The sequence below is a fragment of the Camelina sativa genome, chromosome 17 (genome assembly GCF_030686135.1).
Source record: "Camelina sativa cultivar CO46 ecotype springtype chromosome 17, ASM3068613v1".
Lineage (NCBI taxonomy): Eukaryota > Viridiplantae > Streptophyta > Magnoliopsida > Brassicales > Brassicaceae > Camelina > Camelina sativa.
This window is the reverse complement of record NC_141896.1, coordinates 46,883-107,830: the sequence shown is the minus strand read 5'-3', so window position 1 is coordinate 107,830 and position 60,948 is coordinate 46,883. Positions and strand designations below refer to the sequence as shown.

The 60,948-nt window shown below is 35.9% G+C and overlaps 12 protein-coding genes and 1 long non-coding RNA gene across 20 annotated transcripts in view; 5 read left to right on the top strand and 8 right to left on the bottom strand.

The window, feature by feature from the left end:
- Nucleotides 1-1,717: 1,717 nt before the first annotated feature.
- LOC104759046 (uncharacterized) lies at nt 1,718-4,435 on the top strand. Of its 4 annotated transcripts, none has more exons than XR_015586689.1 (9): nt 1,738-2,011; nt 2,519-2,678; nt 2,763-2,874; nt 3,038-3,072; nt 3,281-3,443; nt 3,604-3,657; nt 3,884-3,976; nt 4,111-4,190; nt 4,320-4,435. It is a non-coding gene; the product is annotated as an uncharacterized LOC104759046 (long non-coding RNA). The 4 variants fall into 4 exon arrangements; XR_015586690.1 differs by having other exon boundaries at nt 4,078-4,190; XR_015586688.1 differs by having other exon boundaries at nt 1,718-2,011; nt 4,111-4,373.
- A 4,879-nt stretch (nt 4,436-9,314) lies between these two features.
- Nucleotides 9,315-10,848, bottom strand: LOC104754355 (uncharacterized). Its single transcript, XM_010476527.3, has 2 exons — nt 9,870-10,848; nt 9,315-9,541 (listed from the first exon to the last, which is right to left on the bottom strand). The coding sequence occupies exon 1, from the start codon at nt 10,702-10,704 to the stop codon at nt 9,898-9,900; it is 807 nt and encodes a 268-aa protein (XP_010474829.2). The 5' UTR covers nt 10,705-10,848; the 3' UTR covers nt 9,315-9,541; nt 9,870-9,897.
- A 136-nt stretch (nt 10,849-10,984) lies between these two features.
- On the top strand, nt 10,985-15,782 carry LOC109124783 (protein transport Sec1a). 2 transcript variants are annotated; one of them, XM_010476528.3, is made up of 21 exons: nt 10,985-11,344; nt 11,461-11,516; nt 11,651-11,732; nt 11,869-11,947; nt 12,056-12,106; nt 12,246-12,342; nt 12,474-12,506; nt 12,631-12,759; nt 12,833-13,003; nt 13,100-13,183; nt 13,259-13,357; nt 13,445-13,515; nt 13,678-13,774; nt 13,853-13,978; nt 14,082-14,177; nt 14,259-14,375; nt 14,475-14,552; nt 14,659-14,879; nt 14,964-15,054; nt 15,170-15,259; nt 15,353-15,782. In XM_010476528.3, the coding sequence occupies exons 1-21, from the start codon at nt 11,266-11,268 to the stop codon at nt 15,422-15,424; spliced, it is 2,019 nt and encodes a 672-aa protein (XP_010474830.2). In that variant the 5' UTR covers nt 10,985-11,265; the 3' UTR covers nt 15,425-15,782. The 2 variants fall into 2 exon arrangements, with proteins under 2 accessions (XP_010474830.2, XP_010474831.2); XM_010476529.3 differs by lacking the exon at nt 11,651-11,732 and having other exon boundaries at nt 11,010-11,344.
- A 992-nt stretch (nt 15,783-16,774) lies between these two features.
- LOC147923201 (putative F-box protein At4g21240) lies at nt 16,775-17,668 on the bottom strand. The gene has a single exon (XM_087494965.1). It carries the CDS (start codon nt 17,666-17,668, stop codon nt 16,775-16,777), a length of 894 nt encoding a protein of 297 aa, XP_087351091.1.
- A 410-nt stretch (nt 17,669-18,078) lies between these two features.
- On the bottom strand, nt 18,079-18,998 carry LOC104754357 (uncharacterized). The gene is made up of 2 exons (XM_010476531.3): nt 18,645-18,998; nt 18,079-18,572 (listed from the first exon to the last, which is right to left on the bottom strand). Exons 1-2 carry the CDS (start codon nt 18,996-18,998, stop codon nt 18,252-18,254), a joined length of 675 nt encoding a protein of 224 aa, XP_010474833.2. The 3' UTR covers nt 18,079-18,251.
- An 18-nt stretch (nt 18,999-19,016) lies between these two features.
- LOC147923200 (uncharacterized) lies at nt 19,017-20,201 on the bottom strand. The gene has a single exon (XM_087495032.1). It carries the CDS (start codon nt 20,199-20,201, stop codon nt 19,017-19,019), a length of 1,185 nt encoding a protein of 394 aa, XP_087351158.1.
- Nucleotides 20,202-20,643: 442 nt separating this feature from the next.
- On the bottom strand, nt 20,644-21,656 carry LOC104754358 (zinc finger protein ZAT7-like). The gene has a single exon (XM_087495033.1). It carries the CDS (start codon nt 21,624-21,626, stop codon nt 20,823-20,825), a length of 804 nt encoding a protein of 267 aa, XP_087351159.1. The 5' UTR covers nt 21,627-21,656; the 3' UTR covers nt 20,644-20,822.
- A 161-nt stretch (nt 21,657-21,817) lies between these two features.
- Nucleotides 21,818-23,191, bottom strand: LOC104754359 (type III polyketide synthase A). The gene is made up of 2 exons (XM_010476532.3): nt 23,014-23,191; nt 21,818-22,917 (listed from the first exon to the last, which is right to left on the bottom strand). The coding sequence occupies exons 1-2, from the start codon at nt 23,189-23,191 to the stop codon at nt 21,932-21,934; spliced, it is 1,164 nt and encodes a 387-aa protein (XP_010474834.2). The 3' UTR covers nt 21,818-21,931.
- Nucleotides 23,192-23,713: 522 nt separating this feature from the next.
- On the bottom strand, nt 23,714-25,990 carry LOC104774281 (pentatricopeptide repeat-containing protein At1g02060, chloroplastic). Its single transcript, XM_010498922.2, has one exon. It carries the CDS (start codon nt 25,934-25,936, stop codon nt 23,714-23,716), a length of 2,223 nt encoding a protein of 740 aa, XP_010497224.2. The 5' UTR covers nt 25,937-25,990.
- A 2,427-nt stretch (nt 25,991-28,417) lies between these two features.
- LOC104759048 (squamosa promoter-binding-like protein 8) lies at nt 28,418-30,781 on the top strand. The gene is made up of 3 exons (XM_010482020.2): nt 28,418-29,570; nt 30,118-30,251; nt 30,397-30,781. Exons 1-3 carry the CDS (start codon nt 28,861-28,863, stop codon nt 30,558-30,560), a joined length of 1,008 nt encoding a protein of 335 aa, XP_010480322.2. The 5' UTR covers nt 28,418-28,860; the 3' UTR covers nt 30,561-30,781.
- Nucleotides 30,782-33,538: 2,757 nt separating this feature from the next.
- Nucleotides 33,539-34,733, bottom strand: LOC104754360 (uncharacterized). Its single transcript, XM_010476535.2, has 2 exons — nt 34,253-34,733; nt 33,539-34,120 (listed from the first exon to the last, which is right to left on the bottom strand). The coding sequence occupies exons 1-2, from the start codon at nt 34,339-34,341 to the stop codon at nt 33,802-33,804; spliced, it is 408 nt and encodes a 135-aa protein (XP_010474837.1). The 5' UTR covers nt 34,342-34,733; the 3' UTR covers nt 33,539-33,801.
- Nucleotides 34,734-37,997: 3,264 nt separating this feature from the next.
- Nucleotides 37,998-51,157, top strand: LOC104754361 (uncharacterized). Of its 4 annotated transcripts, none has more exons than XM_087495029.1 (49): nt 37,998-38,332; nt 38,479-38,779; nt 38,892-39,117; nt 39,199-39,538; nt 39,691-39,804; nt 39,889-40,017; nt 40,092-40,283; nt 40,370-40,564; nt 40,696-40,833; nt 40,922-41,044; nt 41,125-41,378; nt 41,486-41,589; nt 41,711-41,805; nt 41,894-42,118; nt 42,426-42,605; nt 42,691-42,763; nt 42,866-42,933; nt 43,048-43,193; nt 43,289-43,397; nt 43,487-43,633; nt 43,720-43,767; nt 43,842-43,970; nt 44,101-44,331; nt 44,422-44,559; nt 44,648-44,733; nt 44,830-44,935; nt 45,182-45,277; nt 45,399-45,551; nt 45,709-45,891; nt 45,967-46,193; nt 46,293-46,395; nt 46,479-46,607; nt 46,693-46,737; nt 46,912-47,106; nt 47,408-47,534; nt 47,622-47,722; nt 48,044-48,178; nt 48,257-48,340; nt 48,488-48,634; nt 48,725-48,856; nt 48,972-49,019; nt 49,106-49,252; nt 49,322-49,383; nt 49,515-49,668; nt 49,774-49,965; nt 50,052-50,156; nt 50,242-50,376; nt 50,480-50,680; nt 50,760-51,157. In XM_087495029.1, exons 1-49 carry the CDS (start codon nt 38,234-38,236, stop codon nt 51,009-51,011), a joined length of 7,149 nt encoding a protein of 2,382 aa, XP_087351155.1. In that variant the 5' UTR covers nt 37,998-38,233; the 3' UTR covers nt 51,012-51,157. The 4 variants fall into 4 exon arrangements, with proteins under 4 accessions (XP_087351155.1, XP_087351157.1, XP_087351156.1 ...); XM_087495031.1 differs by having other exon boundaries at nt 37,999-38,332; nt 48,987-49,019; XM_087495030.1 differs by having other exon boundaries at nt 37,999-38,332; nt 44,645-44,733; nt 48,987-49,019.
- A 9,373-nt stretch (nt 51,158-60,530) lies between these two features.
- LOC104754362 (phosphatidylglycerophosphate phosphatase PTPMT2-like) overlaps nt 60,531-60,948 on the top strand; it is a 2,312-nt gene continuing 1,894 nt past the window's right edge. Inside the window, exon 1 of the mRNA XM_010476537.3 lies at nt 60,531-60,948. This exon is cut by the window's right edge and continues 570 nt beyond it. The gene's annotated coding sequence lies outside the window, so the exon portion shown is untranslated.

Below are 60,948 nucleotides of genomic sequence, written 5' to 3'. Positions count from 1 at the left end.
TATCAGCAGTCAGCACTCAGCAGGTCCACCATCTTTATAAATTTAACTTTTATTTTCCAACATATCCCAAAAACAGTTGCTCTCATAAAACTACAAATAGAAACCCCCCAGTCCAAATTCCCTAACAAGGAGAGAAATAAAATCAGCCTATAGAGGATTTTATTGTTATTTTTTTTAAAAAACAATTAAAATGGAAAATATGAACTCATGAGTATATCTGCGTATATATAATCACTACAATAAAGTGTATGATTAAAAGGGGATTCTATATACTAAAGTAATGAAAATATTGGAAAGTGATTATGCCGATCGAGAGACCCGCTCATCAAGCTATAAATAAATGTAACGATCGACGATGATGTACATTACGGAGATAAGATCGACCAAGGACGCAGAAGGGGCGGTTATAGATGTAGTCATGGCCACCGCTTGAGATGGAAGTTGAGAGATTTGGTGCAGAGGACGGTGTCGTTGATTGAATCACGCCGATTGTAACTAAATCCTGACATCTCCGTCATTTGGTCGGACAATTACGTTTCTCACGGTCTACATGGTTACACTAATTAAATTCATTGTTTCATTTTTCCCGTTGCTTGTGTTTTTGGCTTTCTCATCTTATATCATGTATCTTTCTGATGGTCATCATGTTATATGTACGTACTAGTCATAATATTGACAACGAATCTGTTTAAGACCTTGAATTAACATTTTTTCTATGCGAGTTAACTGAAACTATAGATAATAAGATGTTCATTTGAGTTTGTTAAGATTCGTTCGTATAATTTAGTAATTTACGTCACATGATAGAAGTCTCACGAGGTGTGTGTAAAGGTAAATTTATCGCTATATTTTTTTCATTTTCTTTTTCGGGGTCTCAAAAAAGAAGATTTATACTCGCTACATTCATTAAAGAGTGTTATTTACTTATGTAAGAAAAAACAATTGTGTGAAGCACATTAGAAATCATAATTTACCAAAAAGATACGTATACATTCAAAACTATAATAAGTTTCTACTTTACCTTTGAATTTCTCGCTATTGTAAACATGTTTTTTTTTTTTCTTTGGTTCTTTTTGGGTTTGCAAAAAAAAACTGAGCTTGCTTATTAAATATTGTTAATTAAAACAATTTAAAAACTGAAATTCTATCAAACCCTTAATTAGTAATTTTGCCCAAAATCTATTCGATGTTATAAGAAAAAATCAGAAATGAGAGTAATTTGTACCAAAGCATAATCTTGGTGAACACGGCATATTTTTATATTTTTATTTGGCTTTCTCCATTAGCACTTTGGGATTTTTAATAGTCGTCATATCATTTTTTTGCCCCTCAAATAAATACAAATTCCATTTACTTTCTACCATGTTCCATGTCTCAACACACACACACACGTCATCCTTCTTCTGTAGTGCTTTTGTTTCTTCTGAATTCTATATGAATTATATGTGGGTTTGATTTCTTTACCGATTTTATTTTTAAAGAAAAAGTACTAGTTTTATTTTTTAATCTATCAGAATTGTGATGGTTATTGAGCGTGCTGATTAAAGTTACAAAATTTGTATCAGGATTAAATGTGTTGCTGGTGAAATACTAGAAAAAGAAAAGAAAATAAAAATCGTACGGGACAAAGAGTTCGACCCATTGCTAAATACAAAATAATATATAATATTATAATAAAGGTCCCAATAAAAAAAAAAAAAAAAATCCATAAACACACAAATACATCAAACTTTACTCACCTTTTCTCATCTCTCTCCCACGAGAGGTTTTTTTTTCCCTGTCTCTCTCATGTCTCTCTAATGTTCCTTGTACCTTCCCCATTTTTTCTCTTTCTCTATCTATCTTTTCTTTTTCCTCTCTAAATCTTTTTTTTTGTCTTCTTCTTTTACTTCTCTCCTTGCTCTTCACCTTCATCTTCAGCTTCTTCCTCCTTTTGGTTTCTGCTGGAGACATAGTTCACCACGACGATTCCCTCCCGCAGAGACCTGGTTGCAACAATAATTTCGTACTGGTAAAAAAAAAAGATCATTCATTCACTTCACTTTGATCTGTCTTTATTTTTTAGCTCGTCCCCTTTGAAGCTATATCTGCCTTCTATCTCCTGGTGACTTTCTCGAATTTGGAATTACTTTAGGTTTTTTTTTGTATTGTTAATGAATTTTTTTAAGTCTCTGTGTTGTCGATTGCTTTCATTCTTTATGTATTCTCGGTGTCCTATATCCGTTACTGCCAGCTGCATACAGTTAATTTTTTGGGGGAGTTTTAAAGACTCTATAGAGCCAACCTTTTGGATTTGAGATTTGATGTCATTCAGAACAGAACAGCGAGAGTAGCTATATCCATGAGAGCTTTCCTTAATCATTTTTTTTTAAGTCTTTAAAATGTTGCAAGCTTCTTGTTAATTAAGGAGCTATTTTGGTGTGTCAAGAAATTTGGATATAGATCTAGAACTCTTTACCTTTTTGCATTTTAGCCTATGGAGCCTTCCTACTTAACTCCAACGCAATTTGATGGACAGGTGAAAGTCCCAACTCGAGTGAATGGGACGGAATACATGGAGTATGTTGGTGTAGGTGCTAGGTTTGGCCCAACCTTTGGAATCTAAGGAGAAACATGCTACCCTCATCAAACTTGCTATTGCTGACCCTCCTGACTGTTGCAGCACTCCCAAAAATAAGGTTTCAACTTTTTTTACTTTGCTTTTTCTCTTGTCAATTTTGTACCTGTGTGTGTGTAATTCCAGTTTCATTTTCTTTTCGTAGCTTACAGGAGAGGTCATTCTTGTTCACCGTGGTAAATGCAGTTTTACCACCAAAACTAAGATAGCTGAAGCAGCTGGTGCCTCGGCCATCCTTATTATAAATAACAGTACAGGTAACTTCACTCAAGCCTTTTCTCTGTAAAAATTATTCCTACTCTTGTAGTTTTACACATGTGCTAGTTTTTATTTCCCAAACAAACAAAATTCTAGTTATGTTTGGCAAGGTTGATTGAATCATCCTGTTACTGATACTGAAAGTTTCGTTGGTACTATCAGGTGCTGCAAACCTGTTTGGTCGCTTTACTTTCATGGTATGTTTATTTCTTCTTCTCATTTACATTTCGCCATTAATTGTTTTTGTTTGGTTGACTATGATATGATAGGACTATTCACTTGAATATGTGTTCTTTAACTCTCTGCATTGTTTGTAGAAAAAGTTTCATATGTGCATGCTTCTTCACTCTTTAGAAGTTAAAGAAGAATAAAAGATATCTGATACTGACGTTGGCTTTATTATAGTTTCAGATGTTTCCGCCGCTTTGGAGAATCATATGTCAAAGTTCCTTTTCTGGGTGCTGTCTCATACTTGACGCTGGCTGTTTGTCCCTTTTGCATAACATTTGCTGTAATTTGGGCAGTTAAACGACAATACTCTTTTGCTTGGATAGGGCAAGATATACTTGTAAGCACGACTTTCCATCTCTCTTAACTGACTTCAGTTTGAATCCATGTTTGTCTATGCCACATACTGTTAAATTTCCATACAAGACTACCATGCTCATACCTAGTTTAACATATAACAGAAGGTAACAGCTTACTTTTGCTTTTTTTCTGGCTGACAGGGAATCTCACTGATAATCACGGTTCTTCAAATTGTCCGCGTACCAAACCTTAAGGTAATAGCCATTTCCTTGTGATGGCGCCAAATGTTACATGTTGACAACACCCTGTAGCCATCTAGTACCAGTGTGTATGTTCTGACTATGTGCTTACGAAGTTGGCACCTAATAAATAAGCTTTAAGATCATGAAAATACAACAATCTGAACCACTGAATTGAAGACTGAAAATTTGCTTGCTGCCACTGACACAATCCTTTCAACCAAAACTTTAATGTTAACAGGTTGGGTTTGTTCTTCTCAGCTGTGCCTTCATGTATGACATCTTCTGGGTTTTTGTTTCAAAATGGTGGTTCCGTGAAAGCGTGATGATTGTGGTAAGTTCCTCCTGCATTTTCTATTTTTGCTTTAGAAAACCATTTTCATTCATACAAGACTAAGCAAGATGTTCTGTCTGCTCAACACTGATATTTTCGAGAACGTTCTTTCCCATTTTCCCACCTATTGGTAGCCCGTGGTGGCAGAAGCGGAGAGGATGGAATCCCAATGCTACTAAAGATCCCTGGGGCGGCTACAGCATCATTGGATTTGGTGATATTATATTACCAGGACTGATTTCTTTACCGATTTTTTTTTAAAGAAAAAGTACAAGTTTATTTAATCTATCAGAATTGTGATGGTTATTGATCGTGCTGATTAAAGTTACAAAATTTGTATCAGGATTAAATGTGTTGCTGGTGAAATGGATTGGGGATATTGATTGATTAGAACAAAGTTGGCAATGTTTGTGGTGGTAACCATCAATTAATTAAAATGCGATGAATTTTTTCTAGCAATTGGATCTCACCTTCGTATGTTTTGTCTCCAAGTCTTTGATAGTGTAGTTGGTTTTAGTGTATAATAACTAAGCTATGGAGTTTGTTTGACCATCTCTCTTTGCTAGCTAGCAACTTTACGAAAATGGTTGAGCTGCTAAATCTGTATTTTGATTCGTTCTCTTCATGCAATGTGTCATGATGATTGCAGAGTTTTGCAAACACAAAAAAAATAATCATATCAACCAAATACAAATCCATAAATAATGAAAGAGTAAGAGCAGTAACAGACATCAACTCCAAGGAAACCTACAGTGAAATCGTGTATGGAAAATTGAGTAATTTGTCCACAACTTTACACATCATCATCATCATCATCATGTTATGAATTATGGAAAACCAAGAAATCTCTCGTATTGCTGTCACATGGAAACATAACAAGTGTTTACCCTCCTAACCATAGATAGATAGATAGATAGAAGTTAATTAGAACCAAAACATAACTCAAAAAGTGCACCTATTTGCAGTGCCGTGCTTACAGTGCTTACAGGCAAGAGGAAAGACTAATTACCCTAAGCCACCAAAAATTAAAAATTTAGTAGGCCACATTTTTTTCCTATCTAGGCTTATGTATTTAAATTGATAAGATAAATGTGCATGTAAAGTGGATTTTTTGGTTTGAGCAGCCCATGACAATATTAATAAATCTAATATATAAGGAAATTTCCACACATGTTTTATACTCTAAATCTAATAACAATAATACTAATTGAAGATAATCTTATTATATAAAGCTCAGTTTTTTAAGTTAGTAATTCATATAATCGCGACATATGTCAAATATTCTGACACATGTGAATATTTTAAATTTATAGTTAAAATTAAAAAAATCCTAAAAATAAAAAGATTATAATTAATATTTTGTAAAATATGTAAAACTAAAAGTAACCTGATTAAATCTAATAGGAATTTTCTATTAAATTATTAATTTTAATAGAAAATATGTAATTAATAAGAAAAATATGTGCAATTAATAAGAAAAATATGTGCAATTAATAAGAAAAATATGTGCAATTAATAAGAAAATATGTGCAATTAATAAGAAAAATATATGTAGTTTAATTGTAATTATTATTTGTTATAAACATAATAACATATAGTAAAAAGAAATTTATACAGAAAAGTGATTAAAATATACAAATTTGATGTGTTAAAATTAGTAATTAACATAATACAAGAAAATTATGAGAATCAAAATAAAAAAATTAATGTAATTTTCTTAAATTTTTCAATCGATGAATAATTTGATAACATATTTAATATAATTACATGGATGATTTAACTTAATTTTCAAATATAAATATTGAGAATTTGTCGTATGTGTGGGATTTAATCTTGTTAAAAATAAAGGAAATTACTTGTTGAGGTAATGGTGATGAGTTTCCTTGAAGCCTATAAAAAGCATGTCGTGTATCCATTTCTGGGACTAGGAATTGCATACGGCCTCTTGTACAATGCATCAGCGGCTGCTTTTTCGATGGTATGGGTTCTTGTAGCTGATATTCTAAGCATCATTGTTGGGTTTTTTGCCTCCTTCTATTTGATGTATTACATAGGGGAGACTTTAGCTCTAGTTGGGGGAATTAGTTGCGGGTTATTTCTTATCGTGCTTATTTGCCTCCAATATCCTCGAGAGCGTGTTCGTGCACCAAGAGAAGAACCTTGAAGATACGTACAAGTTGCTTCTTTTCGAGACCTCTTTAATTTCTGCTAGTATGTATTGAATGAGACCTCTTTTATTGAAGATTTTTCCTTATACATCTGTAGATGTCTCAAATTACATTTAAATGAATCCCCAAAAAAATAAAAACATAGAGATGCCAGATCCTAATTAAAAAATTTATAGTTAAAATTAAAAAATCCTAAAAATAAAAAGATTATAATTAATATTTTGTAAAATATGTAAAACCAAAAGTAACCTGATTAAATCTAATAGGAATTTTCTATTAAATTATTAATTTTAATAGAAAATATGCAATTAATAAGAAAAATATGTGCAATTAATAAGAAAAATATGTGCAATTAATAAGAAAAATATATGTAGTTTAATTGCAATTATTATTTGTTATAAACATAATAACATATAGTAAAAAGAAATTTATACAGAAAAGTGATTAAAATATACAAATTTGATGTGTTAAAATTAGTAATTAACATAATATAAGAAAATTATGAGAATCAAAATAAAAAAATTAATGTAATTTTCTTAAATTTTTCAATCGATGAATAATTTGATAACATATTTAATATAATTTTATATAATTACATGGATGATTTAACTTAATTTTCAAATATAAATATTGAGAATTTGTCGTATGTGTGGGATTTAATCTTGTTAAAAATAAAGGAAATTACTTGTTGAGGTAATGGTGATGAGTTTCCTTGAAGCCTATAAAAAGCATGTCGTGTATCCATTTCTGGGACTAGGAATTGCATACGGCCTCTTGTACACTGCATCAGCGGCTGCTTTTTCGATGGTATGGGTTCTTGTAGCTGATATTCTAAGCATCATTGTTGGGTTTTTTGCCTCCTTCTATTTGATGTATTACATAGGGGAGACTTTAGCTCTAGTTGGGGGAATTAGTTGCGGGTTATTTCTTATCGTGCTTATTTGCCTGCAATATCCTCGAGAGCGTGTTCGTGCACCAAGAGAAGAACCTTGAAGATACGTACAAGTTGCTTCTTTTCGAGACCTCTTTAATTTCTGCTAGTATGTATTGAATGAGACCTCTTTTATTGAAAATTTTTCCTTATACATCTGTAGATGTCTCAAATTACATTTAAATGAATCCCCAAAAAAATAAAAACATAGAGATGCCAGACCCTAATTAAACCAGTGGTCGGGTTAAGGAGTCATCATCTTCCATATGTAATATATCAAGTAAAAGGAGGCACCAAACCCAACCGCAATGCTTAGTATATCAGCCATAGCAAAGACGCTAGGGACTAAGTGCGTTGTGACAGAGCTGTTACAATCGACGTCGATGAAGAAAGCAGAGCATACTGACACACATATACCAAATGTGATCAACATTTGGATCAAGAAAAATTATTATTTTCACATTTGGTATATAAAGGATTTAGACATTTTGTTATCACGAATCAACTACCGTTAATTTTTTAAATAGAGATTATATAAAGTGAAATGAGCAAAGCAAAAAACAAAAGAAAACAGAGGTATATATATAAATATTATATTAAGCGAAATAAGGTATGAAAGGAGTATATATATATATATGTAATATGCATATAATATACTTATGTAAACCATATGATATATATTTCGTTGTGAACAAAAAAAAAACATTAGAATTGTTAATTGTTCTTTCAATTTGATCACAATTACACACACATTGTACTCAACGGTCGACCTACCAAGGGAGGACACACATTGTAACCTGGATAAACTAATTATATAGCTGTTTGTACATTTATTTGCATAAAATTTGAGTAGCACGACTAGAATCTTTCCGTTGCTATAACAATTTAAATTCAGTGGTGTATTCATCCCTTTTATTCTCTGTATCATGCATTCAGTATATTTGTTGTTTTTGATTGTATAACTTTAATTCAGATAATGATATATAATTATAATCTAACTGTTATTTTACGTGTGGACAATTTTTTTACCGTACAAGAGTAATATACTCGTATCATCATGTCATGAATTATATTACAATACTTTTACTGCATGTATTTAAATCTTCATACTATAAAGGAAACCCTCTAATTAAATACTTAACTGGAAATATAATTTTATGGAAGACGCGTCTCTTTTCTTGATTGACAAAAATAATCCCTGCAATTATAATATCATTCTTTTATTAGTTATCTCCTAACACTACTACTTTTTTTTTTTTGAACGAAGAACAAAGCTTTTTAAATAATGTTTAACGTAAACTCGCATGTGTATGATCGAGTAGTCAATGTCACATGTTATATTAGAGTAGAAAAAGTAAGAAACGTTATTCAAAAATTTGACCTCGCTCAAAATATAAAAGTCACATGCTTAATTACTACTACATATTGGATTATGATTTTATATAAATTAATAAACTTCCTATTGTTGAGGTACTTTTTAATTTATTTTGGGCAATATGATTCGGTGGCCCCTTTTTTTGTTTAATTTGGTCCAACGTAACATTATTCTTGGTAAAAAAAAACTCTCTTTTGGCCATTTCCTTTGCAAACCAAGACAGTACTATCAGCACTCAGCAGGTCCACCATCTTTATAAATAAAACTTTTTTTTTTCCAACATATCCCAAAAACAGTTGCTCTCATAAAACTACAAATAGAAACCCCCCAGTCCAAATTCCCTAACAAGGAGAGGATTTTATTGTTATTGTTATTATTATTATTTTTAAACCAATTAAAATGGAAAATATGAACCCATGAGTATATATCTGTATATAATCATTACAATAAAGTGTGTATGATTAGAAATGGATTTTATATACTAAAGTAATGAAAATACAGTATTGGAAAGTGATTATGCCGAGAGACCCGCTCGTCAAACTATAAAGAAATGTAACGATCGACGATGATGTACATTATGGAGATAAGACATGTCGATCGATGAAGGACGCAGAAGGGGGGCGGGGGGGGGGGGGGGGGGGGGCGGGGGGGGGGCGGTTATAGATGTAGTCATGGCCACCGCTTGAGACGGAAGTTGAAAGATTTGGTGCAGAGGACGGGGTGGCGTGGACGTACGTCGTAGATTGAATCAACCAAGAAAAACATCTAGTGACCAAGAAAAAGCTTACTAGCTGGATCCCACAAAAGCAGGACTTTATATAAGCATTGGGATTGCCACTGTATACATAGAAAGCCAACATCACATTTTCTATAGTCGATGCATTTAGAAATAACGATTCACTACAAGATTACACTATCTCATTCAGTAAGTACAAGTTTTGTTTTTTCGTGATACCAGAGGTATGCAATACTATTCCCTATAACTGCATTCTCTGTTTTGTCAGAGCTCATCATATGAAAGTTGTAAGCTAAAACCTCCTCCCAAAAGAAAAGACAAGTGGCTGCAAGAAGCAATTTACCCTGTCCAATAGCTGCAAAAAAAAAAATCATATAAACCAAATACAAAATAATAAATAAGGGAAGAGTAAGAGCAATTGTGCACTTAGATATGAAACAAACATTCGTGTATGGAAAATTGAGTAATTTGTCCACCACTTAACACATATCATCATCATCATCATGTTAAGAATTATGGAAAACCAAGAAATCTCTCTCGTATTGCTGTCACATGGAAAACATAACAAGTGTTTTTACCATCCTAATCTCGACCATAGATAGAAGTTAATTAGAACCAAAACATAACTCAATTCCACATGAAAGTAAAAGTAAAAGTATATATATAGGAAACAAAAAGTGCACCTATCTGTTCCTAAACAACAAGACTAAGTTAAGTCTGTCCTCCAGGTCCTTGGTCATCCTCCTCATGAAACTCTTTGAGGAGATTGAGAATCTGAGCCTCCATCCTCCTAACACGGGCAAGCAAGCGGTTGCAGGAACGAAGGTAACCCTTGACGTTGTCCTTTTGGCATTTGTCGATGTAAAGGTCCATGTCCCTGAGAATCTCCATCAGCTCATCAACCACCTGGGAGTACTCCATGACCCGAGCAGGGTCCCTCTCAGCAACCTCATCGAGCTCTCTCCTGGCAGTCTCCAACCACTCGGCGGACAAACGAATGCGGGCTTTCAAGGAGTCGTAGCTATCGGAGTCGTAAACGTCAAGGAGTTTGAGGACCGTACCTGGCTTGACTTTGTAAAAGTGAAGAGCTTTGAGGAGATAATGATGATTGCGGTGGAGGAGAGGGAGCTCTCTGATAGAACCTGGTTCCTCCAGTTGGAGTTGGAAATCATCAAGGGGAGAGGAGGTGACGATAGGAGGGTTAAGGTGCAGACGGAGGAAGAAGCAGGCGGAAGCAGCCACAGCGATCGAGGGAATGATGAAGTGGCCGCCTCCAACGAATTGGTGTTTAATAGGACGAGGAGATGCAGATGAAGACGAAGGAGAAGGAGAAGGAGAAGGGGGATCAGAAGAAGAAGAAGATGAAATGGAAGGAGAAGTGAAGGCGAAGAGGGAAACAGGGTTCTGAAGGTTGGAAGTAGTAGTAGTTCTTCCTCTGCTGTAATAATGGTGGTGAAGCTGAAAACTGCTGCTGCTCTTGTGCTGACAATAATAATACGCCTTTACAATACTCCCCATTTTCTTTTCTTCGATTTGATTTGTTTGTTATCTCGACAAATTCAAATTCAGGTTGATGATGAACCCTAAACCCCCCAATTTCTGTTCGATTTTCTGATTTCGTTCATCCGATGATGATGAATTGATGATGCAATTCAGATGATTAATTTCAAAAAAAAAAAAAAGAACACAAAAGGGAAATCTGATTAATGGGCTCATTAAGCCCACTAATAAATGATAAACACCCAAAATATAGGCCCTTTTAAAGCCCATTAAAGAAGGAAAGCTGCTAATCCAATACGAATGAATTGGATGCAGCTGCTGCTAATTTAAGAATGGAGAAATTAGGGAAAGCGACTAATAATAGAGTGAGTGCTTTGGTTTCGGTTGGTTGTCCCAAATTGTAAGCTGAGCCATACAAAAAAACCATTTGCTCTCCGCTCCTCTCTCTATGTCTATGATGATGATGGAAGAAAATGAAATCACGCACTGCGTGTCTCTGTCTCATTCATCTTCTACTGCTGGCTGAGAGAAATTCCTATTCCTACTACTACTACGTTACTCTGTTTTGATTGATTCATTATGTCCTTCTCCGATTCAGAGACATCATCCTCTCATGGCGCAGATTCTTACAAGTTCTTTCGTCAGATCAGCCGCGATCGTACGTTCACTTTCTTCTCCGACTCCTTCTTCCTTTTATTTTCTTCAAAATTGTTTGGTGGGACGATATTAAAAAAGGGCTAAAATCATTATTATAAATGGGGTGTGTGGTTTCAGGATTGCTACACGAGATGCTTGGATCTACCAAAACTGGGGACTCTAAAGCTTGGAAGGTCTCTTCTTTCTTATAAGCTTTAGTATTTGATGATACACATACATAGATACATAATATGAAACGATGATTTGAAAATACTAATTAAGGAGAGAGGGGGGGGGGGGGGGGGGTTTGGTTGTGTCGGTGGTGCAGATACTAATAATGGATAGAGTTACGGTCAAAGTAATGTCTCAGTCTTGCAAGATGGCAGATATCACTGATCAAGGCATTTCCTGTAATATACCAAATCCCTCCTCTTTTTTTTTTTTTTTTTTTTTTTTTTTTTTTTTTTTTTTTTTTTTTTGTCTTCTCTCTCTCTTATCTTGCTCTCCTTTATTGATTACTAACAACTACTTGTCATCCTCCATCAGTGGTTGAAGAACTTTTTAAGAGAAGGGAACCAATGCCTGGCATGGACGCTATCTACTTTATGCAACCTTCCAAAGAGAAGTAACATATATACCAATCCATTTATTTTCTTTTATTTTATTTTATTTTCCCCTCTCATTCTGATTTATACATCTCTCTGACTGATCATCTTCCCCCGCTCTCTTGCAGCATTGTTATGTTTCTTTCCGACATGTCTGGCAGGGAACCCTTGTACAGGAAGTAACAACTACAACAACAAACCTCTTTCCATCATCTTTTCTTCAACCAATTAATATATGTATATCAATGTGATTGTGATTTCTTTCCCCTCTCTCTCTCTCTCTCTCTCTCTCTCTCTCTCTCTCTCTGTTTTCTTCAGGGCATTTATATTTTTCAGCTCCTCTATCCCCAAGGAATTGGTCAATCACATCAAAAGTGATTCAAGCGTGTTACCTCGCATTGGTGCATTAAGAGAGGTCATTAACAGATCCTATCCTATATAATATCATCCCTTCCTTCTTCCTTTTATTTACTCCATGTACATACGTACCCCTAACATTTTCTTCTGTGCTCGCTCATCTTAATATTTTACTACTTCAATTTGCAGATGAACATGGAGTATTTCCCCATAGATAATCAGGTACCTACGTACTATTCTTTACGCATAACCAAATTATGTTCCATTTCCTGAAGCTGCAAAGTAGCTTCAGTTAGCTAGTTATTTCGATGATGCTGATGATGATGATCTTACTTGTTACGACCAGGGATTTCTAACTGATCATGAGCAAGCATTGGAAACGCTCTATGCTGAAGATGCTGAGAATTCACGCCACTTTGATATCTGTTTGAATGTGATGGCTACTAGAATTGCTACCGTATTTGCTTCATTAAAGGTATTTACATACATACATACGCGTCTTGTAGGATACTTTCTAGCTTATATATATATACTTGGTGTTTTTTTAGGAACTACCCTTTGTTCGGTATCGAGCTGCTAAGTCCACGGCTTCGCGGGACTTGGTTCCTTCAAAGCTTGCTGCTGCTATTTGGGACTGTATCTCAAAATTTAAAGCCATTCCCAACTTTCCCCAGACCGAAACATGTGAGCTGCTCATTGTCGATAGATCAGTGGATCAGGTTTTTAAGGCTCATCTCTCCTACAAATACCCCTTATTTAGAGTCCATGTTGATAATTTATCTCTATAACGAGAGTGACGTGTTACTGTACTGTAGATCGCTCCAATCATACACGAATGGACCTATGATGCTATGTGCCATGATTTGCTTGACATGGATGGGAATAAACATGTCATTGAGGTAATTATTCTATCTATATTCACTTTCCTCTCTATTTCCCTCCTTCTAACTTTTCTACCATATGCTACTTACTAGGTTCCCAGTAAAACTGGTGGGCCTCCAGAGAAAAAGGAGATAGTGCTTGAAGATCATGATCCAGTGTGGGTCGAGCTTCGGCACACACATATAGCAGATGTATAACACAACTGTAAACTTTGAATATATTTCACTGAATAGCTCACCCATGTTGGTTAATATACCCATCATGTCTTTTGGTTTTAGGCTAGCGAGCGTTTGCATGAGAAAATGACCAACTTTACTTCAAAGAACAAAGCCGCACAAATGAGATCAAAGTCAGTGTTACGAATTTATCTTTCCGTATTACTATACTTTTATACCATGGAAAGTTAAGTTTGATATATCTTGAAATTTGTTAGTTCCTTGTAAGTTATTCCACACAGACTTGCTTGATATGTATAGTTTAATAATGAACATCTTGGCCTAATGTGACTCAGGGACGGTAGCGAGTTGTCTACACGAGATCTGCAGAAAATAGTTCAGGCTTTGCCGCAATATGGAGAACAAGTTGACAAACTCTCCACTCATGTAGAGGTTTGTCTCACCATCTCAAATTTGAATATTGTGTGGTTCCGATCCTGACAGTTATATTTTATAATAATAAAACTTCAGCTAGCTGGAAAGATTAATAGAATAATCAGAGACACAGGACTTCGGGATCTAGGGCAGCTGGAACAAGATCTTGTTTTCGGAGACGCAGCTGCCAAGGACGTTATCAACTTTCTGAGGACAAATCAGGTGAATAAGCTTGAAGCATATATGCATAGACAAGAAACTACATATATAGCCGCATGCATTGATTTAGCCTATGGACTGACTTACACATATATTTACAATACAGGACACAAACCCGGAAAACAAATTACGGCTATTGATGATTTATGCAACAGTGTACCCCGAGAAGTTTGAAGGTGACAAGGGTGTAAAGCTAATGCAGGTATAGCTTTTAATTCGTGTGATAGCTAGAGATTTTGTGACGCATGGAACAGATTGCTAATAAATATAATGATATTATCAGCTTGCTAGATTGTCACCTGTAGATATGAAGGTTATAAGCAACATGCAATTGATAGCTGGATCTCCGGAAAACAAGGCTAAATCCGGTAGTTTCTCCCTCAAGTTTGACGCTGGAAAGGTATAAGATTCGGTTTAGTTATATGAAAAAATCCACACTAACTAGTTAACGAGAAGAAGAAGACGGTTTTATGAATACTCTTTTACATACTTGGTATAGACAAAACAAGCAAACAGGAAAGATCGATCCGGTGAAGAAGAAACATGGCAACTGTTCCGGTTTTATCCCATGATCGAGGTAGATAGATGAATACAGAACACCCCCCGGCTTATCAACTATATGTAATCATGAAGTGGCTGATCAGCTAAGCCTTTGCTAATTATGTTGATTGTTGCTGTTGCAGGAGCTGCTTGAGAAACTCGTGAAAGGCGATCTATCTAAAAGCGAATATCTATGTATGAACCAATCAAGTCATAGGGAGGAGAGTGAACCAAAAACAGGATCAGTAAGGAAGAGTTCTGCTCCTACAGCGGTTCCAGAGCGAAAAGCCACCCCTCATTCTATGAGATCAAGAAGAACTGCAACATGGGCGCGTAATCAGACTTCTGACGATGGATACTCCAGGCACGCTCTCTTTTTACATTTTTTTGTAATTTTGTCCACTTTTGGTTGTTCTAAGAGTAGGGGGGTATGTTTCTTCTCACTCAGTGATTCAGTGTTGAAAAGTGCTTCTACGGACTTCAAGAAGCTGGGGCAACGCATCTTTGTATTCATTATTGGTGGGGCAACTCGATCCGAGGTATACATTCAAACAAATCAGACTTGTGTAGTGAATGCTATATATGCTTCTTTTATCAAATCTTGTGTCAACAACATTGCAAAAAACAAGTGATGAGACTAAACTTTTTTGACAGCTCCGAGTTTGCCACAAGTTGACAAGCAGTTTGAGGAGAGAAGTGGTACTAGGCTCTACTAGTTTCGACGATCCCCCACAGTACATCACGGTAACATATATATACCTTTTAACAGTTGATGATTGGCTAAAGGCAAAAATCATATCTAAGAGATTCTTCCAACTGTTTAAAATGTGGTCGCAGAAGCTGAAATTGCTGTCGGAAAAAGACATAGCAGGGGCTCCTGCTCAGCCCTTCAAACCACAATACTGGTGAATTTGACACGGCTTGCGTCTCAAAATGTTTTTAGTTGAAGTTAAAAAAGAAGAAGAAGAAACTAATATTGTTGCAATTGAAAGAAGAGTGGATAAGCAAACCAGCATATATACACTTGTCCAGAGACAAGACTTGGGATCAGGTGAGTAGATACGTTAAGGAGAAGACTTTTTTTTTTTTGTTATTGCATCTCTTTGAACCCCAAAGCCTCACCTTTTGCTTATTTTCTTTATTTTTTATTCTTCATTTGGATCCCCTGTTATGTCGACTTAATGGAAAAGATTGAAGAAGCTAGCTTCTAGTAATTTGTTTAAAACCTTTTTTGGCTATTTATTGATTCAGTTCTGCTGTTAGTTTATTTTTCAGTATCGATTTATATAGCTATCCTTGAGTTGCTATATAGCTTCTAGTAATCTCTGCTATATATGCTCCCTTCATTAGGGGCTTAGGGCCACTTTTCATATAATAGTAAAAAATAATCTTTTTATTTTATTTTTCTTTCATCCTTCATAAAGAAAACCTAACAATTAAATTGAAGATTGCAATCTAAACAAATATTTTATCCATGGAGTATTCTTATAAAACAAACAGAATTAATAATTATTTCCAAAACAAAACTATATGAACAAACTAAAAAATATCCATAAGCCTATCTTTTATTTGTTTAGCAAAAGAATTAAATATCACTGAAATCTTTGAAAGCCCTAAGTAATCTAATGCCTATTTAAAAACTGTTAAGGTCATCAGTTTAAGCTTTCATTCATCCACAAATGTTTAAGCCTCAGTATCCAAGCTTTCTAACTGTTAATTTTCATACCATTTTTTATAAGTGTTTCATACTTTAAAAATTATAGATATATATTTGTTGTGTTTGACAAAAAAGGAAAGAAAGATATATATGTGTTCAGAGGCGGCCTTTAGGCCAAGCAAATCAAACATTGGCTGTGCTTGCGGCCATTTGTGGGATAAGTAATATTTCGGCCCTGAATTTTTCAAAAATTTCCTTTTTAGTTTGGTTAAAGGTGTAGGTGTTGTTGCTGAGATACTGAGTTCGTGTTTCACTATGACCTATTATTGCATTTTTTTGTTTTTCCATTAATTTGTTGGCCTAAATTTTATTTTTGGCTTGCAACTCATTTATTCTCAGCGCCGGCTCCGTATGTGTTGTATGTATATATACAGTTTACCTCTCTATACATTTTATCTCTCTTTTATTCTAATTGAGAAAAAGATAATAAGCATATCTCTAAAGCTTACCTTCCTCTTCAAGCATGAATGGTGTTCTTCTAATTGATATACAATCTGCAAACCAAGTTGATTTTTTTTTTCTGTTTCAAGTTGATAAATTATTTATCTAATCCAAGCTAACTTCCCTTGGTAGTTTATCAGAGCATATGTCGCACATATGTCAAGAATACCACATGCACCATCGGTTTTTCTGATTGTATCAAATGTTTCTGATCTGACACTAAAACTCATAATAAAATTACTAAGGGTCTCATGAAAATAAACAACTCCGTTGATGCATAGTCCACCTTGGACATGACTCTCATTATATATAATACCCGACTTGATGGAGTGTTTCAAGGGTATGTCGTCTTGGTCTTGGGAAAGGCCAGAGGGAACTTTGATAACTCTCCACGATTCTTGAGCTCCCAACGTAAGAACTCTAATGTTTCCGCCCCGAGAATATTTATTACAAGACATAGCCAACACTTTATACTTTTGGTCGATGGGATCGTGTCCGAGATAGCATAGTAGTGGGGAGTCGAAATGGAATTTAGGGTCCGGTAATACGACATGTTGTCTCAAGGACGGGTTCCAAACGGTGATGGTATATCTATTATCAGTAGAGAGCATCAAGCCGTTGATGGAGTTTAAAATTCTATAGGTGATGGGCAAGGGGAAGGGACGATCTCCACCGGAAGCACCTACAAGTTCGGAGGAGGTCAGCATATGATATTTTTCCACCGGAGTGTAACGGTTTTGGGGGTCCTGGTGATAGGAGAGTGAGAAGAAGATCCGCTCCATCCCATCTTCTATGACACGCAGAAGAGACGGCCGAGCAGACGAGTGGACATTGAAAGAATTGATGAAATGAGGAGTGGTGGTGATGGATGACCACAGTTTCGACACGCTACGAAACCTCACCACAGATTTTGCAGGCAATCTTGACAGTATTTCTATCTCTAAATCAACGGGAAGATTCGGTGAAGCTTTTCTCTTTTCCGTTTGCATTTCCATGGCAAAACCTCACCCCAAAATTAAGCTTTCCTTTTTTTTTTTTCTTTTTTTTTTAAATCTGTCTTTTTCTTTTTCTCCATTTCTATGACCATATGTATTATATATATATTGGATTTCTTGACAAAAACTTATCTACAAAAAAATATAATCTTTAATTTTCTAGATTTCTTTAATTTTATATTTTCTAGATTTTTACGTTAACTCAAGCTCATCTAAGCATTGTTAGATTTTTTTTCTTATCAAGAATAAAATAAAGGAAAAACACTAGTATTTCTATTGTTACGAATACTTTTATGAAAACAAAATCCAAAAAATCTTCTAGGCTTTAATTACAGCATGAATTTCATCTGAGGAAAACTATCCAACTACGGTATCATCCTATTAAACTTGGATTGGTAATAGTATCTAAATGACCAAAAATCATTTAGATAGATAGACTTTAAGTTATATATATATATAGTCTCTATTTGATAGACCAAATTATTACAGATTAACTCGTTATTATGGATCTAAAACGTGGCACGAGATTACAAAAATGAAGGCTGATTCACCGCACCCGGAGTAGAGAGTATATGATGATGATCTAGGCATCGGTAGTGGTAGGACCAGGATAAGCAGGAAGAGTCATGATCCGCTTGTCTACAACGGGACCTCCGACAGTGAAATGGTACAGACTCTGAAAGCTAGAGTCATTAATCCCGAGGATCTCATGAACCGGATCATCGAAATAGCACCCAATCCCGGTAGCTGAGATCCCCATTGCATGTGCTTCCAGGTACAAAACTTGGCCAACAACACCCGTCTCCCAGAAGAGTCGAGGATACATCCATGAGCCCTTCTCCCGCAGCGCCGGTTCAAACCGAGCTATCATGCCTAAGCTGAAGCATCCATCCCCTGCAATGTCCTGCATCCACCAACCATGATACGACTTATCATAACGCAAGTAAGGAAAGGATTACTGAAATCATCCGCGTACCTGATGACATGATAGTCCTTTGGCCAGCTTCTGGCAATCACCCTCGGTGAGCTTGTAGAGAGGAAGATCATCGGGGCATCCATCAGGTTTCTCCCACTCAAAATCAGGCCTCGTAGCAGTCTTGAGATGGCTGAGATGATCCTCGTTTCTGACTAGGAAATACAAACCCTTTGGCAAACCGGAAACTCTGTGGACAAACAAGGCAAGATGAACCTCAGCAGAATCCCAAGGAAGAGCACGAAACGGCAGTACAAGTTGATCCCCTTGCCTTTGGGGATGGCCGGAGCCGGAAGGGAGGCAGTGCATCAGTATCTGGTAAAACGCAGACTTGTCTATAAAAGTAACAGCGTCCATATCAACAGCACTTCTTCTCTACCTAACAACTTGCCTGGCCGTTACCTCGTGATATGAACCCTGGCTGAAGAGAGCGCTGCTGCTTGTGAAGGAAGAAGCATCAATACAAGAGGTGGAGATGATGGATGGAGGCTTTTCTACAGCCTTGGCAGTCTTATAGATGATGTCCCAGTAAAAATGCTCTTTACTCAGCTCATTGGGCTTCCCAATCCAATCTAGACTAGTTGGGAAATCTCTAATGGCAGAGCTAATCCCGAGGTAGTCTAAGTCGATGATGACATCTCTGCTAGTTCCGTTTGGGAAAACGAGGAGCAAGCAGTCAGGATGTTCGGATTCAACCTCAGGGAGCTTACCTTTGCCTTTGCCTTTGCCTTCAAAAGAGGGAAAGTGAGGGATTCCCATAAGCCTCTTGAGATCATCGGATCCGAAGCCGTCGAGAAGCTTCACGTGCCAGCCGAGCTCAGCTGCAGCGATGGAGAGAGAGGCGATGGCGTGGCCGACGTCGTGGTTGCAGTACCTAAAGGCTCGTTCGCCGTACTTCCAAGCTTCGCGCCAGAAGATGGAAGAAAGGCCTATGAGAAAGGAATTGGCTGGGAAGAAAGAAGGGAAAAACGAAGAGGGAATGCTCTGAGCTCTAACCTCCAAAGAGTGCTCTTTTGGAGCATAGTGGGCTACGAAAGCGGATTGGGAGAGCGAATCGATGGGCGGAGCGATGAGGTAAGCCTCGGTTGGGTGGAGGTTGCCGCTGCTGGGGTTGACGCGGAGAGGCCAGGTGGAGAAGCCGATGGTCTTCCAGGCGGAGAGAGCGAGGGAATGGTAGAAAAGGTCAGAGATGGTTGAGAGAGAGACTGGCTTGGGAGGAGGAAGCGACTCGAACAGAGAACAATAGGAGGAGCAGAGGATAGAGTCGTCGTCGTCGTTAGGGTGTAGGAGAGGAAGAAGAGGAGCAGAGAGGTAACGGCGAAAGGGATTGGGCTGATTGGCCCAGTCCAGACCTCGAGGACCTCTCGCGTAACCGTTCAATGAATGCTTCGTCTGCTTGTGGTACTCGATAACCAATTGAAGCGAAGAAGAAGACGAAGAAGAAGAGCAAGAGAAGGACATGGCTCTTGTTGTTATGTGAGGCCGCGGGATTGAGATAAGAGAGGTCGAAGAGGCCAAGCTCCTCCTCCACCTACTCATCATCATCATCATCATCATCATCCGATTCTTCTCTCGGACCTTTTTTCTGGGACGATGCAAAAGCAAGAGAAGAGGGAACCATCAAAACCAGAGGAGGATCATTGTACCGGCCCGGTTAAGTTATGAACCGGCTTGACGGCTCTCTCTTAGGGGCTAGTAGTAGTGTGTTGTTAAAAAGTTCATCAATTCGGTTGACTATTGTTTATGCGTTTTCGGTGTTGTAATAAGAGCATTTTGATCTAAAAATATACTACTATATAAGTTAGTATCACAAGAGTTATTTCATCCGTGCATGATATTCATTTATTTATCTTAATTCAGTGTGATTTATTACTTCCAAATTTTATTTGTTCTTGATAGCTAAACAAGTACATATTATACATCACTCTTTCAAACTATATATTGGGTTTAGAGCACAACTTATGGCTCGTAAAAACAGTACGTAGTAGTATAGCACTGCAAAAGGCGTAAAGAGTGTAATTCATATAAAATCCATACAAGTCTATATATAAAATTCATGCACTGACTTAATTAATTGTATGTAAAGATCATCATTATAAACGAATTTTGAAAGTTAAATAATATATATATATATATATATGTAATTAGCAACTTAATTAATTAATTAATTTTAGTCAGTCGTCAAGACCAGTCACCACTTGCGAGTTTTAACCATGAAGATGAAGTAGCGTTGTGATTATTGCCACCACCACCACCACCATCTCTCTGGATCATCCCTACGCTCATGGCCGTTGGATCGACGGAGTACTCTTGGCAAGCTAAGTTGAGATCGAGAGATGGTTGATCTAAGGCCTGAGTTCTGCCTACCGAATCGTGGAGTGACGACGTCGTCATACGAAGATAATTGGAAGGTGTCAGCCAATGGCATCTCTTGTGCCCTCCTAAGGCCTGTCCCGATGAGAAGACGCGATGGCATATGGTGCATTCGTGACTGTTGCTGGATCTCTTTCTTGGGATATGAGCCGTCGATTTGTCTTCATCCTCCATCTCATCTTCCTCCTCTTCCTCCTCGTCATCGTCTTCTTTGTATTCCTCTTCCTCTTCCTCTTCTTTATCTTGAGAGGCAAAGCAGCCCTTCACTTTCTTGTGGCTTGCCCTGTGTCCACCCAATGCCTGATGCGACGTAAACACCTTCTTGCAAGCTTTGCATTGGAACACCTGAGCGGTTTTTTGCTTTTTGACGGTTTTCCCCTTACCATGTCCATGTTTATGATGATGATGATGATGATCTCCTCCGTGCGCTTCCCCTGAGTTGGACAACAACACAAGACAGTTGGCAAGCTCTTCATCTTCGTTTGGTGACAAGTTAAGATGCTTATGATGCTGATGACTATCCGGCCTCTTCCATGGACGACGTGTCGACATGTTGTCCTCATCGTGTTGTCCTCGACTGAACATGACGAAATCAATGCACGATGAGTTCATGGTTCGTCGATGTCCCTCTCTGCCAAAGTGTCTGTGCGTGAATTAAAAAGGAGAATGAGCCCTTGTTTTTAGTGAAAGTAACGGGTTTGGTGTCTTCTTGTTTCTGTGGTTCCAAGTAGCTTAGTCCTTTCTTTTATGACACGTGTTTGCAACTTTTCTGACTTTTTCCAACATTCCTAGTCACATGCATCTTGTAATAGATGTGGTTTAATTTAACAATACTCATTTCATGCTTACAATAAGTTTATATATGTAACCAAATGTAAAATTCCATATCTATATGTATTTTGTTTCGCCACAATTACTCAGGGAGAGGTGAGGCTGCGGATGAGAAGGCCTTCGAAGGTGATTCCAGGTCCGAATGCTAAGCCAAGTCCCCACTCTTGTGCGGCCTCGCCTTTCTTCTTCAGCTCATCTCTCATATACTCCATCACATACAGTATCGTGTTGCTGCTCACGTTCCCGTAGTTCACCAACGCCCTTCTGCTGCTCTCCAGCTTCTCTCTCTCCAGCTTTAGTTTTGTCTCCAGACGGTTCAGAATCGCAGGTCCCCCTGGATGAACAGCCCAGAACATGTCATTGAACTCCATCGACTCATCACCAGCCTTTCCCATCAGCTTCTTGCAGAACTCCTCTATGTTCTCCTCTATCTTCTGCGGGAGGTCTCGTCCTAGCTTGAAATTTATGCCTTCCTCTGACAACCTCCCGTCGATCACGTTCTGTGTCCCTGGCAAGAACTGCTGAACAGCATAGTGCAGCTCCATGAAAGGAGCTTCACACTCTTTCGGGTTAGCTCCGATGATCACAGCAGCTGCACCATCTCCAAACAGAGCAGCTCCAACTAGATCGTACGGACGAGCTTTGTTTGGTGGGCGAAACCCGAGAATGGTGGTTTCAGAGGTTGTGAGAAGAACACGGCTTCCCGGGTTGTTCTCAGCAATGTCTTTGGCCACGCGGAGGCCAGTCACACCTCCGTAGCATCCCAGAAAATAGAGCATCACTCTGTTCACGTCATTCCTCAGGCCTAGCTTCGCTGAGAGGTATAGGTCCCCACCAGGTAATCGGATCTCGCTCGAGGAGACGTAGACAATGTGAGTGATGTCTTCCACTGGCCTTCCCCATTCCTTGATGCAACCTAAACTGGCTTCCAATGCCATTTCCACAACCGCCTCGTTTGCAATTTCAAGTCTTTGCTTGATTGTTGGTGAACCCTCTGTTGTTAGCTCAGGGTATTTATCCAGTATTTCTCGGGACAATACAGTGTAGCGCGTCTTCACGGTAGTGGTTTTGCCTAAACAACAGCACAAAACATTAGCAACCTTTCGGCATTTCAAAAGAGAGTATAGCTGAGTGAAAAAAAATATATATAAAGAGACTGAGGGCTTACACAAGTGTTCCAGCTTCTCTTTGATATAGGCGTCATCACATTTGGTGTCTCGTAGAAATCCTTCTACTAGATTCTCCTGAGGAACGACTTGGCTTGGGAAGGCTTTGCCCAGAGCAAGTACTGTTGCCTTCCCTGGATTAGCGACACGCCTTGTGGATAGCTTCTCAACACCATTCATCCTAGAATTTGACATCTCTATGTAAGCGGAGAAAGAAAAGAAAAAAAAACTCAAGTAGTTATCGAGAAGAAAGATGGTGAATGCAGAATATCAGCAAAAGCAAGGGATTATAAAGGAAGAGTAGATGGTTTTCTTGGGGAGAGTTTGGTGCTGAAGAGTGAGGATCATGGAAAGAGAGACCTGGTTATTTTATTAGGGTTTGGTTTGGTGATTCTTTGACCTTTTGTTGGTTAGAAATGCAAAAAACACCATGACACCTATTTTCGAGGGATAAACAATAAAAACCTAATCTGCGTAGGTAATAGGTACCATGAAGGTGAAAGTTAGGAACAGAGAGTTGCAACGTTCGTAGAGACCTGTAACAGAGAAGATGAATACAAACGTGTTAATTTGCTGAAGGGCAAGAATTTTACATATGCCAATGGATAATTTTAGACACAAAAATTGAAAACGGATATAAAGAGAAAGGGAACCTCTTTAACAGAAACCAGATGCACGGTCTTACCTCCAGCTCAAGAAGATTTAAGTGGATATGCTTTGTTCTAATCCAGGGCAATCATCTGATATACTCATTGTAACCATCCTCTTTGACACAAACTGTAGTTCTTCCCACTTTCCAGCAGCCTCTAAGGAATTTTTCAGAATCAGATGGCAGCTAAGCTGTTGGTGGTTTCCCAGTTCTACTAAGTCATTGTATAAACTAAACGCTTCAGAGTGCCTCTTATGCTTACAGAGCCCTTCTATGACTGTGTTGCAGGTTTCAATATCTACCATTTGACTCTTTTCCAGACAAAACAGAACAAGTGTGTGCGCATCAACAAGTTTTCTGTTCTCGCATAGGAAATCAAGTAATTCGTCCAACTTAACCAAATACCCGTCATCATAAAGCAACCTAACAATCAGAAACGCCTTCTCCTTCTGTGCACTGCTAAAAAGCAATCTGACAGCATGCGTTGAAAGATCAATGTTCTGTCGTATTTGTTTTTCCAACATTAGCGTTACCAAGCCGAAGGACTCGTTAGCAAATTTCCTTTTCACAAGTTCTGCAAGTACAGAATGGAAAGTGGTTGCAAGCGGAAGATAAGAGCTCCTTAGCATCCTTTGCAGGGTATCGTGAGCAAGAAGAGCTTCACCTATCTTCAATAACCCATCAATCAATAACTCGTAGGTTTCAAGATCAGGTACAAATTCCCGCCTCAGCATGAGAACCAACAGCTCGTAAGCAGCCTTGAATTTACTTTCTCTGCAGTGACCCATGATCAAAGTCCTGTAAGAGGGTGGATCTTGCGCTCCTCGTTTCATCAGCTGTCTGAAAACTTTCTCAGCTTGTTTCGTTTTTCCATTGGCACATAAGTATTCGAACATCGGGTTATAAGCAGCAGCAAGAGGCAGGCATCCATCCTTGCCTAACAGTACTTCCTTCTCAAATAACTCAGTGAACAACCTCTCGGCTCTGTCAAATTCATTTCTCAGGCACAAAGTACGAATCAAAACACTATATGAAGCTGAATCAGGATGCAACTTGATATCCACCATTTCGTGGAACACCTTCATAGCTGCATCCAGATGTCCAGCATCGCAGTGAACTTTGATCAGAATATTAAAAGTGCAGGCATCTGGAGTGAAAGTGGTAAATGGATCATCCCCTCCATTCAAGATATCTTTGATTTCATCATACCTCTGAGCCTCCGAGAGCCCCTTGATCAGAGTATTGTAAGTAACAGCATTGGGTTTCAGCCCTCTACACAGCATTTGACGAAACACAAGCAATGCTTCATCAATATCCTGCTTCATACAATACCCTCGCAGCAGGGTAGTGTAACTAACAATGTTGGGATGCACGTCCGTAGCTTTCTTCATCATTCCATTCAAAACATTATGCGCAATCTTGACCTTGCCGGCTCTGCATAACCCATCGATGATGGTGTTATATGTAACAACATCAGGATCGCAATGATACGGCTCCATTTCCTTAAAAACCCGAAAGGCTTCGTCCACCATGGAATTCTTACAGAAGCCATTAATCAATATGTTGAAAGTAAAAGAGTCTGGGGTGACCCCGTAGGTACGACGCATTTCGTCGAACAAGTCATGGGCCATAGCAGTTCTGCCACGCTTAAGCAAAATAGAGAGAAGACTGTTGAAGGTGACCACGGAAGGCGAGATGCCCATCTTCTTCATGGTCTCGAACAGCTTCACTGACTCCTGGAAGAGCCCAGCGTTTCCGTAGCTCCTAATCAAGCTGTTAAAGTAGCGATCCTGGAGCTTAACGCAGCCATTAGACCTTTTCTCGATGGAGAACAAGAAATTGCGAGCGATATTGAGATTGCGAGCTCGACCTAAGAACTCTAACATGAGGAAAAAAGATTGGTCTTTGTGAGAGAAGCCCTTGTTGGAAACCCAGTCAAAGAACCGAAGACCATGGGAAGGGACCTTGATGAGACGCAGGGTTTGGAGAACGGCGGTTCTGGAGAGGGGTTCAGAAGGATGAAGAGATGATAGCGAAGACTCGAGTTCGTCGGACCACGCGTTAGAAGAGTTTACAGCACGCGCCAAGGACCTGGCGAGTTTTGATTTGGTAGACCCTGCATTCGTGGATTTGGCTGGTTGAGAGTTGGAGACAAACAAAGCTTGTAGTTTTTTAGGCACGGAAGAAACCATTGTTAGCCGCCAAATAACATCCACCGCTTCTAAAACCTGGTTCCCGGCCGGCAGGTTGACAAGGAAGAAGAAGGCATTCTTCATTCAAGCCCAATCTAAATATGACCCAATGGGCTTATTTTTGCCCTTAAGGCCCAAACAGAGAGATACAGTTTCCTAGTAGTGTAAACTGTAGAGTAGTGTGTCTTACTCTTAAGTACTCTTAACTATCATCATCCATCACAACAAGGCGCATATATGTACGTAATTTATAGTAGTATAGTTTCATAAATAGATTGTTTGGCTATTTATTTATCAAACAATCAAAATTTAGATTCATAAATAAATAAATAATCAAGATTTAGTTTCATAAATAGAGTGCTAAACCCCAAAGGAGCTGCACCAACACGTGTATATCTATCTACAGTCGTTAGTTAGCTTTCCCTTTCATTGGTACATTTGAATATAATTTTAAAGATGTAAAAAGAATTTTTAATCCTTAAATTTTGAAATAAATGTGTATCTCGCATACATACAAAATGTTAAGCAGTAGTAGTGTAATGTGTAATACTATGTGGGAAAGGAGGAGGTTGAGCGGGGAGAAAGGATGAGTGAGAAAGTGCAATAAGTAGTGTTTTTTCTTTTCTTTTTTTTAAAAAAACGTTTTGGGTTCACTTAAGAGAGATGTTGACAAGGCAACAAGTTTGGTGTAGCATGATCCTCCCTCTTTTTCTTTGCCTTTTTCTCTATTCTTATGCACCCCCCAACCCCTTTTGTTCTTTTATTTTATTTTTATTTTAAATCAAGACTTACTTACTTAACTTACCTTTTTTTTTACTGATAAGTCATAACAAAACTAGTCTAGTATGAAACATAGAGTAGATTGAGAGAGTTGTTGGAGAGATTTGAGAGCTTCATTTAATTAGGAGTTAGTTAGTTAAGTAGTGTCCTTTTTGTTTTTGTGGGTGTGGGTGAATGCAATTTGTCTTATATATGATCAATGGTCTCCTTCACACTGGAATTTAAAAAAGCCTCCTAACTGTGTACTATATATTTCTATAGAAAAGAGAGAGAGAGAGAGAGATACACACACATGTAATAATAAATACATATATATCCCGAATCAAGAAAATATGAAAATAGAAAGTGTTTTTGTTCTATACAGTAGTAGTAGTATTTGTTTATGTTTTGGGGGTATAACCAAAAAAAAAAAAAAAAAAAAAGAGAGAAAGGGAGGGAGGGAGGGGATAAGAGAGAGTCTGAGTCCGTACGATTAGGGGGTCAACGTCGATGGCAGCCTTTGAGCAACCTAAAGGTAGGGAGGGGGGGGAGAGGGCCTACTTCACTCATCTCTCTCATTTTTTTTTGTTTTCCTAATTTTGTTGGTTTGGACTGACTCAATTCATCATTTTTACCACACAACATTCACTCAGTCTCTCGGCTACGCTCACACTCACGCTACTCTCTCCCCTGTGCTCCCTGACACATGTACCGTCGAATCGTGGACCGTCGATTGATTTATCAGCTACAGCAAGGCGTATAGTAGTAGCGCGTGAGATATTATTAGAGAGGCGAATGAATCAATATTAACAATCTCTTTAAATAATTGGGGTGTGTGAGAGAAAGAGAGAGAGAGAGAGCCAAAGCCAAATACCATACGATCGGTCACTCTGTCTTCCTATAAACGATCAACCTTCTACTTGCCATCTATTTACCACTTGTGCCATCCTGTCTTTATAAACCCCAACACACACACACATCTTTCTTTTCTTTCTTTTTTGGCGTTTTCCCCCTTTCCTTTTTTTTCTTTTCCCTTCTTCTCATTTCTTCTACTCTATTCTATTAGTAGTTTTATTTATTTGTGCAACAACAACAGATATTTTTCTTTCGTTTTTTTATTAAAAAAACTCTTACGTGTAGACATACAATTGATGAAAACGGATATTTATTTTGTATCCAACATATACTTAAAAAAAAGTATTTTATCAACAAAAGAAAAGAAAAATAAAAAAAGAGTTGTATAATGAAAACAGAGAGGCCCAAGAACAGAATATGGGCCCACCGATATAATTAGAGCCGAACGAACAAACAAACAAACAAACGCGTTTTACTTGCACCTCTCTCTCTCTTCCCATCCTTAACAACCCACATGAAATTACACACTACTCCTTTTTCTTTTTTTTCCATTACAAAATTCACTTCTGTTTCTTTTTTTATTACAGCACATAAAACCATTATTGTTGTGTTTTTCCCCCATTATCAACGTTGCTAAAATAGATACGCTTCTCTTTTCTTTTTCTTTTTTGTTAAAGAAAAAGGAAATGGATTCAACTTTAACTGAAAAACAAAAAATACAAAAAGAAAGCTTTTAGTGGTAAAAATATGATGATTGGTAAAAAATTGAGATCAGTCAAAAAAATGGCACAGACACTCACACACACTCTGCTTCCTCGACCCATGTGATGTGTGAGTTTCTTTCTTCCCTTACTCTTTCTCTCCTCCATCTTCACTTTTTTCTTCTTTTTTTTTTTACAAGTATAGGACAAGACAGCTATATATTAATTATATCCCCTTTTTCTTTTCTTTAAAGATGAATTCAATATCCACCCCTCTGTTATTTAATATTTATTTCCTAAGAAATACAAATATTTTTAAAATTTAATAGAAAAACCTTTTATATATATAGAGAGAGAGAGATAAAGAAGGATCGAGCTCCCCCTCCTCCTACAAATAGAAAGTTAGGGTTTATTGGAAAGAAAGAAAGAAAGAAAGAAAGAAAGAAAGAAAGACTGTAATTCTAATAGAGGTGTAGTACGTCGCTTTGCTTTCAGACCATTAAAACCACTCCATAACCTATTCCGCACCGACATGTCTCCTCTCCCCTTCCTTTATTAGCTTCTCTCTCTCTCTTTCTCTTTCTTTCACTACTACTACTACTACATTACTCTGATTTGATTATTATTTTTTTCATTTTTTTTTTTTAAAAAAAAAAGAGAAAGAGAAGAAGAGATCTTCCTCGGGATTGCAACATGTTGGACTACGAATGGGAGAATCCTTCCTCCATTGTTCTCCCCGGGGATGAAAGGAACCACCCGGACTCTGACCCGACCCGTGCCCTCTCCATTTTCGACCCCTCTAATTACAACGACCACCGTCACATCACCATTTCTCCTCCGCTCCTCTCTTCGGCCTTCAGCTCTTCTAACCAACATCATCATCATCTTACAACAACCGCCGTCGTCTACGGCCAGAACCAGCAGAGCAACCAGTTTCATCACCAGTACTCCTTTTACGACCCACGCACCACCACTTCTCCTTACGTGGCCTCCGATCCCATCTACCATCCCCACTCTTCCTCTCCGGCCTTGTACTCGTACGACCATACAGGATCCGGAGGCGGCGGCGGGGGCGGGTCCGGTTCTTCCTACAACTTCCTCATCCCCAAGACCGAAGTCGATTTCACTTCAAACAGGATCGGGCTGAACCTGGGAGGGCGTACTTACTTCTCGGCGGCGGACGACGACTTCGTGAGCAGGCTGTACAGGCGGTCAAGACCGGGTGAGTCCGGGATGGGGAACTCGCCGCTGAGCACGCCACGGTGCCAAGCTGAGGGATGCAACGCGGATCTGAGCCACGCCAAGCACTACCACAGGAGGCACAAAGTGTGCGAATTCCACTCAAAAGCATCGACGGTAGTGGCCGCCGGACTAAGCCAGCGCTTTTGCCAGCAATGCAGCAGGTTTTGTGTTTGTGCTCCCTAAAGTTGCAACCTTTTTTTTTGCTTTGACGATATTATCCATCATTGAGTTTTCATTTCACCCGTACACTACAACCTCTCACCTTTTAGTATTATAGTAGTATCATCCCATCTCCATGGCCATGGGAAGTGGGGGCATCTTCGTCCGTCCGTACAACCATGCATCCATCCTATAATGTATTGTTGTTCCCATCTACTACTACTACTTAGATTATATATATTTTTTTAATTAATTAATTAATTAATCAGCTTCTTTCTTTTTTATATATAGAGAAAGATTTATAAAAGGGATCGATCATCACAATTAGTTAGTTAATTAATCATTGAGAGAGTTCGTACGTGTGTGTGTGTCGGATCCCGATATATATATATATATATATATATATAATGTTATGTATGAATGGCTTGATCGATCTTTTTTTTTTTTTTTTTGTTTCTGTTAGCCCTAGCTAGCTTGCTTATTTTATATACTCATCTTTATCATCTCAAATAATCTTTGATATATAAATAGATCTTATTATCATTACAGGTTCCATTTGCTGTCGGAATTCGACAACGGGAAACGTAGCTGCCGTAAGCGACTCGCTGACCATAACCGGCGCCGCCGTAAATGTCACCAGTCAGCCTCCGCCGCCCACGACTCTGCTGGCAAGCCAACTCCAAGTACTTTCTCTCTCTCTCTCTCTCTCTCTCTTACAGATTATATTTAAAAAATCATCTCTCCCTCTCTCATTCTCTCTCTCTCTCTCTCTAGCTAATTAATTAATTAATTTTAACTAAACTAATGCGAATGATGGTCTGCGTGCAGAGTCACCCAACGATTCGGGTATGAAATCGTCTCCGTCACCATCCAAAACGCCGACGACGATTTCATTGGAGTGTTTCAGACAAAGGCAGTTCCAAGCGACAGCTAATTCGTCCTCCACGTCAGCTTCTTCATCGTCCAATTCAATGTTTTTCTCAAGCGGATAGCTTTCAGTTTCCAGCGAGATATTCTATCTGCTTAATTTAATTATGACAAGTTTAAAGAGTAGTCCCACTGCTATCGTTTAAACTAGTCGATAATGTAATGCTTTTTTTCTTCTAATCTTCTTGTTTCTCTCCTTGTCGTACGTTTTAAATTTGTTTTTTTTTTTTTCTTTTGACTTAATTAGTAGAGAGGTTTAAATAATTAACCAACAACTTGATCGATTCTTAGACTTCTAGATAGTCCCATTCCCATACTAGTATATATACTTATTAGGTACTCTTATCAATTAGTATTTAATTAAAAAAAAAAATTGCAAGTGTGAAATGAATAGGAGAATAATATTATTGCTGGTAAAAGAAAAGACCGGGGAGCGTACTGGTGCATGGTGGTTCGTTCATCGTTTATTCATTTCGGGGAACTGAATTATTTGACTCTGTCGTCATCTATATATGTCTGAATCTGAATCTGATGATGATGTTGATGGTGCTGCCTCGAATTTTCCTTGAAAACTACAGGAAACCAATTTTTTAGAAAGTGACTGATCGATGACGGCCACGTGGTTTCCCCCTTTTTTTTTTTTTTTCCTTTCTTTCTTTTTACGATTATAACATCAGAAAAAAATTGGTTGAGAGAGAGGTCTCGTTGTCCCCCATTTTGAAGCTAAAAAATCATACTACTTATATTTACATAACTTTGTTGTTAGAGCCACGTGATTTTGCATCCCCCACCCCAGCTTTAATTTTCACTTTCATTGGTTGATAAATAAGTTAATGCTAGCTAGGCTATATATATTATCCCCACAACAAACATAAGAGAAAAAAAAGGCCATCTTAATTCCAAGCAAAAAAATGTGGATCATCTAGTCTAGTACACTAGCGTATATTATTTAATTATAATATGCTGATCAGCTAGCGTACTTGATTAACTAGTTAGTTTACTTGTAGTAGTACTACGTACAACACAACGCTTTAAATTAATTTTTAACCTTGTGTAAAAATTCATGAAAAATGGGATACAGTTGTTTGGAAGAATGATTAAAAGCTTCGAGTGTTGCATTTGGCGTATACATTATGAGTCCTTCTCCTCCTCCTCATCCTCCTCCCTAATTAAATTTTAAGCTAAGAGCTGCCAGGGTGTGGGACCTCGTTTACAAACGTGTCATATTTGGGTTGGGTTGGACAAATTAAGTGGTTGCGCTACGGGGTCTGCGAGCTAATTTTCAGCAGAGCGCCACACGTGATCATTTTCTGGCACTAACCGTCCGGTGTGGTGGCGGTGGTACTGGTGGGGATGAACCAAATAAAGCCCAACCATTAACACACTAGCTAGCTATTAATTATTAGTATTATTATCCCTTCCTTAATTTCAACTTTTAGGACACGGAGGCAAACTAAATGCTGCTGATTTTTCGACGACTAGCTAGCTAGACTATTAGGGGTTCTGTTTATGGACGGACCCCGTCTGTTGTCTTGCTTGCAGTATATTTTAGAATTTCTGTATATACAGAGTATGTACACAACCTAAATAAGTAAATTTTGTAACTCTTTTACGTGAGTGACTTGGATCGGACTTTACTTTCCTGAATCATGCAATTTTATCTGACGACCCAACTTATGTATTTATTTTAAGATAATAACAATAAACAGACAAGAAAGAAAAATAATGATTACAACGATATACTATATATTGTGTTGCTGTAAAGTCAAATGATTACGAACATTTTCAAAATAATGAGGAGGAGGAGGCTGAATCATTTTTTCATCCAAGGACTTTGGGAAGATCAGAGCATCCCAACGTCTTGACTTATTTATTTTTTTAAGGTTAAGGTTTTGATGAAACACAGCTGCCTCGGTTATATACGCACGTCACCACGTGTACAGTATACAGTATACTAGGAGAATCACTTTTTCATGTTGAATAAACCTTAAACCTAATCCTATTCCAGAGGATGATTAGACTTGAGTGGAAGATATCTTTCCGTGTTTGATTAATGAAACACCTAAAATTACTGTTACTCTCTTAGACATTGGGGTGCGTGCGTTAATAACTTGATTAAATCATTCCAAAGTCAGAGGTATACATAATTTTTTGGGACTTTTAGTACTACTTTACAAAATAATTTAAAACCGATGCAGGAAATCGAAATTGATTTATGGACCAGTTTCAGAGTCGACGAGCCCAACAGATTCCTTTGGAGCCCACTATCATTTCAACCTCATCGCGTTTCCTAAAGAGATATGTCTTCTTTATGGTTTCCACTTAAAAGAAATATGATCATTAAAAAAAAAAAAAAAAAAAAGATTATGTTTTCTTTATTGAACGAGGAGCCGCCACTCGTCGTGTACTCTTAAAAAATGCACGATCGGTATCACTATTCAGCGATAGTGATTGTTTCCATACTAGTATATACTTGGAATGTTTTCATATGAAATGCCACGACTAAAATGGTTGAAAAATAACCTTTTTATAATAGTTTTTTCGTAGTCGGTATACAAGAATATATATACTAGTAAAGAAATGAACAGATTAAGAAGGACATATCATATATGTATGTATAGATTGGACCGACCTTGTTACATGTGCTAACTAGTACTTGGAGTAGTCACTTGTTTCCATTCTATAATGAATGTTTCTTCCCCACCATTCGTATTTATATATATTCCGTTTGTCCACACACAATAATCAATTCTCGTACGTACCAAATTCAAGTTGTCATTCACGTACCGGTCGATTATAGTGTCTATGCATACATACACCCAACAATTAGGGTTCGCAGATTTGTCTTGAGAGGGATATATGGTGTTTCATGACGAAACTTATAAATTAAGAAAAACCTCACCTCTATCTAATGACTAATACTATCAGTACTACTTATGAACGTACGTCTATGGTAAGTTTTTTTGGGTCAAAGTCAATGGTCGACGGTAAGTTTTACGAAAGGTTTGAAAGGCAAGAAGAAGAAGAAAAAAAGAGAGAGATAAAGTATAATGGAATTTACTAGTTATTAATAACTTTGCTGATTAAGAAAACACAAACTCACGCCAAACACACATTCATTTTACATACTAGTAAATAATAAATACAGAAGAGTAAAGGATGAGAGAAAAGGTAGTGGGCTAAATAATTTAAAAGTCACACAGTCTCCAAAGATTATTATAATTGATTTAAATATTGTAATTATACCACCTTTTTTATCGGATGTCCCCGAAGGGACTAATTTATACCTTTTTGTTTAGTTTGAAACTAACACATGACATCTTTGAGAAGCTTGTACCTTCGTGTCGCCGTCCTAGGCGACGGCGCTCCGCCTCCAGATCCGGCGACGCTCTTGGCCACTTGATCATGACGGTTATTGTTATGCTTGATCCGGCCGCGGGACGAATAGTCCGATCGGTTTGTGAACTCATCATGTTCAAATTTATTAAAGGATGAAGAAGAAGACTTGTTTGAAGAAGAACCGCCATCATGTCTAGCAACGTTGCTCAGCTTCCGATCGTCGCTCTGGCACCAGTCGCAAATCTCGGTAGGCTCAGCAAACTCACTGTAGTAGTTGCTGCAGTAACTATATATATATTCGAGAAACCCATTAATTAATCAGTTATATATATTATATTAGCCGTGAATGGGCGCGGTCACTCGCGTTAACGCACAAAGATGGAGGAGATAGGAGAGAGGAGGAGCTAGGAGTACTTACGAGTGTTGGAAGCGACTGCGGCAGTGACCGCAGCTGAAGAGCTTGTCGGGAAAACCTACGTCGCCGCACATGCAACAAACTCTCTCCATGATCTTCACAAAATCTTTTCTTATATATTTTCTTTCTAAATTAATTAAATCGAGAGAGAAAGAGAGATAAAAGATCGAAGGTTTTAATATATAATGAATTAGATGAAGGCGGTGATGTTAGACTATTTATATACTATATATTTAAACCCCACAAGCTATAGCAAAGCCTCTCTATATATGTATTGCACATAATATAGTATATGATACTTTATATATGCGTGTTATTGAATGTACAGGTAGAGCGGAGAGGTTTGCGAGAGAGAGAGAGAGAGGCATCCTTAAAACAGGGGAGGTTTTGTAAATGACAGCTTTGTCCTTCCATTGTGATTCTTTTTCATCCAAACTGGACTCATCTCCTCGCCTACTATAGAAAGCGCGTGTTAGAACAACATAGATGCAGCAATTAATATAATGCGTTTAGGTATCTTTGTTATTCGTATCATCAAATCCAAATTTTGAGGCTTTTCACTTTCAACTCTACATATATCATCGATTTCACTTCACGTCTAGCTGGTGTGGGAGTGAGCGTAAGTGTGAACAAAATAGTGAGGCGACAATTAACAACAACACCAACAAAAAAAAAAAAAGACCGCAAATTAAGTTGATCCAACACCACCAATACCAACACCAACTTAATTAGTGTTTTAGTACTGCTGATTTTTCCCATAAAGCGGATAAGGACGCTCGTGACATTATTACTTCTACGTTTTGTTGGGGTGGAGAGGTAGCCTAGCTAGCAGTAAATCATTCGATCCAATTCTTCTTTTTAAGTAACCTTTCTAGCCTATGGCTCCATTACTTCATTTCTGGTTTCCTTTTTTTTTTTTTCTTTTTTTCATTCTTCTTCTTTTTATCGTCTATCAGGTGGATATTATTGGCTAAGCAAATTATAGTATTATGTTTATGGATAGAGATGGATTTAATGAGTAGGGTTAGGTTAAATACAATTTGGTATACATTTATTGTTATCTTTTACCATATTTATTGCGGTTTGTGTCTCTCTCAGTCTTTTTCTTTTTAAAAAGAAAAAATTAGAAAACAGTTATAATGTTACTATTACAGTATCCTAATGAGGGACGGGAAATAAACAATAAGGCAACTTTGATGAGACTCGACGACGTGCAGTGCAAGACTTTGAGTTGATTACACGCAGGCTATCACATGAGAATCGGAGGGAAGAAAAGATAAAAGGGCGATCTGATGATCTATCTTACCGGTGGTTTCCTAAGCTTAAACGGTCGGAGAGTGGCCCACGTGGCAGATTCCAAGCGACAGTTTTGGAGTTTGGTTGGCCATGTTAAACTGAAACACATGCATGCATGTATGCCCTCTCTCTCTCGTCCTCCCTGAATATATCTATTTATATCTGGGGCTGTTTAAATAAAACCCATGTAGGCAATTCGGTGCCAATCCTTAGTTCGAATGTCAGGTTGTCACCTAGTTTTTCTAATTAATCCTGTCCTTACAAACTACTGCAATATCAGTGTGTACTTTGTTCATGTAATAATAAATTAAACCTATAAAAACATACATGTGAATAGAAGAAAGTGGACCTAATTGAAGTGATCCTTGCCTTGTACTTGTTGTAGTGCGCCACACATGATTTACTTTAGAGTTTAGTCCCATTTCCGAGAATTAGGAATTTATTTTTGTTCACCATTTTCTATTTCTTTTTCATTAGTTACTCTCTTTCCAACCTTCAAATTTTATTTATAACTTATATTTGAGCTAAAAAGTGACAAACTGTGATTCGGGATGAAGTTTTAAATATATACAGTGATTAGAAAAAAAACGGAAATCATTCGAGGTATATATATACATATATATATATATAGGTATATACATAAATATATATCCCCTATATAATAAAACGGAAATACACAACTTTTTTTTTGTATACTATATAATTTTTGTAAGTTGGTTACAAAATAGGTTATAGATCAAATATAGTTTGGTTAAAAAAAGGTTATAGATTAATTGATCAATCTGTGGGCTATATGAATACACTTAAGAATATTCAGATAATTTATACAATTTCCAAAATAAAATCTTTAGTATTCATGTATTGTTACAAAATATATACTGTTAGACATAAATATATACGGTAAGACATAAAAATGAATAAAATCTTGGTAATTTATCAGACTTAATCTTGATTTCCGAGATCTTATTACAGTTGAAAATAAAATATAACCTAAGCACGAGTCATATTAAAAACTTTCACCAAATATGTTCAAAAATAAAAATAAAAACAAACAACAAACATAATCAATACTCATACATAAAATTACAAAATTAACAATATAAAACTTACAAAATAGGTGTTTTTTTCAATCCATTATATTTAACATATGATTTTATTGCATAATGTTTTATAAAAAAAAACTTTAAAAAAAAATTATATAAATTATATTTTGTTCTAAAATTATAATATAAATAATAAGAATTTCAACAGAGCATGGGAAACAATCTAGTTTGTATTAGTAAAATATTAGCAGTCATCAAAATATGTAACTTGAAATTAAAGAAGAGACGTATATAAACTGTAATATAACAGCAGATCGATGATATAGTACGTAGAATTGTTTTTGGATGGTCTGATATATAATCATTCGAGACAAGTGAAGTGGAGAACCCTACCTCTCGATTACTTTTAGGTTTATATGTACTCTGGTTAAAAGTTTCGGAATCAAAATGATGATGATCGTATCGTATATTTGAAAAGAAGCCAATAATGAAGATGCTTTTGTTTGTTGGGTGAAAATTAATTAATGATGTTCGACTATCATCATGAGTTCCCAACACGATCGAATAAAATAAACAAATACTAACAAGGGTGCTTCCTTTACCTTAATATTGTGGATGGATTCAAAGACAATATGGAAATCCACACGAGTTACGTTAGTGGGCAATCAAGAAACTAATTAGACAGACACTTTAGGCAGTGATTGGTAACACAAACAAAGTATTACAAGTTGTACAACTTTGAATTTTTATCAATCACAAAAACTTTACCAAAATTCTTATTAAAAGCTTTACTCTCAGCTTTTTTTGCATAGCTTTCATGTACAACTCTTTCTTACAACTTTGCACTATTCCGTAAAAGCTTACAGCTTCAGTTTACAGCTTTTCTGTACAGCTCTTTCTTACAGCTTTGCACTATTCCGTAAAAGCTTACAGCTTCAGTTTACAGCTTTTCTGTACAGCTTTGACTACGTTACCAATAACACCCTTAAATTTGTTGTTGTTGTTGTTTCAATTAAGTCCACGAAAGTTAGTCTTCACTAATGTGTTTAGTCAGCTTCCCATCAGAATGAATCGGAACCGGATTGTTGGAAGTGGAAGCTTCGATAATATTTATTGAATACGATTTTTATTTATTTATTGACTTTGAGAGTACGAAGCTGCCACTTCGATTTGGAAAATGATGGTTTGACCAGTAAATAAGTAGTGTGAATGAGATGATTGCTAATGCCTTGGTCAGGTTAGTTATAGTATGAAGTGTAAATAAAATATACGTAATTTATTAGACCGTATATTGGGCCGTAAATACTATAGAGGAGTCGGGTAATAGGAGGCCCATTAAGGATATAAATGGGCTCATTCAGCAGCGGCGGTGTTTCGACGTATATAGCTGGTTGGGAAAGGCCAAAAAAAAACACAAACCCAAACACAAAAGGCAAAAAAAAAAAAAAAAGCTTGACGATTACGATCAATCAAATCTCTCTCTCTCTCTTTCAGCGGACGGATCTCCGAGAGCGTTCTCGTTAATCCCTAGCAGCTACTCTTTGGATCCCCCACCCTCTTGAAACCCTAGAAGAGCCCTCTCCCCCTTCCACCCGCTTGTTCCTGGCAATAAATTACCATAGCATTTCGGATCTCAGATTTTACCATGCTGATGATTCCTTCCAAGGTCGCCGGTCATACCCGGTTCTTGCTCCAGAGCCTTCATGATTCCGATGTCGACTCCATCGCCCAAGAGCTTTCTCAGGTACTTACTTATATATATATATATATATATATATTCATTCTCTCTGATGTTTCGTAGCCGCTGTCTCTGAGTTTGATTTTGTTTTGTTTGCTTATTTGTTCACTTTGTGATTTTGAACTCTTTTTATTTTATGTTGCAAATGCTAGTTGTTTGATTTTGGAGTGGAGACTAGTATTCCAGTTCTCAAGACCTGCTTAGATTGCTTCACCGTCCGGAAAAGCCAGCCAGATACGCTGTTACAGCTTGAGAAAGTAGTCTCCTTAGTGTTTAAACGCGTGATGAAATTGCCGAATCTTGGAACCCTGCTCTCTCACGCCCTGAAAGATGTTGAGCTTACTCAATCATTTCTGGATGATTTGACTGATACTTTGGAATTTTCAGTCTCTGACAAAATTGCCTTTGCTCTGGCCCTCACCGATTTCGATAGATTGGATGCAAAGACAACTGGTAAGCCTTTGACTCTCTTCTCTTCTCTTCTCTTCTCATATCTTTTCTTCGCTTATGTCTTTCTTATTCATTGCATTTTCTTCTTTCCCTTTTTTTTTTTTTTTTTTTGTAGGACGCAACATTTTATTGGCCGAGATTGAGCAACTCTGTGCCAACACCGGCCAGATTGATTCATCTGAGCAAATTCAGAATGTTCTTTTGTTTCTCCAGAGTTCTGAGGATCTTTCCAGGCATTTGGATTCCTTCTTACAGATTTTGTCTTCTGCTCAACCTAGTGATGGTTTCTCTTTTGCTCTCACACCTATCCTCTCCGACGTTCATGAAGCTGATGTTTTCAGGTGAGTTGCTTCCATCTGTTTATCCCTTTTCTTTCTGATGTTCTGGATGTGTCTCTCAACGATTTTCCTCTTCTGCTGTAGGAGCATGGATTTTCACTGTGATTCTGCTGAAAACGAGTTTGATGCTATCTTAGCTGAAATCCATAAGGAAACAGGTGTTGGAGATCTCATGGGAGAATTAGGTTGTGGATTCACTGCTGATGCCCAACAATGCAAAGAGATCTTGTCTAGTTTTGCACCGTTAGGAGAGGCTACTATCTCAAGAATTCTTGTCAATGTTGCTCGGACATGTGCTGATCTTGAAGATAATCACACCACCTTTTCAACATTCAGTTTAGCCCTTGGTTCCTGCATTCCATCTGAACTTCCCACGCCAAAGTCGTGGAATGTTGATATTCTTGTTGATACAATCAATCTGCTTGTGAGTTTCAGAAACTCAGTTTAGCCTTTGCATTTATCTCTTTTTGTTCGAGACTATCGTGCATTCTTTTATCGATGGATTTGTGAAGACGCATCTAGCTTATCTGTTAAGTGCCATCTGGTTCATGCTCTTATGATTTTATGGCAAATCAGGCTCCTGGCACAAGCTGGAGGAAAGTAATCGAGAATCTTGATCATGATGGATTTGACATCCCTAATATGGAGTCTTTCGCGTTTTTCATGCGGCTCTACAAAACCGCTTGCAAGGTGTGTTCTCATAATGGCTAATTTGTCTGTTTAAAAATATGTTTGCTTCATTTTTTTGTTTAAGGTTTAATCTGATTCTTGCAGGAGCCATTTCCTCTTGATGCTGTATGTGCGTCTGTCTGGAAGAATATGGAAGGTCAATTATCCTTTCTTAAGCATGCAATATCTGCCCCACCTGAAGTTTTCACCTTTATGCATTCTCCAAGGAAGCTGGTGAGACACCACACATACTTGTTTAGAGATGCTCTTCCTTGATACTGTCACTATGCTGACCAGCTGTTTTCCAGGTATATAATGATAGCATGCACAGCCATGAGCAACAGTTAGGACTATCCAATCATGCATGGCTGTCGCTGGATCTCTTGGATCTTCTATGCCAATTGGCCGAGAGAGGTCATGCTGTTTTGGTTAGTTCGTTGCTCCAGTATCCACTCACACATTGTCCTAGAACCTTGCTTCTTGGAATGACACACATCAAAGTAATTTTCCGTGACTGTTTTTTGGTGGTATATGCCCGTAATATCGCCTTTTTTGTTTGCTAAGTATGTCAATCCTGTTGATGCAGACTGCTTATAATCTCATCCAGCGAGAAGTGGTTTCTGCTATTTTTCCAGTCATAATAACGAATTCCCAGGAGAGTGGTTTTATCCTTAATATCTGGCATCAGAATACAGAACTCTTTCTGTGGGGGATTTTAGGTGCCCAAAATCTTAAAGCAGACAGCATGCTCCGAATAATTGAAATCTGCCATGAGCTAAAGGTGATATGTTGTATTCAAAATGCGTGACAGTGGCTCAATTGATCTCATTATAATGTCTTTTTTGGTCTTTTCTTACAACAGCTTCACTGTGTCTCTATACTAATTAGGGATAATTTATTTATTTATTTCAGATTCTCCCTGTTGTCTTAGAATCAGTTCCAGTCTCGTTCAGTATCAGATTGGCAGTCCTTGCGTCATTGAGAGGTCTTTTGGACATTGAGAGCTGGTTGCCAAACTGCCTACATGTGTATAAGGACCTCTTTGCTGAGGTAACACATTTTTTCACAATCTAATTTTTAGTACTGAGATGAGAAAAGATGGCATCTACATTTAAAATTTATGTTTGTCATATTTCAGGAGTGTCTCAAATTTGTCAAGAATGTGCATTTCAGCGACTCAGAGGATTTTACCGCCAAACATTTTCACCCTTCTGATCCGTTATCAGATCTTCATCTGGATGCAACTACTTCTCTTTTGAAAGTTAGTTAGTTTCCCTTTTGGTTTGGTTTCCGGCTCTTCTGTTATTTCATATCTACTGAGATTAAATTGTTCGATTGCAGGTTTTGAAAGCTCATGATAATGTGATTACTTCATCTCAACTGGTCGAGGAGATAGAAAAGGTCAATGCCGCAATTTTGGATTGTAATTCGAAACTGCAGAATGGGGAGGCTAAAGATTCATCAGCTTCCAATGCATATGGAGATGATGTTGAGGCAGAAGCAAACGCTTATTTCCATCAAATGTTTTCTAGTCAGTTGAGTGTTGATGCGATGGTTCAAATGCTTTCTCGATACAAGGACTCTTTAGTTCAAAGGTTTGACAATGAAAAACTTTTAACATTTGGGAGAAATTCAATTTCTTTCTTCATGCTTTCAGGCACATCATGCATAATGAATATTAACGAGGTTGTTTTTTTGGCAGGGAAAAATTAATTTTTGAATGCATGATCGCTAATCTGTTTGAAGAATATCGTTTTTTCCCCAAGTATCCTGAGAGACAGCTGAAAATAGCCTCCATCCTCTTTGGTGAGTGGGTCTTTTAAGGAGATGTTTTTATCAAATTTGAGCATCTCTTCTTCAGATATGTAGTGTTGTCATTACATTCTCTTAAATCTGAGAATGTGCTGTGGCTTGTACAAAATTTCAGGTTCTGTTATAAAGCACCAGCTTATAAGTTCCCTCACTCTGGGGATGGCCCTGCGTCTAGTCTTGGATTCTTTGCGTAAACCTGCAGATTCAAAAGTATGGATTCTTTTGTTATGTATGTATTTCTGTCGCCCAGGTTTTTCTGTGAGAGATCTATCATTGTCTTTCTTTCCCAATTATGCAGATGTTTCTCTTTGGAAGCAAGGCTCTAGAACAGTTCGTGAACCGTCTGGTTGAATTGCCTCAATACTGCAACCATATTCTGCAAATATCGCATCTGCGTAGCACTCACCCTGAGTTAGTCACTGTTATTGAACAAGCACTTTCAAGGATATCATCTGGTAATTTAGAGTCCGATGCCTCTGTTTCACACCCTGCTCCCTCGCAGTCTTTCCCTGGAAATGGCGAGGTAGAAGTTTGATTAAAATTTTTCTTTTGATTAAATGTGCTAATTGTCTTGCTATTGTTTTATTTGTTTGCTTTCTATTTTAAAATCTCTTTATATGTACTTGTCCTGTCATTCTTACAAGTTGATTCTGCAAATATCTTAATTTCGATCAATTTCAAACATGATATCAGATTCACAGGGTATTTATTGATCCTTTTTTCTTTCCAGTATCATACCTTTCAATTCTAGCCTCTTTAGCTTAATGTCAAACACTGTAAGTTTCTCGTTGTCTAAGTTGACTCATAAGTTTTTTAATTTTTTTTGGCAGTTGAGTGGTTCTAGCTCTGGCCAATCTGCATTACAGCATTCTTCTCCCATACAGCTTCAACAGCAAAATGAAGTGCATATTGATGACCGCAGCAATGTGCCTAGTGTGCCATCTAATGACGCAAGGCCACTTCTGCCATCGTTATCAACCACTTCGGCTGATGTTTCTGTCATTCCAAGGGTGATGATTTTTCTTGTATTTTTCTTTTATGCCTATTGATGGGTGGAAGTGTCTCCATTTTTCACTTCACTAGTTGTTAATGCAGAATCCTGGCATTTCAACGTCTTCTTCAACCTCATCTGGTCTTGGTCGTCAAACTCGTGGAGCTACTTCGACAAGTAAACTCCAGTTCACTTAGTGTATAAATGTTTTTTGAAATATGATAGGTACTTTTCCTAATTAAGAGAAGAATTTTTGTTTCTAAAATTCGATTATCACAGGGTTTGGCTCTGCTTTGAACATAGAAACCTTGGTTGCAGCAGCTGAAAGAAGAGAAAACGCAATCGAGGTACTTCATTCAGATTTTTTTTTTGTTCTGGTTACATTGCATAATGAATTGTCGATATGCCAACTGTATACTTTTTAGTATGAATGACAAGAATAAGACTTCTTTTTTTCCCAGACTCCACTGCAGAATGTTCAGGATAAAGTTTCTTTCATAATCAATAATCTCTCTATAGCAAACATTGAATCGAAAGGGAAAGAGTTTGCTGAGATTTTACCTCAACAGTATTATCCTTGGTTTGCACAGTACATGGTTATGAAAAGGTACTGATAGTTGTTTTTTATGTTTGCAATTTATGTGTTGTTTCTGCGTCTACTCTTCTTATTGTTTTTTCCTTCATGTGCTCAATACCTGATAGAGCGAGCATCGAGCAAAATTTTCATGATCTGTACCTGAAGTTCTTGGATAAAGTTGATTCGAAGCTGTTATTTAAGGAGATACTTCAAAATACTTATGAAAATTGCAAGGTTAAATTTTCTTCCACAAATGATTTTGCGTTGATGGGTGAACATGTTGTTTAAGCAAACTTTAAATCCTTAATTTCTTTTGTTTGCAGGTTCTTTTGGGTTCAGAGCTCATAAAGTCAAGTTCTGAAGAGCGATCTCTTCTTAAAAATTTAGGCAGTTGGCTTGGAAAGTTGACCATTGGGAGAAATTATGTTTTAAGGGCGCGAGAAATAGATCCAAAATCCTTGATTGTGGAGGTATTTGCTGCTTTTTCCTTCATTTATCTCAATCTTTTGTATTAACACTGTGAAGATGTGAACTTTATATTCTTTTCCTTTTGCAGGCATATGAAAAAGGGTTGATGATTGCGGTCATTCCATTTACTTCAAAGGTTGGTGATCGTTAATCAGCGTTCTTACCTGTTCTAGGGTTGATGATTTGACTTCTAATTTACTATCACTGCAGGTTCTGGAGCCATGCCAAAACAGTATTGCCTATCAGCCTCCCAATCCTTGGACGATGGCTATACTTGGCTTGCTCGCTGAGATTTATTCAATGCCAAACCTAAAAATGAATCTGAAGTTTGACATAGAGGTATCTGGTTTTAAGAAGTTTTTGGAAAGATGATTGTTCCTTTTCAGGATCACGAGTTGTTCGGCATGAATATACATATGTATATCTATATATACATTTGTATTCAATGTTTTTTTTTTCATCTCGTCAGGTTTTATTCAAGAACCTTGGCGTTGATATAAAAGAAGTAGCGCCAACTTCCCTTCTAAAGGACCGGAAGAGAGAAATAGATGGGAATCCTGATTTTAGTAACAAAGATCTTATCTCTCAGCCGCAGATGATATCAGAGCCTAAAACAGTTTCTCCTCTTAAGCAAATAGACCTACCTCTTGATGTTGCAAATTCTCCGAATACAGACGTTCCCTCGAAGTTATTATCACAGGTTATTTTATGTGTTCTTTTCGTTATCGACTTGTAGTGTCGTTTACATATCAATGATATTTAGCCACTTGCTTTGCTTTTTCTTTTTTAGTATGTAGCCCCTCAACGTGTTTATCCTAATACTTTGATGGAAGAGGAAAAAGTGGCAACTCTAGGTTTGTCTGATCAGTTGCCGTCACCTCAAGGACTGTTCCAGTCAACTCCGTCCCCATTGTTTTCTATCAGTCAGGTATGTTTTTATTATTAATGTCGAACAAAGTTATTATATAGATGCTTGTCTCTCAAACCCGTTCTACATTGAATGTCATGGCCAGCAGTTGTCAGCAGCACTTCCCAACATTGGAAATCATGTTGTTATTAATCAGAAGTTGAGCGGATTTGGTATGCACTTTCCATTTCAGAGGTTTGTGACGGAAGGTCTCCCTACTGCTGAAATCATTATGTTTGTAGTGCAATGAAGTAATTTTCTTTCACACACTAATCTATCATCCATTTTCAGAGTGGTACCACTTGCCATGGACAGAGCTATCAAGGAGATTGTGTCTGGTATTGTGCAGCGAAGTGTTTGTATTGCATGCCAAACAACAAAAGAACTTGTGCTGAAGGTTGGCCAATCTAAAACTCATCATTTTTCTTTATTTCTACTCTACTTTTACGTTCCCTGTTTTTGATCTCGTGTCCCTCTAATACTTTTTTTCATCTCCAATCTAATTTCCATCGCTCTCCACTCCACAACTATAAATTATTTGATTCCCATTTTGTTCCATCTATTGTTGGTTTCTACTGCAGAAAATCTTCAGAGTTTTGATCTTATTTATATTTCGTATATTCTTTTTTCTTTTTGACTCCAGGATTATGCCATGGAACCCGAAGAATCACGTATTTATAATGCAGCTCACTTGATGGTTGCGAGTTTAGCTGGGAGTTTGGCTCATGTGACATGCAAGGTTTTTGTCTACATCTCGTTTACATTCATGCAATTATATTTCTGCCTTGTTACACTAAACCAACAAACTCTATTTTTCTTTCTGTTTTTTTTTTTTTGTGTGCATTCTTTGGTATATGTAGGGACCCTTGCGTACTTCAATATCCGGTCATCTACGGAATTCTCTCCAGGGTCTGAATATTGCAAATGAATCTCTTGAACAAATTGTGCAACTTGTCACCAATGACAATCTTGATTTGGGTTGTGCGGCTATTGAACATGCGGCTACAGATAAGGTTTTTGTTAGATAAATTATCCCGCTTTTTATTTCTGTTTCAACAGGTTTAATTGGAGTGTAGGCACTTCTGTTGAGGGATAATACCTTTTGTTACGAATTTATGATGGGACCTCAGTATAAGGTTTAGTGATAGTTTTATATCTCTGTCCCTACAGGCAATACAAACAATTGATGCGGATATTGCTCAGCAATTGTTGTTACGGAGAAAGCATAGAGATGGTGCTGGATCCTCCTTTTTTGATCCAAATATGCTATCGCAGAATTCCGTTAGTTTCATTCCCGAATCCCTCCGTCCAAAACCTGGACACCTCTCTCTGTCTCAGCAGCGAGTTTATGAGGTGCTGTTTTTAACAGGTAGTTGCCTCTGCTATGTTTTGTGTTTGTATGACTAAGCTTGTCATATGCATTTTCAGGACTTTGTTCAACATCCTTGGCAAAAGCAGTCGACCCAGACTTCACACGGTTTATCTGCTGCATCAAGCTCATCTAGCGATGTTGCACTTGGTAGTGGTTATGGTCCAGTATCAGGAAAAGTTGCTTCCGACTTTTTGTCTAGTGCTGGAAATGCTAGGATGGATATGGTCTCCCGGCCATCAGATATTTCTGTGGATGGTTTTGAATCTTCAGTCTCGCTTTTGAGGTGCTTTGTTGTTGCAGATTGATAAAACTCCATTCATTTAATTTTCCATATTTTACAGCTCATATGTTGACATTTCAATTTACCTGTGTGTTAAAAAAGCTCACAAGTTGATCCAGCTGGTGACTCAGCCAGTCTTCAATTTGCTAAATCACTACCAACCTCAGAATTGAATCTGGTTGAACCCTCTGACGGTGCTATGAAAGTGAGATATACTGTGCGTTTCAACTTATGACTCACTTAGCTTTATATTGAATTACTAAGTTGAGCTTCTTGTTTATACCAAAGGAAATTGGAACGTCACTGCAGACATTGACTTCAGCTGCTACCATGGAACGAGTTGGTGGAAATAATATTACACAGCCTTCTCTGTCCACGAGAGATGCACTGGATAAGTATCAGATTGTTACTCAGAAGGTTAGTAAAGTGGTTATTCCGTGTTTTTCTTTCTGCATTTCTTTTGGCTGTTTTGTATTTTAGTGACTTTTTATAACTGTTTCAGATGGAGGAATTAGTGGCTAATAATGCAGGAGATGATGAAATTCAGGTACTTAATTTTCTAGTGCGTTATAGCGCAAAATCGTAAATCATTTACATGCACCAAGAATTGATGAAAGTTAATTAGACAAACGTTTTTGAATTTTTTGTGGTATTTCCAATCGTTGCCATTCTGGTTTAATCCAATGAGTTCATAGCTAATGGAGGTTTCATTTATTTTCAGGCCGTAGTTTCTGAAGTTCCTGAAATTATCCTCAGATGTATAAGCAGAGATGAAGCCGCTTTTGCTGTCGCTCAAAAAGCTTTCAAGGCTCTTTATGAGAATGCATCAAGTAACCTTCACGTCAGTGCTAACCTAGCAATACTTGTGGCTATTCGTGATGTTTGCAAGCGTGTCGTTAAAGAGCTCACTAGTTGGGTATGTCTACAACCTTTTTAAGATCTAATCATTCTTATTATTATTGTATATCACACTTCTCTTATCGGCATTAGTTCAGTTACTTCTCATATATTTGCCACTATTTTCTGCCATAAAACCTATCATATAAGCGCCAGATCGAGCTTATTTTCTGTAGTTGGAGCTAGAGCTACTAATGATATTTTATTTCCTGTAGTTGGAGCTACTGATAATATTCCCTGAAATTGTTGTTGATATGAGATTTGTTTCTTTGGCATTTCGAGTTATACATATGTAACTTTCTTCGAACTTCTTGATACAGGTGATTTATTCAGAGGAGGAGCGGAAGCTTAACAAAGACATTACTATTGGTCTTATTCAACGCGAGTTGCTCAGCCTAGCGGAGTACAATGTCCACATGGCGAAGCATCTTGATGGAGGGAGAAACAGTATGCTGACGGCCTTATCCTTTATGTCCTTTTACATACATTTTTTTATGGGAAGTGAACATGTCTAACTAGTTGTTTGCTGTGCAGAGAGCGCAACTGACTTTGCTATTTCTCTACTCCAATCCTTGGTCACTGAAGAGTCCAGTGTCATTTCAGAGCTCCACAGTCTTGTTGATGCGCTGGCAAAGGTTGCGATTTTATTATTTTTCTTAGTTTGCTGTTGCAGTCACATAGTCTTGTTCTATTATCAATAATGCTTGTCATAAGAACCAGGCAGATTAATAGGTTTGAAAACATACAAATTGGGAGAAGCTTAGGTTGTATTGTTTCTATACTAAAACTGCACCATAACGCTAACTGACCGATATTGCGATAGGTGCAAATATATATATTTTTTTATGTTAGACATGTTTTGCATTTTTTTTTAGGTGTAAATATAATATTTTCGTTGTGAAATTTGGCATTATTGTTTTTGTGATGTTGCAAATTTTATATTGTTTTGGTTGTAGCTTGCCTCAAAATCCGGATCTCCTGAGTCGTTGCAACAGTTAATTGACATCATACGAAATCCAGTTACTAACTCAGCTGGCCTCTCTGATAGTGCAACCGGAAATGAGTACAATGATAGGCAAAAGGATGAAAAGGTTTCAGATGATTTCATTACCGAATGTTACTTGTAATGAGACTGGATATTTTTTTTGACATGTTAGCTCTGTTATTAGGTTGCGTGCAATACCACTTCTAACACAGATGTGAATACCAGCTTGGATTATGTGGAATCAGATCCTGCGGGCTTCCGGGATCGGGTAAATATTCCGCATTTTAGTTTCCATTACTTCATATGAACTACTTTTTGTTAATGGTTGATTAGGAATTTGCATGAATATAAATTTTCGCTTCGTACATACATAGTCTGTTGTGTGTGTAGTTTATCTTCTTCTTTTTGTTGGCAGGTGTCCACGCTTTTTGAAAGCTGGTATCAAATCTGCGAACTTCCGGGTGCAAATGAAACTGCTTGTTCACAATATGTCCTTCACTTGCATCAGACTGGATTCCTCAAGGGTGATGATACGACAGAGAGTTTTTTCCGAACTCTTCTGGTGAGATAACCTTTTAAGACATTTTTGCCATCAGCATATTTTCAGTAACATGAGAGACCTCATTATTAACGTTGGCCTTCCTATCTTTAGGAAATTTCTGTTGCTCATTGTATATCTTCTGAAGATATAAGTTCTGGTGCTGTGCAATCTCCTCAGCAAGCTCAGAGTCCATCATTCCTCGCCATCGATATGTATGCAAAGCTTGTTTTTTCAATCTTGAAGGTAAAGTGCTCATGAATTTCTATGGTGTGCCTTGTGGATTAAAAAAAACCCAAAATACACTGCCTGCTAAGCTTTTCTTTTTTGGTTTGTTTGTTTCTTATGACAATCTGTTCAGTATTTCCCTGAGCAGGAGTCCAGCAGCAAGTTATTTCTTCTTTCGGAGGTAAGGGGACACATAAACCATAATTTTCTATTACGGGTGAAATCATCAAAAAGGGAAGTGGGTTTGATATTGATTACTGGTCTCAGATCATGGCTGTCACTGTGAGATGTATACAAAAGGACGCTGAAGATAAAAAGACATCACTCAATCCAAAACCATATTTTCGATTGTTCATCAACTGGCTGCTGGACTTATGTTCCTTGGATCCTGGGACTGATGGTGCAAACTTTCAGGTGCATTTTGTTTTAACTTGAAGTATCTGCTATTTGATTCGTATCACTAACATTCATCATTTGTTGCAGGTTCTCACAGCTTTTGCCAACACATTCCACGCGTTGCAGCCTCTTAAGATTCCTGCTTTCAGGTTAGGATATACCTCCATTCCTCCATTCCATGTGGTTGACATATGTGTATTCTTTTATCTTTTATTTATTATGATTTGTTTTTTCTTTCCTATTTATTTCTGCTTCACTGAGGTTCTTTTAAAATTTTCAGCTTTGCATGGCTAGAGCTTGTCAGCCACAGAAGCTTCATGCCCAAACTACTTACAGTAAATGGCCAGAAGGGTTGGCCATATGTTCAACGCCTGCTGGTGGACTTGCTCCAGTTTCTTGAGCCATTTTTAAGAAATGCTGAACTCGGAGTACCAGTTTGTGCCTTTTTCTCTTCTTTTATATTGTTTCATTGAGCACTAAGGATGTAGTCGATGGTAACTTAGAGTGGTCTCTCTCTTGTTTGTTTATTAAATACGTAGGTTCATTTCCTATACAAAGGGACATTGAGAGTGTTGCTGGTGCTGCTTCATGACTTCCCAGAATTTCTCTGTGATTATCATTTTACTTTCTGTGATGTGATTCCTTCAAGTTGCATACAAATGCGGAATATAATTCTCAGTTCTTTTCCACGGAACATGAGGCTTCCAGATCCTTCTACCCCGAACTTAAAGGTTCGAGATGATAGTGGAGAGCCCAGCATGTTCAAATTCTATAGAAATAATATCCCTTGTAGGCTGATTTATCGTGTTCATTGCAGATTGATTTGTTGCCTGAGATTGTAGAAGCTCCCTGTATCCTTTCCGAGGTTGATGCTGCGCTAAAAGGAAAGCAAATGAAAAATGACGTGGATGAGTATCTTATGGTAATGGTTCTTCAGTTTACTTGTTTATTCTTTGGGGTTCGTGAGATTATTATATTTCAGATAATACTCATATAATTTTCTGCAGTCGAGGCAACAGAATTCAACTTTCCTTAGTGAGCTGAAACAGAAGTTACTTCTCTCGTCAAGCGAGGCTACTTCAGCTGGAACACGTTACAGTGTACCATTGATCAACTCGCTTGTGCTATATACTGGAATGCAGGTATGGGTTTAACAGCTATGGCTTTAAAAAAAAAAAAAAAAGTCTTGTTTATTCAAATGTATGCGTTAATGAAATGTGCAATTGATCGACATTGCCATAACAGGCTATTCAGCAGCTACAGGCGGGTGAGACACAGGCTCAAAATGTTGTGGCCTTACAGATGTTTAAGTATTTAAGTATGGAACTTGATACGGAAGGACGTTATCTGTTCCTTAATGCCATTGCTAACCAGCTTCGATATCCCAACAACCACACACATTACTTTTCCTTCATCATGCTCTATCTCTTCTTCGAATCTGACCAGGTGAGGTTGCTTTGCTTGTTAAGAGCTGAGTGGATAAATTAGGGGTTTGGTAATCTGATTTTTGGCCTGAATGAAACAGGAGATCATACAGGAACAAATAACAAGAGTGCTGTTGGAAAGGCTCATTGTGAACCGACCACATCCATGGGGCCTCCTAATCACATTCATTGAGCTCATCAAGAATCCAAGATATGGCTTCTGGAAACAAGCCTTCATTAGGTGTGCGCCTGAGATTGAGAAACTCTTTGAATCTGTAGCCAGATCCTGTGGTGGCCTCAAGCCTGTAGACGAGGGAATGGTCTCTGGTTGGATCTCAGACAATTCTCATTAGCCCTGCCTTTAAATTTGTATATGTGTATGCGTATTTTGACTTTCTGTTGTAACAATATAGGAGAGCTTTTAGGAGTCTAGTTTTTCTTTGATCATCAAGATTCATAATTTTTCCTAATTACAAGAAAAAGAAAGGATTTTGCTGTATTGCTCATAAGGTGACTTTCCAAATTAGTTTGGAACATGAACTAGTACATTCACCTCTTCTTGTTTTATCCAATGAAATTATACTAAACATTTTTTTTTGGTATGAATTTAAAAAACTCTAAACTGATATATAACTTGTTTAATTTTTAGATTTTTAACCTAATTTTATTTTATAAACCTACTAGATTAGGATCCATCTGATTTGTGGGTTTAAATTTTTTAAAATAAAATAGAAATTTAAAAGTATATAAAGTAAATATTTTAGTTATTTATTTATAAAAATAAATAGATACACCGAGGTATCGAATGTGACATTTGGTGTAAAAGGTGCGACTCTGCGGTTGAGACTATTAATCATGTTTTCTTTGAATGTCTTCGCTCGTGTGAAGTTTGAGATTTATCTCCGACTCTGGTCTCGTCAAAGGGTTTTATATATGACTCCGTGTAATCGAATTTGGATTTTGTTTTCTGGAAGGGTGTCTCTCAAAAGGGTGATCTGATCAACTTCTTCAGTTACCAACAATGAATTTTATGGGCAATCTGGAAAGCCATATACAAAAAAGTTTTTCAATGTTTAGAGACTGAGGCAAATGATATAATTGCTAAGGCTTTGGGCAAAAAGTTAGCCTGGGAAGAGGCGCTCTATTTTACGGCGGTCATATCAGCTCCATCTCTGTCTTCGCATGTCCATGTTTTTCACCTTTTGTCTAAGACGGAGCCTCTCCCCCTATATTTGGAGTTAGAAGAGTTGTTGTGGACCATAGAGCGGATACGTGCTGTAGGAATCACTTGTCAACATTTTGAGACTGACTGTGCTGAGTTACTCACGATGGTGCAGTCCAAGATTGCCCGTCTTTCTCCAACCTGCTCGATGGGTTTAACTCGCTGTAGTCCTTCCCACTATTCTCCATCTCCTGGATCCCGCGTGCGGAAAATAAGAAGGCGTAGTATCTGGCTTGTGCTTCGCGTTCTCTTATCTCTGAAGTTTCTTTTGTAAACCCCTTCCTTCCGGCTTAGAAAACTAACCAAGGAATTTCCTTTTAATTTATTGTTTGGTTGAAAAAAAAAGTAAATAGATACACTTTTAGTTAAAGAAAATAGTTGTAGATGAGTTCAAAGTTATTAATTCTTTTCGTAAGTAAAAACAATGTATAAAACTAAAGAGATAAACTTTTAGTTATAGAAAATAGTTGTTTTTTTGTTATAATACTCTAATGTATATCCATTTACAAATATACTATCTACATTACCACTAAAAATGTATTTGTATACACAAAAATATTTTACTTGTAAAATATACTCTTTAGTCTTTACTACAACCAACAAATTTTATTTATGAACACATTAAATAACCTATTATCTATCTCTTTACTTTAATATTTTTATAGTTACAAAAACACATACATTAATTTTACATACCCATATCTTATATATATTACAATAGTAGGCTTTTTGAATAAATTATTTGATTGGTGAAAAAAATATGAGACGATTTATTATTATTTTTTCTACTTCAACAATCTTTTTCTTTTTGTAAAGGTGAGTATTTACATTTTTTAAAAAACAGTAATTAATTGTATAATTTTCACAATCCTTTATTTATCTTACAAAAAAATAATCATTTTTCTTGTAAAATTAGCAACTTAAAATTAAAATAACTAAATAATATTATAATTTTGAATTTTATGATATATCTTATTATATAAACCTAGGTTCTCAAAGTCAGTAACTCACCAGATCCTGACACGTATCAATTTTAATGATCATAGATCAAAATTATATATTCTCCAGTTCATGACATATGTCAATTTTTACGATTAAATATATCAAACCAGATCGTGATACGTGTTAGTTTTAACGATCAGAGATCAAAATTAAAAACTCACCAGATCGTGACATGTGTCAATTTTAACAATTATATATCAAAATTAGTAACTCATCAGATCGTGACATGTGTCAATTTTAACGATCACAAATCACAGTTTTCAAGCTTGGTAAAACGAAGAATAAGATAATTGTAATCTTATTATATTTTAAAAATTTTGTTAATCCTAAAAAGAAAATAATTGTAAATATACCCCTCTATATAAGCAAATAAATGATGAAATATTTTACACCAAAAAAATTTATCTAATTATTTTAATTTATATCTGAATCTATACTAATAAAAGTAGGAGCTATAAGCTCCTAAGGCTGTCCACATAGGATTTTAAACAACTAATCAGGATTAGACATGTCATTATTTAATATTTTTTTAAAACAATCAATAGTTTTATATTTTAAACATCCTATAGGGATTAGACATCTCACTAATTAACATTTTATTAAAATATGATAGTTTTCTATATTATTAAGATTATTTAGGAAAAAGGAAAAATTTAAATCTAAGGAAAGAAAAAAACTATGTACAACATCCCACATCGGCTAAAACAAATTTAGACAATGGTCTCGAATCATTATAAATAAAACTAATGTTTCCAACTATGAACGAGCAAGAGCTGGATTTATCAGGCATCCAAATTTTAGAATTTTATTCGGTTTAATCCGGTTCTTTTTGAGCAAATTAAAACTTTTAAAAAGTTTAAAATATTATAATTTTAAAAATTAAAAAGTTTAAAATATTATAAATATTGAAACTTTTAAAAAGTTTTTAGAATATTCTAATATTTAAACCTGAGAGAATTTTTTAAAATAATATAAATATTTAAATTCCATAGAAAGTTTAAATATTTAAAACTCTATAAAAAGTATAAGCTTTGTTAATTTTTAACCATAAAAAAGTTTTAAAATATGTGTATAGTACGTAAAACCATGGTGGATATGGGGACTCATGCCGTGTGGTTATGGCAAGTGTGGTGGAGAAGCTAAGATAGGCCAGAAGGCCTGGACTAAATACCCGGATCCGAATATCCGATCCGAATCCGAACTAGAAAACCCGATCCGAATCCGTATCCGAATTTGTAAAATACCCGAACGGGTTTTAAATCTCTAAATCCGAAAACCCGAATCCGCACCTGATCCGAACCGAAATCCGAACGGGTATCCGAATATACCAATATTATTAATATATAGTAGTAATATATTAGTAATATTTATAATTTTAATAATAAAAGTATTCAAAATATTCAGATTTTTAGATATTTTTGATAATTTGAAGTATTTAAACTGTTTATTAGTAAATTTGGGTAGAAAATACTCTAAATTTTTAGATCTATTACGTATTATTGAATAATTTAGACTAAATTCGATACTAAAATTTTGAGTTTTGTGAACTTCGGGTAATCTGAATCCGAACCCAAAATACCCGAACCGAACCCGATCCGAATCCGAAGTCTAAAAATACCCGAACGGGTCCTATAACTCTAAACCCGAAAACCAGAAAACCCGAAATATCCGAACCGAACCCGAACGGGTACCCGAATGCCCAGGCCTAGGCCAGATCTGAGATGGGAAAGGGGAAGAAGGAAAAAAAAGTGAAAGGAAGATGAAGACAAATGTTATGTGAAGGAGCAGACAAGCCAAGAATCCATAGAAACTAAGAAAGCTTCAATAAGAATTAAACTCAAAGATTTGTATATGTTACTCTCTGGCCAAGTAACTGATAGAAAGTGGTGCAATTTATGCTAAGAAACATGAACAGTTCTAAGATGGGTTATTTAGGGCATCTTTTAAAGGTCGTAAGGATGTCCGATCGAGCTGAAGCTTTTATGTGGCTGGACCGAGTGTGAGATTTGAAGTATTGTGCATAGAAAGGAGATTTAGAGGAATCCACTTTCTTATGATTGTAATCTAAAACATCTAGCACCCAACAATAAAATCTGATCATCGCTATTACAGCAGCACCAACCCAAACCTGAGTTGGGGTTCGATACTTTTCAGGAGCCGTCTATTTACAACAGGGACGTTATAATAATTTTGCATATTTAATGTCAATGTATAGCTATTTAAATAATTGATCAATCTCATTTTTTTAAGAATAATTCATATAGGATTACCTGCGCATAGCACGGGTTTATAACTTAGTATATATATGTATATAATTTCCTTATAATGATTTTGTCTAAATTTTAAAACTGTTTAAATTTTATAATTTTTGTATAATTTTCTTACAAAGGTTGTTTTTCTTTAAAAAATTTTAAATAAAATTAGGTTTTCTTTTCTCTATTTTACTTTTATATAAAATATTTTTATGGTAGGTTTTGAATTTTTACATTTTTATTTTTCAAATTTTTAAGAAATTTAGAATTGACACGTGTCAACATCTGAATGATACAATTGACACGTGTCATGATCTTGTTAATGAGTAATTTTGACATCAAGCTTTCTATAATAAGATATATATAGCATAGCTTAATTGTAGTATACAAAATAATACTTTTTATTTATAGATCTAAACTGATATATTACACTTCATTTTACTATAAAACTAGATAAGGACCCGCCCGATATGCGGATTTTAAGTTTTATAAATTAAATTTAACAAAAATATATTAAAATTTGTTGTAAATTATTTATAAATTTTCTTTTTGCAATAATACACTGATTTATATCCATTTACAAAAATCTTATGTATGTTACTATTAAAAGTGATTTTATACACCTAACTATATTGTATGTTACAAATATATTTTTTACTACCACCTAGAAAATGCCTATATGAACACATTGAACAAACTATTATATGTTTCTTTATTTTCACTTTTGCATAGTTTCTTTAATCACTAAAATTGTTGGCTCAAAAATATTTCGAATAAAAAATATATTACATAGTCTACTAATAAATGATGTATCATCATAATAGTGTATGACCAACCATGAAGAGAACTTGGCTCCGCTCTTCTCCCTTATGGCAAGAACCTTGTGTCCAACCTCCTCCCCTCGGCTCTGCCCTCGTCCTGTGTGGAGAGAATATATTCACGTCTTTTATCTATCTCAAAGTGGCTTGCTCCGATAACCAATGAAACTAAAGACTCTTTTTTAACAGAACAAAATCTTTTGATAGTAACTAATGTTAAATTTCTGAATGTATTCGTGGAAGTGTCTTTGACACACCATGATGTAGCCTCTGTCTCCAAGCTCTTATGGATATATCAACAATGATTTATGTTTTTCCAATCTATCTATCTATATTTGTTGTAAGCCTGTGTTTGATAAGCCTATTTTATCCAATCATTGGGTTGATGAGCTTTTACTCTTTATCTTTCTTTGGGATTGAATGAATGGTAACAACTAACAATTATGTTTGCACAAAAAAGGGTCTATGACCAACCAATCAAAGTTGAAAAATTAGAAGAAAATTAATTTGACATAATAAAAAAAATAATAGAAAATTTATAAGCACGATAATATATGAATCTCAAATAATTCAAAGATGAAAATACAAATTAAATAAAACAATCTTAAAATACTACAGTAAATTTTAATTTACAGTATTAGAAAAAGAAGGCGCATATATTAATCTTATATTTTTTTGGGTCAACATATTAATCTTACCTATTCTAAACTGAAAAAGAAGAAAATATGAGAAATATTTTGTTTAAAAGATAAGGAAAATTTTACTTTTCCATTAATTTTTTTTACCAATAGAACAAAGTTGAAAGCAGTGTTTTTGAATAAATTATTTTGTTATATGAAAAATATGAGACAATCTATGTTTATTAGCCCTGAGACCAAATTACCGGATCCGTCGGATATCCGGATCCGAATCCGGTATCCGATCCGAAAAGCGGATATCCGCTAAAACGGATCTGGATTCGGATGTTATATTTCTAAATCCGGCCGGATACGGATCGGATCCGGATAGTAAAAATAATTCGGATCGGATATCCGGATCCGCCACTATAGTATATAAATTCATTATTAATATATAGTATAATATTAAATTATTTATATCTATATATATGTGAAGATAATTTGTTGCTTCTGTCGATGTGGGACTTTTCCACTCTCACTTCCTTTGTCATTTATCCCACATCGAGTAGAAACAAAAAAAAAACACTTCACTTCATGTCTATAAATAGCTCCAAAACCTTTTGTTCACACTCAAGTCTTGTTGGGTTTTCGGTTTAAAGCCCATATGACAATAATAACCGAATTTCGGATATCCGACAGATAATCGAGATTTTAACGGTTAACCGTTAACCGGATATCCAGGATAACGGATCCGGATTCGGATAGTAGAATTGTGTATCCGACGGAGCCGGATCCGGATTCGGATACCATCAAAAAGGCCGGATATCCGGCTCCGGCCCAGGCCTAATGTTTATGTAGAAGTGAGTATTTACATTTTTTATAATTAATAATTAACTGTATATATTCCTTAATTCCTTTTCGATTTTTTTTTGTAAAATAAATAACTTAAATTAAAAATAAGTAAATAATGATATAATTTTGAATTTTGTAAAATATATATATATATATATATATATATAATCTCCTTATAATTATTTTTTTAAAACTGTTGACTTTTTATAATTTTTTGATAGTTATCTTTTTACATTATTAATATTGTTCTCAAATCTCTCATATTAAATAGTAACTTTTACACATGTCAAAATTTGAGATTGATAACTTTAATTTTTGAGAATTATATTTTTACATTATAAAATATTGTTTAAAACAGAATTTTTTGTTTTTTTGGTTGTCTTAAATTCCTTCTATTAAATATTAACTTTTACACATGTCAAAATCTCAGATTGATAACTTGACATTTGTCAAAATCCTGTTAATGACTAACTTTCAAAACCCAACTTTATATAATAAGATATTAAAATTTAATGTATAATCATCCTTTATTAATCTAGACCACCATATAACCTAATTTAATTGTTAAATTTCAAGATTTTTCTTTGTAAATCCAAACTAACATATAACATAGTTTAATTGTAAAATATAAACTCTGATATTCTTTTAAAAACCCAACGTATATAGATTTGTAGCTACTAGTGTTAACGATATTTAATAGTTACAAAATTTCCTTTTTTTTTTTGCTTCAAATTTAAAAAAGTTTGACGAGGAAAATGAAAATAATCTATTCTATTAAAGCAAGAGTACTTATGGACCAACTTTTGGAGCATGACTTTGTTTTGGTAGTTTTTAAATAAAATAGTTAGTACTCAATAATTATTAATATATTAATAAAATAGTTAGTACTCAATAATTATTAATATATTAGTATATCTTGGCGTTAAAATTTATCTAACCATTCAAATTAAGTTGGGTCCCACGCGGGTCATTTAATACCTGATTAGTTGATCCGATTTTCTCATCAAATCTATTTATTATGTATTAAATCAATCATAATCTTGCCTAAATCTTAATCGGTTAAAATATTTAATTAATGAAAACATATACATCATAATTAAACAAGGAAAACGTTTCAATACATAATAAATCTTTACTATATTAATTGGGAAGTACAAATTACTATATTAATTAGAAGTACAAATATGAAACTAACCTTAAAATATGTAAAAATTACATTCAATTGCCATTAGAAAACTTAATTATGATTAATTAATTAAATAAATAAATATTAGTAATTAAAATTGAAAATTGGGGGACACATAAAATAAAATAAATTGTAGAAAAGTAAAATAAAAAATCTATTAGAATCAAACATAATTCATACTTTAAAAAAAATTAACAGCTAAGATTTTAAAAATTTTATCGAATAAAATCTATATAACCACAAATTTTATCAAAAAACTTTTCCACCACGGGTTAAAATTTTTATCAAAAATCTAATCGAATAAAATATATAATAGTTATGTTTTAATGGCTTAATTTTTAAAAATTAATAAATAAAAGATATAGATATAGTATCTTATCTATTTTAAAAAGTTATATATACATATATATATATACTTTTTGTCAACCATTGAGCCACAACTGGCCGGCCTATTAGCCAAATTCCTACATTCGTGGGAATCGGGATTCGATCCCTGGTGTGATGTTGTCTTTTACAATTAGACTTACCTCTCTTTAGAAAAATAAAACGAAGTTGAGATTTAAATATATTCAATGCTGGAAGGTGTTTATTACAGACAAGAAAGGGAAGCCACATAAAAAACAATGAATGTTGTTTTCAAAGAGATTTTTAAGAACCTTCACTACCTATATTTAGTTGCTCTTTTTACATGCCAGTTATATTTTTTTACTTACTTCACAACTATAGCAATAATTACGTTTAATTGACAAAGGTTTAAACAATTTTATTCATTACATGCAAATATTTTATTGACAGGTTTTTCAATAAACATTTTTAAAATTTTAATATAAGCAAACGAATTTTTAATCACAAACGATTATAAATAATATAATAACAAAATAAATTATTACAAATTTTCATCAAAAAAAAGCTCAGCCCGCGGTTTTCCACGGGTTAGTACCTAGTCTATACTATTAAAGCAAGAGTACTCATAGACCACTTTGGACCATGACTTTGTTTTGGTAGTTTTTAAATATAATTGCTAGTACTCAATACTTATTAATACATTAGTATATCATAACATTAAAATTTCTCTAACCATTCAAATTAAGTCGGGTCCCACGCGGTTTATTTAATACTCGATTAGTTGATTCAATTTTCTCATCAAATCTATTTATTATGTATTAAATCAATCATAATCTTGCCTAAATCTTAATCAGTTAAAATATTTAATTAAGGAAAACATATACATCATAATTAAATAAGGAAAACTTTTAAATACATAATAAATCAAATATAAATTTTATAATTCTTTATAAATATTTTAGGAAAAACAAAAAAGAAAACAAGAAAAGAAAATTACAATTAATATTTGTGCATATTTTTCCTCACAGTTTTATGAACAAATAAAAAATCCAGTTTAATTTTGGAAATCAATTTAAAATAAAAATTAAATTACATTGGAAAAATTATTTTAAAATAGTAAAGTATTCACTGTAGCCTTAATAATATAAAGTTAATTAATATAGAAGATATGTGAAATTAATAAAAACTAATTCAAATTTATTTTAATGGATATATAAGATACATCTAAAATCAACTTATTTGTAAATACTCTCTAAAACACAAGATATGCAAGAAATATCTTTAAAAAGACCTTATGTAACTAATATATTTTGTAATCATAAAGAAAAATAATGTATATTTATGAAAATAAACTATTTCATGGATTACATTATTTGTTTAAGAAAAAATAGAATAAATCATTTTTAAAAAAGGAAGCAAAGAAATTTCAATTTATATTTGTATTTCTAAATAGTAATTACCCTAAAATAAATATTTAAAACTCTAAAATTCACTAATTACAATTGGTTGACTATATTATATTACTATATATTTATGCAAAATTGAATATTAATAAGTTGCTTTTAATTTATTTATTGTGAACAAATCTTCTATTGCAGAAGGAAATAAATTATATGTAAAAAAAATGTAAGAAAAGCATCAAATTTAGTTATGTTCTTATCCAAAAATTTTGGAGTTATGGGACAAAAAAATTTACGGGTAGGGACGAAAAGAAATAAGACGGGACAGGATAAGACGGGATGTGACGAGATGTCTTTGCCATTCTAAAATAGTTATGTGTAGGTCATATACGTGCAATAGTTCAAACTAAAATCACATTAAAAACTAAAACCACGTGAATTTAACACCTTTAAGCATAGCTCATCCTCTTTCTTTCCCTTTTTTAAAACCTATTATTTTAAAAAATTAATATCCAATATAGGTGTTTTCATAAAAAGTTAAATTCTCTAAACAATTTACTCTATTGGGAATGAAAAATAAAGGAAATAAGTCAACA

Excerpts from the sequence above, each read along its gene's own strand:
- LOC104759048 (XM_010482020.2), top strand. The coding sequence starts at position 28,861 with ATGTTGGACTACGAATGGGAGAATCCTTCCTCCATTGTTCTCCCCGGG. Across the intron at positions 29,571-30,117 it reads TTTTGCCAGCAATGCAGCAG|GTTCCATTTGCTGTCGGAAT; the intron begins GTTTTGTGTTTG and ends TTATCATTACAG. Across the intron at positions 30,252-30,396 it reads TGCTGGCAAGCCAACTCCAA|AGTCACCCAACGATTCGGGT; the intron begins GTACTTTCTCTC and ends GTCTGCGTGCAG.
- LOC104754361 (XM_087495028.1), top strand. The coding sequence starts at position 38,234 with ATGCTGATGATTCCTTCCAAGGTCGCCGGTCATACCCGGTTCTTGCTC. Across the intron at positions 42,764-42,865 it reads TCGTGGAGCTACTTCGACAA|GGTTTGGCTCTGCTTTGAAC; the intron begins GTAAACTCCAGT and ends CGATTATCACAG. Across the intron at positions 47,535-47,621 it reads TCTTGATGGAGGGAGAAACA|AGAGCGCAACTGACTTTGCT; the intron begins GTATGCTGACGG and ends TTTGCTGTGCAG.
- LOC104754360 (XM_010476535.2), bottom strand. The coding sequence starts at position 34,341 with ATGGAGAGAGTTTGTTGCATGTGCGGCGACGTAGGTTTTCCCGACAAG. Across the intron at positions 34,121-34,252 it reads CGCAGTCGCTTCCAACACTC|TTACTGCAGCAACTACTACA; the intron begins GTAAGTACTCCT and ends ATATATATATAG.
- LOC147923200 (XM_087495032.1), bottom strand. The coding sequence starts at position 20,201 with ATGATGATGATGATGATGATGATGAGTAGGTGGAGGAGGAGCTTGGCC.
- LOC109124783 (XM_010476528.3), top strand. The coding sequence starts at position 11,266 with ATGTCCTTCTCCGATTCAGAGACATCATCCTCTCATGGCGCAGATTCT. Across the intron at positions 11,948-12,055 it reads ATGCAACCTTCCAAAGAGAA|CATTGTTATGTTTCTTTCCG; the intron begins GTAACATATATA and ends GCTCTCTTGCAG. Across the intron at positions 15,260-15,352 it reads ATCCCCCACAGTACATCACG|AAGCTGAAATTGCTGTCGGA; the intron begins GTAACATATATA and ends ATGTGGTCGCAG.
- LOC104754355 (XM_010476527.3), bottom strand. The coding sequence starts at position 10,704 with ATGGGGAGTATTGTAAAGGCGTATTATTATTGTCAGCACAAGAGCAGC.
- LOC104754357 (XM_010476531.3), bottom strand. The coding sequence starts at position 18,998 with ATGGACGCTGTTACTTTTATAGACAAGTCTGCGTTTTACCAGATACTG. Across the intron at positions 18,573-18,644 it reads AAGGACTATCATGTCATCAG|GACATTGCAGGGGATGGATG; the intron begins GTACGCGGATGA and ends TGGTGGATGCAG.
- LOC104754359 (XM_010476532.3), bottom strand. The coding sequence starts at position 23,191 with ATGAATGGTGTTGAGAAGCTATCCACAAGGCGTGTCGCTAATCCAGGG. Across the intron at positions 22,918-23,013 it reads AGAGAAGCTGGAACACTTGT|GCAAAACCACTACCGTGAAG; the intron begins GTAAGCCCTCAG and ends GCTGTTGTTTAG.
- LOC147923201 (XM_087494965.1), bottom strand. The coding sequence starts at position 17,668 with ATGGAAATGCAAACGGAAAAGAGAAAAGCTTCACCGAATCTTCCCGTT.
- LOC104774281 (XM_010498922.2), bottom strand. The coding sequence starts at position 25,936 with ATGAAGAATGCCTTCTTCTTCCTTGTCAACCTGCCGGCCGGGAACCAG.
- LOC104754358 (XM_087495033.1), bottom strand. The coding sequence starts at position 21,626 with ATGAACTCATCGTGCATTGATTTCGTCATGTTCAGTCGAGGACAACAC.